The sequence below is a fragment of the Pocillopora verrucosa genome, chromosome 1 (assembly GCF_036669915.1).
Source record: "Pocillopora verrucosa isolate sample1 chromosome 1, ASM3666991v2, whole genome shotgun sequence".
Taxonomy (NCBI): Eukaryota; Metazoa; Cnidaria; class Anthozoa; order Scleractinia; family Pocilloporidae; genus Pocillopora; species Pocillopora verrucosa.
In genome coordinates, this window is record NC_089312.1 from 10,592,929 (window position 1) to 10,649,480 (window position 56,552).

At 38.2% G+C, this 56,552-nt stretch overlaps 3 protein-coding genes, 1 long non-coding RNA gene and 1 pseudogene across 4 annotated transcripts; all 5 read left to right on the top strand.

The window, feature by feature from the left end:
• Positions 1-4,260: 4,260 nt before the first annotated feature.
• Positions 4,261-8,417, top strand: LOC136278873 (uncharacterized). Its single transcript, XR_010716607.1, has 3 exons — positions 4,261-4,403; positions 7,102-7,242; positions 8,252-8,417. It is a non-coding gene; the product is annotated as an uncharacterized lncRNA (long non-coding RNA).
• Positions 8,418-10,927: 2,510 nt separating this feature from the next.
• Positions 10,928-14,111, top strand: LOC131780592 (uncharacterized; annotated as a pseudogene).
• Positions 14,112-15,986: 1,875 nt separating this feature from the next.
• On the top strand, positions 15,987-19,706 carry LOC131780593 (uncharacterized). Its single transcript, XM_059097204.2, has one exon. The coding sequence runs from the start codon at positions 16,159-16,161 to the stop codon at positions 19,429-19,431; it is 3,273 nt and encodes a 1,090-aa protein (XP_058953187.2). The 5' UTR covers positions 15,987-16,158; the 3' UTR covers positions 19,432-19,706.
• Positions 19,707-25,174: 5,468 nt separating this feature from the next.
• LOC131780585 (uncharacterized) lies at positions 25,175-43,295 on the top strand. Its single transcript, XM_066169838.1, has 14 exons — positions 25,175-25,255; positions 27,575-27,736; positions 32,726-33,250; positions 33,762-33,870; positions 35,279-35,404; positions 35,985-36,045; positions 36,221-36,870; positions 37,290-37,382; positions 38,760-38,852; positions 39,096-39,269; positions 39,441-39,538; positions 40,250-40,383; positions 40,756-40,814; positions 43,242-43,295. The coding sequence occupies exons 3-13, from the start codon at positions 32,751-32,753 to the stop codon at positions 40,797-40,799; spliced, it is 2,082 nt and encodes a 693-aa protein (XP_066025935.1). The 5' UTR covers positions 25,175-25,255; positions 27,575-27,736; positions 32,726-32,750; the 3' UTR covers positions 40,800-40,814; positions 43,242-43,295.
• Positions 43,296-43,574: 279 nt separating this feature from the next.
• LOC131774762 (uncharacterized) lies at positions 43,575-54,428 on the top strand. The gene is made up of 12 exons (XM_066171360.1): positions 43,575-43,669; positions 44,660-45,184; positions 45,793-45,901; positions 46,161-46,283; positions 47,296-47,356; positions 47,550-48,520; positions 49,367-49,459; positions 50,373-50,465; positions 51,493-51,666; positions 51,799-51,896; positions 52,520-52,653; positions 54,028-54,428. Exons 1-12 carry the CDS (start codon positions 43,602-43,604, stop codon positions 54,075-54,077), a joined length of 2,499 nt encoding a protein of 832 aa, XP_066027457.1. The 5' UTR covers positions 43,575-43,601; the 3' UTR covers positions 54,078-54,428.
• The last annotated feature ends 2,124 nt before the right edge of the window (positions 54,429-56,552 follow it).

Sequence of the window (56,552 nt, forward strand, 5' to 3'; positions counted from 1 at the left end):
TTGTCGGTAAGAATCATTTTGCAGGATTACTGCTCAAGCTCAGACAGTTAGACGCATCACGATCAATGTGTTCCCGTCTTGAGTCAGACCATATAATCCTTATATATTAGCCATTAAGTAGGCGCAGAAGGAATTATAAAGCCACAAAATACTATACTATATACAAGAAAATACAGGATACACTGAAAAAAATAAGAGATTAACAATATATGGAATAATACCTATAATTATCGTTGGGACTTACTCAGGTTGGGACGAAGACTGGCTAGGCATGGAATACTTCAATAGTTCGGGCATCTCTTGCTTAAAAAATAAACGCGTTCCTCCAGTCACGCTTGTTGAAGCGTTTATGAACCATGGAATGCACAGTCATAACCGGCCATCATGGCGAAGGGTGCGTGGTGTGCTGGTCAACGGTCTAAGTGATGAGTTCATACAAGTGGCAATTCACCCGATGTTCAGCAGTCATTTGTCAACAGAGTCTTCTTTGACAGTAGAAAAGATAAAAACATCTCCTGCGAGGATACAGTTGTAAGTGCCTAGGGTGACGCAATTCGTACTTGCGTACAGGCGAGGATGGTGTCAGTTTGGATCTAGAGTACTGCTGATGGTAATAAGGCGTCACGTTCCACGGGTTAGTATTGCTAACGTTGATAGTTATAAATTTTGAGCAGCGGGAGATTTTTTCCGATGGCCAAAATGGTATAATAATTGTCAATGAACGAACTAACTGAAGGTACACTGATATCAAATATTAGAATGATCGCAGTCTCTGTCGTAAACTATACTTGCCGCTAAGTCTTCGCTTTATTTTTGAACATTGAATCTCAATTAATTGTAAAGGAGGTTCTCTTCTTTGCTACTAGTAGTGATGGAAAACATGTCATAACTCATTTCATTATATTATGATCATGGTTGTAAGTCCTATTACATCATAAGCATCATAACATAATTTTGCAATCCGTGAACGAGGCGCGATTGAATTTGATTCTGTGTGTAGCGACGAGTCATCTTTTAAGCGTCTTTTGAAGAGAACAGTAGGAAAGGAGCTTTCATTCTTTGTTGGCAATTTAAAAGCAGTTTTTTTTCAAGTAAACATATCCTCCTTATCCAGGCTTTTTTTGTTCCTTTCAATTTCGGAGCTGCACTGGTTAATCAAAAGTAGCAGCGTCCTTGCCTAACCACTTGTGCGTGGCGTCAGTCTTGTGCGGATTGTTGTGCAAGGAATGGTAGGCTACCACAATCTGCCTAAGGATTGGAATTTTGATGGTTGTCAAGTTAAAAACGTGCCAAGAGAAGCTGACTGCCGTGATTCATATCGTTTTTTTTTTTTAGCGGGGGGGGAGGTGGGGGGGGGAAAGATCCAGCATTCTTGCTTCTCTCTAACGTAAATTGCACAGTAACACCCCTAATTGTATATTTTAATTGGCTAATAGGCATTATAGGATTCAGCAACCTGGAATATGTAATTCGAAGATGACAGTCGATATTCGATATGATGGACAGATGACCTGAAAATGTTCTTTCTTGCAGCAACCCTGAAAAGTGATGCCATTTCTGCTGATGTAGCAAGATTAAAATATGAAAGTTCAATTATGAAAGAGCTCAATATGAAATTCATCAGCATGCAGCATTTAAAAGGCTTTACATTTACACTGATTCATTCTATGTAAACCTCTTTATTTTGTCGTTGCAGTTTTTCATTGTTTTGGAGCGCTCTTGGACATATAGAAAATTTCCAAATTCCGGACTTCGTCCTATTTTCCACAGCTCTTGTCCTCTGATTATGAGGCTACCTTGACACGGGGGTCGCCTATGATATTACAAAATGGAATGTGGGTGGTCGAGACATAAAAATCTCGAGCTACGTTCGTTACAGGGAACACAATCTTCTAGCTTATAAAACATCTACGTAGTTTTATACTAAAGTAGTGGCGGATATAAAAAGCGCGCACTGTTATTGGTTGAAACAGCGTGCTCTAATCAGAGTATAGAACATAGTGCATAGAGAGCTAAAGCTGTCAGGCCAAATGGGCAACGTAATTGTAACTATATGCACGACATTTCCTCAGTTACTTCCTCTAGCTTTTTTCGGTGATTGAATGACATTATCGTGAACAAGTGCAGCTCGGGTTTTGAAACATGGCAAGCGACGTAATTTCACATGTCATATAACGTGAGGCAGAGACGAAAATGCTGCAAGAGAAAACGAAATACAAATCTCTGAGTTGTGAAGGTTTTCACGCTTAGTTAGACTGCAAGCTTAGGGGGAAAAAATCAAACATCAGTCTAAGCACTTCGCGTGGGATATATAGTTTCCGTGTTAAAAAAAAAAAAAACAGAACGAATAACAGGAACGATGAAAAGTAAAGCCAAACTGGGGATGACTGTTGCAATTCTATGACTAATCTATGACGGTGTCAGTAGCGACTGCGATCATAGCTGAGTTCCATCGCGGCGCAGCTCATCATGGCGATCCTCTCGGTTCATCGCAGTGAAGGCAAATAAACACCTCAGGAATTTACATCGTCCGGCCCTTACTAGTGTACAACTAAATAGTTGCTTGCTGCTAATCCTGCCTTTTCCGCATACCGCGTTAAGTGGGACGGCCACATCAGTCACAGGCAGGCCGAGTTTTAGTCGGGCGCTGCTATCCGTCGGAGAAACGGGAATGTCATATCCTTGTGAACAGTTAATGTTTCCTTACTCGTAACTGGTTAGATCAAATGACCACCACAAACCGTATAATATTAAGCCAAGCTTTAATAATTATTCGATCTAAAGAAATACATTTATAATTCGCAATTAGAACAAACGCAAATTAAATATAAAAAAACTTCATATAAACGTCCTTATGTGGCGGGTCGTTACAACAGTCTCACTTTACGGTTAGCAGATTCTCCAGGTAAGCGGGTTTAGAGACAGAAAAACGATGATAAAATAACTTCTTTTTCTCACTTCGATTCTGGCTGAAAAACTGACTTAAAACATAATAATCTAACGCTTTTAAATCAATCTATTGAATTAATGTCAATCACGATTCTTGTCATCGAATAAATCTGTCAACACGAGGCAACGCCTATTTATTAAACGAAACAGCTCAGTCAAGGCTTCTCTATTTGTTAAATAAAAAATACCGTGTGTTTTGATGAGCTGGAATTCGGCCGGATTTCATTGAACATTTCACTTTCATATTCTGCATTGGTGACTAAAAACTTCAGGCAAAAGTGTTAAATTCGACCTTCCGAACTATTTCAGCTTGTAAACTATATTGCAGATTGTGATAGTTTGATAGTTTGACATTCTGACAGCTTTAGTCCTTTCAACAACTCACATTATTTGAACAATTCTAAAAAGGATTCTGATTGGCTTATTGAGGCGTGCTTTATGAGATTATCGAGCATGCTGACGACACTGTTGTTTGCTTTGAAAATAAAGTTTGTTTTAAAAATTGAAAACAATGCGCAGGGAATTTTACGGGTTCTTTATTATCAAAAACAAGCAAATAAGCCTTGACTGTGCTCTGTTCTGTTGTAAGGCACTTAGAAAGCGGCTAGAGCACTCAAGAAATGGGAAAAACGCTCAACTGCATCTCGTGTTTGTCCCTAGACTTCTTTCGTGCTCTATGGCCGCTTCCTGCGTGCTTTACAACAGAACAGAACGCAGTCAAGGCTTCTCTATTTGTTCAGCTGCTGGTAATCAGAAATATGAAAAGAAACTCAATTGCCTAGTATTTCAGTGCTTTAATAAAGATGTAAAATAAGGTCGGTGACGAATACAGACCGCAAATCAGGACTCAATGGTGCCTGTTCAGGCGATTCTTTGAACATCAAAGTTTCGTAAATCAGAAATTGCCAGTTTTCTCGTTATTAACGCTTGGAATTTGGGTTATACAATACGAAAATAACCGCAAAATGTACGAACAAAGCGAATGTTCTCCTAAAACTAACCGAGTTCTGAAAAAGCGCATTGTTTTGACGTCGTGATGTTATCAAACTTGACTGCTTAAAGGAAACTACATCTGCAAACTTTGCACTACGATCAGTTGAACTTTGTTTCAAACTGTATCGGATGTCAATCGATTTCTTCGTAGCAGCTGTTTTCAAGGGAAAAATGAACGAAGTAATAGTTAAAGATTTTGGTAAAAAAAATCATGGTTTGCCAGTTTCCCACTCAATTAATACCAATTCTAACATATTCTGTTTACCTAAGAAGGCACGCCAGAGGTATGTAAAAGCTCTCTTTCTTCTCTAGGTTGATTTAGGCAAAGAAAAACTATTGCAGCTATTTCAACTCAAGGAAATCCTAACATGGAGGAGGACTCTCGTTTAAGAGAGTATTACCTACAGTACAGCAACGATAGCTCCAACTGGATGGACTACACATTTGAAGGCCAACGGAAAGTGAGTTACTGTATTGCTAGAACAAAAAGGCGAAATAACAATCAATTAAAGTACAGACCGAGCAAAGTAGTAATATATATTTTAACTGAGCCCGTATCGAGGATTTATAGGTCATATCAATCGGTAATATGCGCCGTTTACATAGTAGTATCCCTCAAAGAGTATGCTAGTGTCAATAAATGACACCGGCATACCTAAAGAACAAACAACTTGAAGTGCTCCTTCCAGGATTCGAACCTACGACCTTCAGATTAGCATTCCGGATGTTCTATCACGGAGCTATAGGAAACTAGTTGCCATCTAGGCCGCAAAACGTGGTCCATCGTGACAAACTTCCAGGATGCGGCGAGGATAGGACTTTCGATAAGTAATACTTTTGTGAATGGAGATGGTATATCTTTAAACCTGGTGATTTTAGTTAAAGAAGATGTTATTCAGTGAATTATACAATCGGAATTAAAACAAAAAAAGGAAAAAAAAGGAAAAACCTCCGAGAGCCTCCATTAGGATTTGAACCTACAACCGTCCAATCAGTACTTCAAACGTTCTATCACCGTCCCATCAGTACTTCAGACGCTTTATCACCGTCCAATCAGAAGTTCAGAAGCTCTATCACCGTCCAATCGGTAATTCAAACAATCTTTCAAATTTCAATTAGTACTTCAGACGCTCTATCACTGTCCAATGAGCACTTCAGACGCAGTATCATCGTTCAACCAGTACCTCAGACGCTCTATCACCGTTCAATCAGTACTTTAGACGATCTATCACCGTTCAATCAGTACTTCAGACGCTGTATCATCGTTCAGCCAGTACCTCAGACGTTCTATCACCGTTCAACCAGTACCTCAGACGCTCTATCACCGTTCAATCAGTACTTCAGACGCTGAGTATCATCGTTTAATCAGTACTTCGGACGCTCTATCACCGTCTAATCAGTACTTCAGACGATCTATCACCATTCAATCAGTACTTCAGACCCTTTATCACCGTGGTGCTTATATGCAATGATGATGCGAATGAAATTGGTAAAATAAGTCTGGTGATTTAAGCGAAGGAAGATATTATTTAGTGAACGACACAGTCATACTCGGAGATAAAAATAAAATAAAATAAAATAAAAATCCAAAATTCCTTTAGGGATTCGGACCTTCGACCTTTCGACCTTTCGATTAGTGCTTCTAACGCTCTATCACTAAGCTGTAGGAGGCCGTGGTAACCTTTACCGTTTTTAAATGGTACGGCTTACCACAGCCTCCCATAGGTTATTAAAATAACGTACATAGTGAAAAACTCCCAGCATACTGCGAGGTGAGATGTGTTATGCTTATGCACAATTATGATAACAGAGATGGTAAATTTTTAAGCCAGGTGAACTATAAGAGATTAGTGCAAGAGTTAGTCGTTTTACTAAGTTCGTGGTGGCAAAGTTCCGGCGTACTGCGAAGATGAGAATATCGAAATTTGATGCGCTTTTGCCTAATGATGATGGAAATGAAGATGGTCACAGTAGTTAATATCAGCCTGATTATTGAAGTGGAAGAAGATGTTATTCTGTGAATGACACAGGCACATTCGGAGGAAAAAAAATCCGATTGCCCTTATTGGGAATCGAACCGATAACCTTTCTAAAAACACTTTGAAAGTTCTACCACTGAGCTACAGGAGACTTGAGGCAAGCTATGCCGTTTGGCTAAGTCCATTGTGACAAACTTCCTGCTCACTAGAAGGCTAGGAGAGTTGATGCGTGATACTTATGCATTTTACCTGTTACTCTTTTGGCCGGTTTTTAGGTAAATTTCAAACTCTTAGTACAAGTAATGCACACATATTCTGCAGTTTGTCATTTTTTGAGAACATTTAAAAGATGCCGTTGCTGTGAGAGTCACCTCTGAGAAGCTGTTATTTTTGTCGCTCTATCATGTGTTTTAAGTTTGTTTCAGTCTATTCCCCAGCTACTCTTTCTTCAGATTAGCTCCGTAGTTTGAGGTCGTTTCCCTGTACATTTCCTTTATTAAGTGGTAATAACGGGGAATGTGGAGGTGACCGCTGCTACAGGTTCCATAGAATGGGGGTATTATGAAGAAACGATAAGAAACGTCATTTTATGCCATTGTTGACCATTTAACGTGCAAAACCTCCCTCAAAAATACTACCAACGTTGATTTCGGGAGTTAAAAATAAGTTAAACTTTACATGAAAGACTGTTCTTAGTTTTTTGTTTTGTTTTGTTTTGTTTTTTAATTGGTCCCGCTTTAAGTGACCGTTCAGTTCAGGTGGAGGACAATAACAAATAAGCCGTCGGAGACCCAGTCAAGGGTAACCTCGACCGCTTAATAGAGGAGACCGCTTGAAAAAGGTGGAGTAGTGTTTAGTGGGTAAAAATTTTGAGAATTTGAAAACCGACCGCTTAATACGGTGCCGTTTGAGTAGGTTCTTCTGCAGTTTTCCACCGGTACAGGTGAGCGCTTGAAAAGGGTGAACAGTGATTATGGGTAGACATTTCGGGGGTCAAGAAAACTGACTGCTTGATACGGTGCCGTTTATGTAGGTTCGTCTGCAGTTTTCCACCCGATCGCCCTCTCAAAGAGGTGACTGAAGTGATATTAAATGTAAAAAGATGGTATCCTGCAACTAGAGAACGCAAGTATTACATGATATGCAAAGTGCAGTCTTTTAATTCCATTTCATCTTTCAGGTGTTTGATGGTTACAAACTCAGGGGGCAGAAATAAGCAGGAAGTTTTTGCCTCAGGCCATCGAGGCTAGGTACATCAGACTACGAGCCATTCAATGGTACCATTATATTGGCGCCAAATTAGAAATTTACGGCTGTGAAGGTAGGAACAATAAGCTTTAAAATGATGCAGCAAAACAACATAGCCATTTTAACTGAGCAGTGCTAACCTAACTCAGTTTAAAGGACATCAGCGCTTTGTTTTTTTTGGTAAAGCTGTACTTTACGCCTTAGCCCCACTCGACGTTTTGATTAATATACTTAGATAAAAGGCAGAATTACTTAATGCTGATTGGCTGAGGCAGAAGCATTTTTCATAATTTTGTAATTGCCCATGGTCAATTACCATAATTTAGAAAACATTAAAAACAACTTAACTTTGCCTAAAAAATATATACTTTCATTTGCTTTGATGTTGTTGCACAAAAATAGAATTTTTTCAGCTGATCCGGGCGTTTTACAGTTCATTGATGCTTACTGAACGCTGGAATGACTTCCTACGAACGCGCGCAACAGCGTGCATAGTTGATCTTCTTTATAAATTAAATAACATTTTGCTCTTTTTATCATGAAAAAGTAATCGCATGCTTCCTTGTAAAATTAGAGATTGGTATCACTTGTGTTTTCAGAAGTTGCATAAATTGCCCTTGTTCATGCGTGACTCGTGCAATTTCTTCAACTTCTGAAAACACCGGTGAAATTAATTCTTAATTTTACTCGGTCCCATGCGATTACTTCCTCTAAGGTCGTTTAGCAATGATCAATGCATTAGGGTAAAACGTTGTTTTCAAGTCAGTCAAAGCCGACCAAAAATACCTCATTATGTTGGTTTGTACTTGTCAATTCGCTTACGAGAAAAAAGAGCTCAGGAACTCTAATTTTTCTTGTTTTGAGTTTGTAGTGGAAAATATTTGAGTAAAAGTCGGTGCAACTAAACATTGGCGCCGCAGAGATAAATCGCTTGTTTGAGTACTGAAAAATGACGGCCAACAAAGTGAATTCAAAGTCAAGTCAGTTCTCAAGCTGAAAACTTAGTTAATCCGGACCTTCATGAAAAGATGGGTCTCAGTCTATTTTTATGATGTTAGAACTGTTTTGTTTTTTTCTCCTAGTTTAACCATGTGAAGTTAGAGGGAAAACAAAATCGTCATGGATCGCAATCAGACTAAAACATTGCTGTATTTGTCACCATGCAAAAACTGTGCATTCCTGTTTTCATTTACACCGAGTACTCGATGAAGTTAATGCCTTTTGTTAGTGCACATAAATTACACTAATCACGTGAATCCTTTCTTTCTAAGTAGAGATTCCACTGCATGCGTGTCTCAGTGACATTTTATATATATATATCCAGTGTGATTAGGTTCAATAGGTGTAATTGCAGATCCTGAACATATTTTTCTCGTGTTCAAGATCAACTTTAAGTGTAAAATTTGATAAAATAACGACACAATTCAATTAAGAAGGAAGTACACTCAGAATGTGGTTGATTGATGTAGATCAGGTTGTAATTACTACACCCAAGCAAGTTGCTTTCCACTGCCTATCAGTATGAGAAGACCTGGTACCCAGTGCTATGCGAGATGAAAAGATAAACTCATCCAGCATGACATTAAAAATAAATTCCCAATAATATCCTCCCTTTCTCCATTCAGTTTTCTTTATTTAATAATTTGGATACTAACTTTGTCTAGAAAAATTTATAGTTTCTTTAAACAAAAGAGTGCGCTTTCTGTCGGTTTACCGGCGTAACAACCGACACGGGATTCTCCGGCAGGTAATTTACAACTTTCCTTGTCGTCGCCTAAAATCTCAAGTGGGTTATTATGCCGGTAAACCTACACAAAGCACAGTCTACTGTATTTCTTTTATAAAATGAACTTTAGATGTCTGCATTTTCTTCAGGTGTTACGGTGCAATCAACGATAGGCTCTCGACCAATCAGGGCACTTTTAGTATCTCACTCATTTTATTTAGAAGAAAACTCTTTACGGTGGCCAATTAACGTTATCAACTCAGTTGATAATACTAAATTACACTGTGTCCAATCTAGCTCGTGTCCACGTATTCTCCTATGGCATCCAAAGGCTGAGGCGAGTCAACCCACGGGAACTCGGTTCGCCGGCGGGATGCAAAGCTCTCGCATCAAATCGAGACCAATCAGCTAGTCCAATATGGCGCCAAAACCCTGAAATCGCACAGCATCCAGATAGAAGCGATACAAATAGTATGCATTCTCCTGATGTCGAGTAAATTTAGATTCGCTTGAGCAGAGACATACTAATATCAAATACAATCTCAGTACCGAAAAAAGCAATTTTCGTTGTCATCATACCGCTATTATCACGAGAATGATGAATTGTCTAAGATCAAAGAAAGAAGACCCAACAAAGTTAAGCAATTTAATTAACATACTTCATCAAATAAAGACTTTGCGGTACAGATAGTGTTGGTTCGCGTGAATAACTTCGGACAATCTTTGTTATCCTGTTTAATGCAAGTATCAGCTGTCACTGATTGCAAAAAATAAAGAGCTTTCATTTCAATCGCACCTTTACCAGGCTCCTGGTTGGTGGACTCGAGTAAAATAGCGGGTGTAAATAAAATCAGGCGGGTGCGTCAAACGACGGGAGTCAGACGGCCTTTTCCCCGAAACTGGTATTGCCGTCAGTCACTTGTGTGTTCTGAGCTGTCGGCTGAGTAAAGCAGTTTGTCAATATCTAAACGCCAACTAGCGTAGAAGATACTCGGCCTTCCCGCCGGTTGTGGTATAAGCGGCAGTTGTTGCCACCGCAATTCTGTGGCATACTCGGAACTTTCAGTTCAATACCATAGATTAATACTGCCTGTTGAGAACAGCTCGAATTCATTTCCCGAGTATTGATATGCAGGTGTTGCAACTTACACTCGCGGCAAGTGAAAAAAATTGCTTTCCAAATGTCACTGAGTTTTGCAAATTGTTGTAGCCCTGGGCGGACTGCAAATCCGTCAGACAGCCTCTACGATTTGCGGCCAATCGACAATCTTGAATATCATCCATTCAACTACTTAGTGATAGACAAGTCTGTAGGGCGATAAGAAAAATTCATTTTTCCCGTGCGGTTCCTCCCGGTGTGAGTTGTTTGCTTCTTAATTTCTTAGACGAAAAAAACAAATCTTACTTTCGTACCCGCTGCCAGCATGTGGTATTTTCAGCCTTATTATCCCCGTCATTATGACCTCATTGACACCTTTCTTGTCACCACGCTCTCACTACTTGAAAGTTCGTACGTGACCATCGCGCACGTGGCATTCTCGTCTCGCGTGGTTTCACTGGAAGATAATAAATGAGTTCTTTATTAGTTTCCAGCGCTTCGAGATAAACTCGAGTCGACCTGTTATTCAACCGAAAAAAACCGATTTCCGCCACAAAAATTTCGGAAACTTTCCACCGAAAAGCTGCCACAGCTGTCACGCCTATCGACAACTAAATAACGTCATCCAACACGCCCAAAGTGTTAATCACGCACACTGGTCACTCCATCCATTTTCAACTAATTGTCACGGAGCAACCACAAGAAAAAGCGATTGATAGTAACCGCATCAAAACACCTGGATGAATAAAAACTTTCACATATCTTGCGCATTCGGTTTAAGTTAAACACAAGTCAGAAGTGTGCGGGTCTGCTCCCTCAAACTAAACCGTCAGTGTTCTTATATTATTGACATTTATGTTAATTGTTAAATGACAACTCATCCCTTGGGAAATATCATTAATTTACAATATAACCTGCTGCACTCGTGATTTGTGTTGTTTGCATATTTCAAGTAGGATAACAGAATGGCGAACATAAGCTGGTAAGAAGTCCACTGAAGGCCGGTTACCGTGACATTTTGATCAGTTGAGCTGTAGTGACAAGACAGGAAGTCTATTTACGTACATTATGAAATTTAGGAACTTGATATCTATGTGTGAAATATCGAAAGACTTCGGACTGAAGGAAGGAACAGCAAATGCAGCCGGTCAGTGATTACAAAAGTTTTAAGTAAATGGAAACTGACAGATCCTCAGGATCATTTGCAGCTACATTTGAATAATGCGTTTCTGGTTTTTACATTTATTACAATTTGATGATTGTCAGCTATGAATGCTATATCGAGGGAAAGAAAACTAATATTGGAATGCCGCTCCTCAAAGGCAGAACCAGAACAATAAAAGTGGAACCTACGATTCATAACAAGTCAGGGAATACTCCGCCAGAGGGAGACGTGAACTCTAAAGACTTAGATAGCGACGACAGGACAACAATGCCACCGTATTTATCAACTCTGAAATTTCAGCTGAAGCAGTTCGACGCCGACTTGGTTCGTCAATCGGACTATCTTGAGGAAGGAATTGAATACACATCTCTTCCAGCGCATAAAACTAAAGGAACACAAACCATCACTCTACCATTGAACATGCCTGTTGTGGTGAGCGAGAAACTATGCTTTCGTCGAAAAGGCAACGGTTCACCTAATTTTAAGCACCGGTTGAATAATTCAGTTAAAGACGATTGTTCGAAGGTTTCACTTGCTAGGTCACACACGAATGGACAAGAAAACGACGTAAGAAAAATCCTAGATGGCTCAGACGATACGAGTGCAACTGCAGGAAAATGGTTCAATGACATCGATAAACTAACGAGCTTCAAAGCCAAACACAAATTGAATTCTTCTCCAGAGAAAAGAAGGAAATAGAAAGAGAATGGACGTCAACTCCTAAGAAATTTTATAAGTGTATTTTGAATTGTAGACAAAAGCAATTATCTCTGTGTAATGGTTTCCGAACCAGTAAACGCGATGTTGATCGGGGATCGAAAAAAGTTTCCTTTCCCGCTGATGTTCTTTTGTTTTCTGCTATCGAGGAAAATGCGTCGAAGGAATTAATTGAAATAATAAGGATCTACAAGACTGATGTCAATTTAAGTAGAAATGCACGCGGACTTCCCCCGCTTCATCGAGCAGTACAGCGCGGAGCTGTTGAATGTGTTCGAGTCCTACTGAGTCATTCGGCTGATGTGAATTTGAGAGACTCCTCAAATCGCCCAGCTATAAATCTGGCGATTTCAATGCGCCAGTTTGAGTGTATTGTGCTTTTAATCGAGTCAGGAGCTAGCGTAGCAGAGTACACAAACCAACGAGTACAGGATTATGAAAACGTTCAGACTTTGTCGAAGAGCTGTTATCGATCTTTCGAGGCCAATGTTTAACAAGAACGATATTCGCACTCCTGGGGTAGCTCAAAATTGCCGCTCGGTTTTTTGATTTACAATAGCGTCAAAGCCGTTTTATTGGTTGATAAAAAAAGAAACTACTAATGCATGTTTTCGGGTTTTCGACTGTATTTTATTGTTATTTTCTTCCTGAAAATAAAGATGTATTATACGAAAACAATATATTATAATGACAAATTTTGGCAAAGTAAACGATTGTTCCTTTAACGTGCCTATTGTTTACACTCCTGAGCATGAATATATTCTGCATTCTAATTTTCTTTCGAAAGAAACAATTGATCTTAAAATCAACACGTGTGCCTTTTTTTAGATATTAACATATATATATTTTTATCATTGTTTTTGACATTATCATTTTTTCTCAATATTTGATCAGTTGCCGGTGAATTAATTTTATAAAAGAAATTTTCAACAATTACCTTTAACTTTCAATTTTGATGAACGTGTACCACGACTGAATGGCAAGGGTACAGTTTCTCAATCTATACCTAACCATTTTAATAACTGTGTCAGCTCCGACGAGCCAGTGTCAATAAGACTAGGCTTGCAAAATTGATTTTAATTAATAACGGGAAACAAACTTTCTCTGCATGAAAGCGGTTTCAAAGATAGAAAATTTAAATGTGTTTTGGTATTAAAATGAATATTGGAACACTTAATATAGGTACAAGAAATACTGATTTAATTTCCAGTTGAAATGAATCTATCATCATATAGCAATTGGCAACTAAGTAGCAAGCGTTTGTCGTCTCTTTAATTTGAGACTGAAAATATAACAGACGAAAGACCATGCAGCAAAGTCGAGTAATTTCATTTTTTTTTTGGCGGATAAGCTCTTGGTTTATCGTCAAAAATAGGATATTTATTCATACAAGACGAAAACAAAGGAGTATATTGGATTATTCGAATGATATTCGCGATATTTTGAGAATTTTTAGCAATGTGCTAATGATTGTCTCAGTGGACGGTTTAAGATTAAAGTATGTACATTGCTTATGATTATCCGGTGTCATCTTGCATATTTTGAATTTCCATTCCCTATTGGATTAGATACACGGCTAAGTTACCTACAATGGCCTTCGACCTAATCATGGTCTTTCGTTTGGCTGATAATTAGGTGATGTCTGTAAGGAAATAGTACAAACTCCTTAATTAACGCACAACTAGCCGTGCATAACCTTGCATGAAGTGTAATTAATTCATTATTGACCGTCAGTCCAGCTCTTATTTATAAGTATCTAAGCGGCGAAAACAAAGTGACTGAATTCGCAAGCTATCAAAAGTCGAAGTGAAATTTGATAAACCAGTTCTGAATATTTGAATATTTGGCGCATACATTAGAATCATCTGATATGACAACAACGATATGAGTTAATCAATAAGTTGTCATAATGGTAAACATTCTCCTCTGGTAGGTCGAGAAACCGGCGGTGAAATGTCGTCACCCCAGTTTTTCTTTCCTTCCAAATAGAACAAATGTTGAGGATTGTAGTCAAGGTGCTAACTGTGAAATACACGAGATTATATTGAGATGGTTTCCGGGCAGTCCTTGTTCTGAAGTGTCGTACATTTTACCTACTGAGATAAGCTCCAACGAACCGTAAAGTAGAGAGCTTTCGATTCTTTGACGAGTTTGATTACCAGAACTTGAGATTTGAGCTCATTTTGTTGGTGGAATGCGCACTGAGAAACTTGTTTCCTTGTGAGGCTTCATAGTGCTCATTCTCTTTGCGGTTATGCATCATTAGACCGTAGACTCCAACTTGAAAGAAAGAATAACATATACCATAATTATATAATTATGGTATAATTAAGATGAAAGGTAAAAATTTAAAATAGACATTAGGTAGCAGGACCTTGTTTCTGCCGCTGCTCCATTTTTGCAAACTCATTCTTTCTGTTAGGCTGAGAGCAAATTGCCACGATTGTCGCCTGGACAGAGCAGGCTCGCGCAGGCTAATTCTTCGGTGAGCTTGTTGGCTAGTCTGTTATACTCTTGATCGGGCTCGTTTTAGATCTTAAGGGTCTCTAGCTATAAGCAAGTGGATGGATAGATTAAAAAAAAACGACTTTGACCCAATTAAAAGCTCGTTCTAAATGCAAACTGCAAATGAAAGGCCTAAATTTCAGTACGGGGAGTATCATTTAGAAAGTGTGTCATTAGCAAAGAGTCACCATAGGAGACAGTGGCCTTTGCATTAAACGTGAACGGTCAAGCAAACGAGGGGTTGTACCAGGCCAAAAAGATATCTTAGGACTTAAAATGTTCTTACGGCTTCTAAATGAGATATTTGCATCACACACGTTTTTTCGTGACCTCATTATCATTCCCTAATGTTAATCTTACCAGATGCTCTTTTCGTGTTTTTAGCAGTTAATCTGCGGTTTACAGTGTGGTGTAAGATAACGACATTCCGGAATTTTCAAGCAAAGTCAGAACTGTCTTCAATGAATTTTGTCTTCCTTTTCCTTATGTCAGCTAACTAAAAATAATGCGTGGCAAAAAGTAGATTTGATCACAGATGTTATAGTTATTACGAGATTCGTGATTTTAAACACTTGGTATTATTCGGCTCAAAGGACTGTTCGTACGTTGTTTCGATGAGTGATAACTAGCAGAGCTACATTAATGCAGACGTCACCGAATACAGTCAAAGATTCCACAAGCAGTGCCGTTAGTCAACCATTCAGATAACCTTGTGTAACGGTCTACTGAGTCACACCTTACTATTACATACCTCGCAAATCTGAGCTCATAGTATCTTGTGCGAACCGTCGATTCAGGAGTTATCTTTTTGGACTATCCCAGGTTACGATATCGACGCCTGATTACAGTCAAATTTTATCTTTTCAATTTTGGAAAATTTTGCTTTAACTCGATTTACGGACATCTAACGTTCGACCACACACGGTGCGCGACCGCGGTATTTAGCAGCTTTTAACCTTTTTAAAAGAAGCGCAATGAGAGGAGTAGGAGATATCTTTGAGCTACTAATAACAATAAATTCTATCTAGACTATCGATTTTTTCCGGGCGGGAGTGAAGGTTGTTTCATGCGAGTTTTAAATCGATTTCCTGTCACTCGGTCTCTCGCTACGGATAAATGGTGAATAACTGAACAACTTCTTGAAACTTCATTTCCCTAATAATCCATTAACTACTGTTTTGTCTATTTTACAGAACAGTGTTTTGAAGCAGTCACGTTGGTTTCGTAGCCGGTTTATACTTCACAAGTAGGTGACGATGGACGAGGATTATTTTAAACCTTTGAATGTCGACAATCGATAGCAACATAAAGCCACTCTAAAGGAAAATACAGCTTTCCGATAATACGTCTCATATTAAAACATGCTAGAATTGACAAAAGGAACTCTAGACGAGAGGGAAAGACCAGCTTAACACCACAATCGGGTATGTGTAAATGCCTTTTGTAGTTCAATTTACGCGTTCCTTTCTTTCAGCGCTAATCTATTTCACATCACCGCGCATGACTGTGGTCGTCACAATGAGAGGGCTGTATGTGTCCCATGAGGATCAAAGCCAGCGTCCACTATGATCTTTCTGACTTCAGCAATCGCAGTCATAGATGTGGACTGGAAATAATGCCACACTACCTTGAGAAATGCGCATCTGGTACAGCGAAAAAGATCGTTTACCTTTAGAGTTTAGGTTATCGAAAGACGATCACTTTATGTGAAGATGAATATTTATAGGCTGGTTTGAGTATTTGTGGATTGCAGAGTTATCTCATTCCCACGCGAAAGATGGCCAGTGACGAAAAGATTCTCGACGAGTTGCACTTCCTTTCCTGGAAAATCGACACGTTAGAGAGGAAGCTTGAATCAAGTATGTCTATACAAAGAGACTTAGCTGCAAGCTTACTACCGGAAGACAGCTCATTCGCCGGTTCAGTGTCAGCGTCTAAGAAATTTGAGCGGAGAAATTTGTCCGGTTCAAGTTGTTCCGAAGCGGTGTCCAGCGACGATGAACATAACAGTTCTCACCTAGATGGTACATACTGTGCGGTTTCAGAAAATGAACCCGAACGCAGCACTTCGTATCTTATTATACCCGTCGGCAGCTACAAAGACAATGACTCTTGTTCAATTTCAACGGAAAAACAAACTTTCAGATGGTCAGAAATGGATGACAATGCTAGTAAATATACCACCTCTGACGATGCGCTGAACGGTGACAAAGACGGCGCCTCAAAGGAAAAGCTAGATGTAAATGCGAAGGATTTGAATGTTTGCGATACCCCAAAATCGTTTGCAAATCAGGTAACAACGCCGCCAAGTCAAAGCAGATTTGATAAAAACGAAAAACAAATGTGTACTCAGTGGAATGTACGTGTTTCAGAGATAATTCCTTCAGGAAATTGTTTACTTAGCTCAAGAGGATCACATTGCATTGCCGACGATCAATTTGAAGACAAAAGTAATGTAGGGGGTGCTTTTGACACTTACCAGGATGAGGAGGAAAACTTAACCTTATCAAATGGCAACTTCAGTACACGGAATTCAAGCTGTAAATATGGCCTTACGATTGGCATAGCAACGGCCCAAGGGTTACCTCAAGTTGTTAGCTCTAATCATAGGGACTCAAAACAAAATGTTGACGAACAGAATACTCTACAATTTCACAATTCAGCGAAATTTAAGAGCAATTTTTCAGCTGACGAAATCGAGGAGAAGAGGGCTGAAGTGGAGCTATTGAGGCCTTTGTTCAAAGAATCAACAACTCAATCAAGTTATTCTTTCAATGAGATAACATTTGATCAGATTTACAATCACCCTTCAGAGTCAACTGACTGTTGCAAAGCGAATTACAAACAAAGCTCAATTGATTTTACAACTGAAATCGATGCTCGCAACTCGGAAAAGGAAAATAAACCTTCTTATAACGTGATTTACATTGATCCAGAGTCATCTGAGGTTGACCATAAAAATTTCGATTTTGTTGACGTTGTAGGACGAGCTTCTTTGTTTTCTCAAAACAATCTTGACACATCAAATGCAAATTACGTCGAAGGATTTGGACAGTCATCATCGGAGAACGTTGATCCGGACAGGAAGCAAGCAATGGCAGTTTATTCTCTGCCTGTGAAGAACAAAAAGTTCGAAATGGATGTTTATTTACCTCGACAAGTGGAGCCATTTCCGTTCGGAAACCGCCGACTTCAACAGAACGAATTTAATTGCGACGCTACTGCGAGTAATAAGTTGATTGAAATGCAAATAGGTGGCCCTCAAGATGAACAAAGACACGAGCATTCTTATTGTGCTCGAAAACAATTTGACGCTGAGACTCATTCAACAAACAATGGAGCCGATAAACAAAACGAAAGCACAAGAAGTAATACACACATCCAAGACATTCCGAGAAGTGTCAACAACTACGGCGACACTTCAAGGGAGGCGCTGAATCGAGTAAACAGAACAAAGCCCTTACAGCAAGAGGTTGATGGCCATATTTCACAGTTTGATGATCAAGCTTATTGCATTGTCGGATATAGCAATGATTACAATTCAATTAACACTGATAACATTAATAGGACCGCTGAGCACGAAGCAAAGACTAACATGTACCCATTACCCCCTAGTTATGAACAAGTTGTTAAAGAACGTATTCGTAATCTAGCGCCAGGACCACGCGCGCATTTAGGACACATGTTTCCCCAGAACCACTTTGAGACAGACGGAAAGTCATATGTTGATGGAACACAATCAAAAGATCGTTTTGATACAGAAAGCAGATTTTCTGAGCCGCTAATGTCAGTTTTAAGTGACGACGTGTTTTTTGACTCAGCACTAGATCCAATTTCGGTTAACCAAACGTCATCCAAAAACCACACCGCAATCAACGATGTGTCAGAATCAGACAGCTGTTTCTCTTCTATTACAAGTGTCAGTTCCACCAACGAAGGAGTCTACCCCTGGAAAATCCGCAATAACTCGGCCTCTCGTGAACGTGAATATGATAAAATGAAAATAATTGCTCGAAAGCCTCAACATTCCTTGAGCACCATAAAACAGTTATCTTCCACCAGATCATACCAAAGAGATAGTGACTCTTCATCAGACAGTGAGCCCTGTGTGCGCGGTTTCAGGCTCTCTCCGTTACCACGCTCTGTTCGTGCTCCATCTCTCCATGAACAACTCGTACAGGATATTTCTCCATCAAAAGAATTCACACTTGGCCAAGTTAGAGTTTCATCACCAACCTCAAGTTTGGACACAAGCGAGCTCTCTATGAATGACAGTGTCTGTGGATGTTTGTATCAGTGCGAGTGTCAAACAGGAATACCTTCGGCTGAAGACTTCAGGGAGGAATTGAAAGCTATTTCTATTTGTGTCTTGAAGGCGCGCAGAGAGTCTGCAGCTCTGTACAAAAAGCCTCAGGTGAAATACTTTCTAGATGAAGAGCAAGGAGAGATGGACATTTTCCATGGTCGTCTTCAAAAGAAAGAAAACAGAAACGTGCCAATGTTGGTGAGAGTTATCTTAAGGCTTCGAAAACACTTTTTTGGCACATTGGAATCAAAATCTTCCCACGATAACAAAACTCGAAGCGATGCTAATAACAATCGATTCCACCCAGTAGGAAAAATCGGAGATCAAACCTCTGAAAGTAAGCAGCGAGACCGAAAAATCAGCTTTTCCCCTTCAGCCATGCTCCTTAGTGCGATTGGTGAGAATTCAGCCGCTGAAGTGAAAGAAGTCATCGAAAGGGAGAGAATAGATGTCAATCAGCTGAGTCCAAGTGGTCGCTCGTTATTGCACAAGGCAGCAGTCGCCGGAGATCTTGAAAGCATTCATACACTCATCCAATATGGCGCCATGGTGAATATCTTAGACCAAGATGGCTTTCCACCCATTCATTCGGCACTCAAAAAAGCTCATTTCAAATGTGCCATTCTACTTATTGAATGCGGCACCGACGTAACACGGTACACAACAGAACGCATTCGGGAATTCCTTGAAATTAAAGAAATGTCAAAAGGACACATGCCAGTACTCCTCAAAACAACTTTGTGACTTCTTCAATCAAGGCCATAAATTTACAAATTCAAAATTTAGTGGTCTGATCGTTACATGCAGATTAATTGTACAGGTTAACAAAGTCTCAAGAATTTGTGACTAATTTTCAAGGGTCGACTAATTAACGAAAGTTTTGGTGTAACCATTGTTTGCTAGTTTTCAATCCATATTATGACAGTTGGCTTTGCTTAAGCGATTGACTGTTTGTGCTTTTTCGAAAGAAGTCGTTTTATTGAATAGATGATAATCTTCGCCAACATCATTATCTGGAAGAACAAAATTAAAAATTATCCTCTGCTATAAGGTCTGTGTTCTGCAAATCAAAAAAATCAAATCGATAGTCGATTTTTTTTCGTTGTCGTTTAAGTAATGTTGCTGAAGCAACGTAATGCATATACATCTTTCAAAAGGGAAGGGAAGAGCCAAACTTGATTCCCCCATATGATTTCCCCCATATAATTTCACACCTGGCGATAAGTTTTGAATATGATCACCATGTAATGAAAACATCCAGACCTCTTTAATCTTCCACCAAACCAGAAAACTTAATAAGGGTTTTTCAGCTTACTCATAAGTGTGTGCATAGCTATTAGCAATCATAGACTAATTGCGTTCGACTATGGCGCTCTGATGTTCAAGATGTTCAAGAAATTTCAAAAAAATTTTGTATGGACCTCGGACCGTTTCATTTATGCAAATTAAGCACTCACTACTGTACGTGAAAAATACTCAAGTACTTTTTCGTTTCAGTTACCACTCGGCCGACCAGTGACTTTTTTAAAAAATGTCAATATCTGAAAACAGCGCACGTAAGGATTTTTCCTGTGGTTTTTAAATTATCATCATATGTATGAAACCCATATCGTCTTGGGAAATTTGTTCCATCCATGTTGATACCCTTAATGATTGCAGGCCAAATTGGACCCCACTCGTTTCCATAACCATTAAGAACATCGAACCATTCGGCAATTGCTGCACTTGTGGTAATAGTTATTAGAAACTTGATTGAGGTAATTCTTTCTTTTTCAAATTTATATTGCTTTGGTAACTGTTTTATCGAACTTTGTGTATCATAAACCTTGGGTCAGTATCTGAGGTATTGTTCACCTACCCCTCCCCTAACCAAGCATTAACTCTAAACAAATCTCTTCAAAAGCGCGAGCCATCTAGAATTAATGTTAAAAAAGCAAACGGTATCAGTTCAGTTGGCTTGGCTCTAGCCCCTATTTGAATCGAAAAGCTGCTAAAGCTAGTCGTGGCTTATTAATAGACATAATTGTGCTCAATCCGGCCCCGAGAAGACGGAGAAGAAGTGGTTTCCACGGCGATTTAGATTTGTAATAAATGTATTAAATCCTTCGTATTCCATGGGATATCTGGGCTTTGTGATAAATTCTCTGAAAATGAATCTATCATTGACAGTCTCACAAAGATCTGCATCAGAAAAGACAACCTGGGTGACAAACCAAGCCAAAATCACTGGAAAACTGACTTCATCAGTTCAGGGAATTCTCCCAACACCCCTGGGCTCCTGACACTAAAAAATGTTAAAGGTGAAAGAAAGACTAGTAAGGATGAGGTTGAAGGATCGTTGATGCCAATTTGAGAAACAAAACTCCATTGCTATGGGGCTAGAGGAGCTTCTGACTTCCCTTGACTTTCACCTTTACATTTACCTTCTTCAATATGTCATGTGTCAACACGCCCCTTAGTGATAATTTTACCCAAACTTATTCAATAAGAACACAGGATAAAATTATACCCATTTTTAAGCCTTAAAAGGGCTTTTAGGAATCAATGAGAGGTTTCACTAACTTGTAGTGCAGGTTTCTTATCTGAGCCGTGTTCGTTTATTCGACATCGCCCAGAATGCTGCGACACATCGGAACCTTTTGCGTCGGCAATAGCACTAAATTTGAATTCTCGTAATTGAAAACACGCGAAACAATAAAGAAAATGGCCGAAAACGGCCCAATGCCTAATATGAACTGATTAGTATTCAGGTTGATTTTTTTCTCCACAAAAGTACTTTGTGACTTAGGTACCCTTTGGTAAGTAAGTTTGATATATCAACTAAGATTTGGCGGAATTTCGCGTTAATACGATGCCCACAAGTGTCATGAAAAGGACCATCTCCGAAAGCTACACCGAAATGTCCTAAAAGCCCTTGAAAGTTGTTCTCTTTAGACTCCCAAGAGAGTTTTTTTCCCGCCTCTGTAGACAATATGACGCACTTTCGCCTAATGAAGCATTATCAAGAAGCTGTGTGACATGAGTGCGCCAAATTTAAATTGAAAAGAGTTATAAACATCTCTGTTGACACACCGTATCATTAGAACACAATTGTGCTTCATACCGTCCAGATATCGAAATGTTTTCCGTGCAAGAAATGCAGCGCGTTCATCGGGAGCTCTCTTTAGAGCTCACAGAATCCCCGATCAACCCTGCCTTCATTCACATGTCTACACCTTTAGTAAATGGCTACGATCCACTATTCTATCTACATATTAACGGCGAGGCTCTTTGGAAACGGCGGGAATTTAAAATGGACTTGACTCGAATCTTCCATACCCTTCAAGATGGTTTAGCCTCCATCGGTTATAAACTGAACTCGTTGAGCGAAGTGCGTGTTGGGACTGCGGTGGAAGGAAGAGTTTACCACGTAATGAAGAGAGCCACCTCGGAAACAAATGGCGCTTAGCGCAAAAACTTCCGAAGCCAGTATTGGGCTAAGATTGCCCTTCACCCGGACGAGATTTTCCAAAGTCCCCAGGGCATCATCGAGGAGCTAAAGAAAGGAAAAGAGGAGCTGGCAGAAGAATGTAGGAAGCTGAGAATTGAAGTTGAAGGTGATGAAATTTTAATTATTCCAAAAGGGTTCAACAAAGTTAATATCTCCTTTTTTCGATTCTCCATGATGAATGGTTAATCCGTAGTGGCCACTTTACCTAAAATTTATCAACTTCAAATCAGTCCACTTCCCCACCGACACAGCACCACAGTTTCTTCAGAATTAACCCCTTTTCTCCTTTTTAAGTATTTAATTTTGTGGTTTCGACTTCAAAGAGCTGAATTATACATTTACTTCACTCTTCCCTAGGCTACAAAAAAAAAAAACATTACATTGTTTTTAAAACTCGGAAAACTCTGGATCTGAACTGCGTTTACCTGTCGCAGTGTATAAGAGCGAAATTGTGAAGTGCGAGTGAGTGACCCGCGCAACAGGCTTGCTCTTGCAATGTTTTTAAAGTGCCTCAGCTGAATAAAAATATTTCGGACTATTCGAAATCCATCGAGTCAACTAAAACATCAGCAAAGTATGTGAAAAACGAGCGATTAACGTCCGCATCGCGCTCGTTATCCGAGCAACACATTTAGAACTCCGTATTCTATATAGAAAACTATTTCAGCTCACGCAGATAACGTTTTGATGACGGTCTATAGTGTAAAATTAAAATATATCGCTGCACACGAATTTCAGTGACCATTTAAGTGATTTGTAAAGAGCGCGGCCCGCCTTTAATTAGACGCTATTGTTAACATTATCGCATCTTGGGATTTCAGTTGACACATCCAACAGTTTGATTGACAGGAGTTAAAATCTCCAAAGAGACTCGAGTATTCCCAAAGTAAAATCTGTTGACCAATCATAGCTGACTAGTTCTGGATATGCAAATTATTATGCCGCGTATTAAAAAACTGGACACTGTAAGTACATGTGGCGAAAGACAATAGCATTCTGGGCGATGCCGGCTATGTTTGAGTTAAAGTTAGAGTGTACAGTAGGGGGAATGGGCAAGGAAAGCGGGAAGACTTTTTCTTTTCAATTATCCCACCTCCACCCGTCTCCTTCCTTTTGAATTTCGCTCAACCTCATGGCAAAAATTTCTCCCTAAGCTTCCGCTGCTGTAAAAATGAAAAATGGCAGCTGTTGCATAACATTCCAATGATCAGCTGCGGGAGAGACTACAGAGGATACCTGATAGAATATGCTCTTTATCAAAATATTGTCGCGTCTTTAGCTTAGCAATTGGTTTCTTAAGATGAGTGATTGATTTGTCACTTCAAATGACCCAATCAATATCCACAGAGATGCCGCGCTCAATCCCTCTGAGAGAAGTGTAAAGAGGTTTAAACACAGTTCAGTGATGAACGACGAATTGATTCAAATTAATGCAGATCAGTATAAGGTCAGTAAGGCAATCAAAAGGAAAATAGACAAACTAACCTTCACGAACATTCTCTCAAAGCAAAGGAGACCTTACAATAGACTCAATTATGGGTTGCGTACGCATTCCAACTAGGATAATGTTTATTTGAAACCACATTTAGTATATGGCCATGCCCTCTATGCGAGTGGATTAAATACACATTTTACGGCCACGTTTGATATTAAAACGCAATTTGCCAAGAGTTGAACTGGAAGTTAGGGTTTTCATTATACTGCTAAAATATCAAAACATGAGAAAAAGCAATGAACCTTGTAGAGCCCCATTCGAAAACGTGATCTAATTTACATGATATCTAGACGACGGCGTGACATGTAGGATTGTAGGATATAGGACTGCCTTTTATTTAAAATGAAGGGACCATTTTCTACCGTTGGAAGTAGCTCCACAATTTTGCCAAGAGAGATCAATGTCTGCACCTAATGAACAATATATCCATTATATAAGAAAATTTTACGAATTTCCTTTTATTCTAGTCAAAATAAGTACTTTCAAAGTATTTTACGAATCGTTGAGTCAGATTTAGAAGCTTGTCCCTGACGTGTTAAGTCAAAGCGACCTGTGAACTTTGACATTATAATTACTTGTTATATTTCCCGACGTTTGTTTTGTGAAAGTAAATAAGAGGGTTAGACTCTTGTAAATATGTCGAGAGATAGCGAGAAATCTTTAAAAAAACACCCTCAATCCGCTATTTTGGCAGGTGATATGTCACGCTTTCTTGATTTTTACAAAGCAAAAATAGCTGGAAATTTTATTGAGTATTTATTTCCTGGTCTGGATCCTTAACGATGACTTCGTGCAAAAATTTCAGTTGAATCGGTGTGAAGTGGCCGAGAATTTGAAAAAGCTCAAAATTTTACAGACTATTTTACTTAAATGAGACATAACAAGGTTAAAAAAATTACAATTGGAAGGAGACAAATTGGTCTAGTGGCTGACCTGGCGGATGGCAATTAGTTGAACTCATGCACCACTCCTGGCTAATTCGATTCATTTGGCCCCAGGACAAAAGCCAACGTCGCAAGCCAAACGAGCACAGCAGCTAGTTTTTCCGACTCAAGTATTTGGGCCTTTTCCCAACTCTTATCTCTTACTCTCTACCTAACTCTGAATGGTCTCTCTGAGACTCCACTGCAATAGAATTGTTCCAGCCAATGTTTTTTTTCATTGTGGTGAAAACAACTAATTTGTTTTCATACATGTAAATGGAGTCATTTAAGTGCTCACGTGATCTTACCTTATGCAGACAGTGACGATAGCATTTCTGAAAGCAAAGAAACAAAACAGCAGGAAACCTGTTGAACAGCAAATTAACAAATCATTATACAAACAAAAAGTCTTAAAGCAGCACATTATGTTGGATTCATTTCGTGCGCTTGTGGCGAGAGACGCACTATTTCATTGTCTGTTTTTTGTCATGTAAAGTATAGTAGACCAATGATATGAAGTAAAGGTCAACATTTCATACCATAGTCAAACTAATCTTCCCTATTGTCATAAATTCAGATAAAAATATTGGTAATTTTTGTTTCTCAGGCAGGGCGGACTGTCGGGCAAGAAAAGTTTGGATTATTAAATCCTTAACCAAGGTAAGCGACCTACACTGTGAGTAATGTACATCAGTATGGCAGTTCAAAAACAACGTGTAAAAACAAAAAAAACAGGGCAATTTGATGCAGAAGCTACCATCATTTTCGAGAATCATCTTAATTTTTAGTTGGAATTGTAAAAGTCATGATCAGAAATATACATTGGTTTAATTGCTGCAATCTTTGATTCCACTTTCGTGCGTGTAATGGGCTCATTTACTTGAACGAAAACTTTCACGCAGGCTGAGTACACAACATCTAATGGGAAAAGAATTCAACGTGGCAATGCCTTGAGGTTTCTGATAATTGATGATGATTTGTTTAATCAGAGGGAGACCATACTATGGGTGTATCGTCAAATGATGCATACGATAGAAATGTACAAAAAAAAAAAAAGTAAGCGGCGATTTCGAATAAAGCTCTAACTGGATAAGATTTTCAACGCATCGTGGTCTAGAAACCTTCATTACGCAAAACCAAATGTCAATTAATGAAGGTTTTCTGCCTCTCCGACAAGTTTAAATGGCGTTTTTTTCTAATGACTTCCGACTTTTGGCTCAATGCGTAATAGAGTGTGAATAGGCTCCATCAGTGCTACAGAGCACGTGAGATTCGAGGCGGTAAGCAAGCGAGCGTGCGAGGGGCCTATGAGGGGTCAAGAAGCTTTATTTTAAGTTGGAGCTCTAAATTCTTAGTCCATGCACAATTATATATATCCGGAGAAAACAAGACAATTCGATATCAAAGCTCCTATCATTATCGAGAGTCATTATCGTTTTATCACCATGAATTTCTGTTATTTGAAGGAATTTTCTCTTCTGCAATCTAAAATTTTTGACGAAAATTTCCAGTAGAATTTTTACTCCTCCTTTCAACTTCATAAAAATTCTTGAATAGTGGATAGGGTAAGTTTTTTTTTTCCTAACTGTGTTTTGTGGTCAGTCCATAGAGTTAAAACCACTCAAGTAGACCTGAGGATAATCTTTCGAGTAAAATTTAATCCATTCATGTTCCCAAAATCAATGGTAGTGGTTTTTTTGAGGGATGTTTTTCGTACTTTCATTGGCCAATAATGGATAAAAATGGTGATTTTTATGCTTATTTAAAATACCCCTCTTAAAAGATTAACCTGCATGTTTTAGGTGGCTACGACACCATTTCTCTTTGATGACCGCTTACTGCAGGTTCGACTAAATGCAGCCCCTATTCTATTCTTAAAGCTGCTAAAACCAGTCGTGGCTTGTTAGGATATATGATTGTGCTCAATCCGACCTCAAAAAGACAGGGACACAACCCTGTGGTTTCCACAGTGTTGGGATGTGCGATAAATTTGGTTAAATATCAGTTTTACATTTGTCACATTGCACGGAATATCTCAGCTTTTTAATAGATTCTCTGGAAATTAATTTATCTTTGCCAGGCCTGCAGAAACCTACTTCAGGAAAAGATTCCCTCCATGAGAAACCTAGCCAAAATTCATTGTAGAACTGACTTCACAAATTCAGAAAATTCTCCAAACACCCTTGCACCACTGATACTAAAAAGTGTTACAAGTGAAAGATCGATTAGCAGGGATGAGGTTTAAACACCATTGATGTTTATTTGAGAAACACAATTCGACCATCACGGTCTATAGGAAGTACTAGCACAAATAGTGAGCTTATTTCTTGAATTCTAAAACTCTCACCGTTACATTTACTTTTGTACAGTATGTCAGGTTTCAAGACGCCCCTTGGTGATAACTTAACCCATATAACCACTGACTTATTCGAGAGATTTTGAAAAACTCAAAATTTACAGACTACTTCTCTAAAATGAGACATAATAAGGTTAAAAAATTACGATCGGAAGGAGACAAATTGGTCTAATGGCTGACCTGGCGGATGGCAATTAATTGAATTCATGCACCATTCCTCGCTAATTCGATTCATTTGGCCCTAGGAAAAAAATCAAGGTCGCAAGGTCGCCAAACAAGTACAGCAGCTAGTTTCGACTCAAGTATTTAGGCTTTTTCCCACTCTTACATCTTCCTTATACTTAACAGCAGTTAAACAGGCTGTTTAAAAATCATGATTACAAACAAAAAAACTTAAAGTAGTATTGAGTAAGATTTATTTCATGTGCTTTGGGGCGAGAGACAGTACCATTTGTATTGTTTGTTATTTGTTAAGTACTCTAGAGTCGACAAATAATATGAAGCAAAGGTCAAGATTACTTATCATAACCAGAACAATCTACCCTATCTTTCATAAGATCTGATTATAATAGTTGGCATTACTTAACAAAAATCATTGTCCTGCTTTGTTTCGTTTTTTTCAGGTATCACAAAAAGTCACGCTAATTCGCCCCAATTGGAGTGAATTCATATAAAAATATTGGTTGATTTATAAAGTCTCAAACACTTGCAGTTAATCGTCTGTGCCGCTCAGTCAGGTCAGATGCCTGATTAAAAGAGTTTGGATCATCGAATCTTTAACCAAGGTAAGCGACCTACATTATGAAACGTGAACTTCGTTTAATAACGTATTTCACTGGTCCTTTTCGCAGTTAAAAGAGTATAGTGTAAAACCAAAAAATGAGGGTAAGAAATATTGATTGACTTGATTGCTAAATCTTTGATTCCGCCTTGGTGCTTACAAAGGGTTCATTTACTTGAATTAAAGCGTTCACGCAGGCTGAGTACATATCTCGTGGGAAAAGTAGTCAAAATGAGCATACCTGGAGATTTAATTTCTGAACCAGATGGTTTGTGTAATTACAGGCAGACCACCCTATAAGGGGGGCCTAATGTGATGCAGCTATAGAAATGTAAAAAACAAAGTGAGTGGCGATGGGGAATATAGCGCTGAATTATAAGATTTTCAACGTATCGAAGTTGGGAAACTTTTATTAGGCGAAACAAAAGGTTATCGAATAGAGGTTTTCTGCCTCTCTGAGAAGTTTAAATGATGTTTTTTTCTGATCACCCCCGACGTTTGACTTGATGCGTAATGGGCTACGAGTAGGCTCATTAGCGCTGCGGCAAGAGATACAGTGCACGTGAGATTCGAGGCGGTTAGCGAAGCGAGCGTGCGAAAGGCCTATGAGGGGTCAAGAAGCTTCATTTTAAGTTGGAGTTCTAAATTCATAGTTAAAAAAAATTTATGAAACCAAAAACTCAGGGCGATTCCATATAAAAACTACTACCTTTATCGAGAATCATTACCACCTTAAGTTGGAGTTGTAAGGAATCTTTGATTCCACCTTCGCACGCGTACTTGAGTAAAAGCTTTCGCACAGTACAGCAGCTAGTCATTTCGAGTTGAGTATAAAAGCCTTTTTCCACTTTTTTACCCCCTACCCTCTTTCTAACTCTACCTCTGAGATTCCACTTCCATAGCATTTTTCCTGGCGAACATCGATGAGACAAAAAAGAGGTCTCACCGGCAGACTTAACGCGAACAAAATAAAATTCGAATTTATCAATAAGGATGTGTTTGTTTATCGTAGTGGAAATGACTAATTTGTTTTCATGCGTAAAAATCGTGTCTTTCGAGTGTCACGTAATATTACGTCATGCATGCAACATGTGATAGCATTGCTGGAAGCATGAATCCCTTGGTTCAATAAACAAAACAGCAAGAATCCTGTTCTACCGCAAATTAACATATCGTGCTACAAACAAAAACTCTGTTTTTAAGTATTATGTTTAATTAATTTCATGTGCACTTGTGGTGAGAGAAGGCGCCATTTTCATTGTCTGTCTTTTGTTGCGTACACTAGATTTAACTATTGAAGTTTAAGGTCAAGATTGCCTTTCATAAGCAACTTAATTTGCGCTACCTACCATAGATAGATAATCTATATTTTACCCACGGACAATTCATCAGCCATAAAAACATTCAAATATATAAACGTGCATTGAATGGATAAGATACTATAAAAAATATACTTTAAGTACTAACCTAACTAAAGCTGCTTTCCACGAATGCCGTTCCTGAACGTACTTCTTCAATTAAACGCTTAAATACCCCAACGGATTCTGCTTGTCTTATGTCACGAGGAGGTCTGTTCCAAAGAATGGCGCCACTATAGATATTTTTGTAACAGTTTGTGCGCGGCAAAGGAATATTAAGCTTATTCTCAGAGTCTCTTCGGTTATACGCAGTTTCTCGCCTTTCAAATTTAGAACATAAATAATCTAGAGCTAAACCGTGCAGAGACTCGTAGACCATTATGGCTCTTTGTATCTGCTGCTTGGAAGCTAGGTTTTTCCATCTCAGGACCTCAAACAAGTGACCAGGATCGGCGTTATAATTTGAATAAGTCAAAACACGGGTGCTCTGTTTTGTGGTTTCTGTACCCTGTTCGGCAAAGTTATCCCTCAGTTTCCCCAAACAACATGATTACAATAGTCAAAATGTGGCTGAATCAGAGCTTGATATATTAGAAGCAAAGTCGCTTGAGGGGCAAGGTGCCTTATTCGTTTTATAGCCCAAATGCCAGAAGCGACTTTCTTTGTTAGTTTATCGATGTGACTGCTCCAGTCGAGTTTGTTATCGATGGCCACTCCGAGTGATTTTGCCATGGTTTTGCGGTGGTTTTGCAGATAAAATATAACAGTGAGCAGAAGGGGACAATGAAGTATAAAAGTTATTATCATTATCGAGAATCAGTACCATTTTAAGCTGGAAATGTAATCAATCTTTGATTCCACCTTCGTGCGCGCAGAGGGCTTATTTACTTCGATAAAAGCTCTCGCGTCTGCTGAGTAACTTTACACAAACGTTTTTTCGTGCGAAAAAATCATCACACTCTCAGTACCGAGTAGTTGCTGGATACTGATGTTTCGTCTGATTCGAAATGTGTCCCATGCAATTGTTAATTGATGACAAGGGTCACCGTGTTCGGTATGTGTTGGGATTGAAGTCAGTGTCAATCAATAGATTTATTTCAGAGGGCCTTACGATCGTAATGAAGTGCCCTTTCCTGAAAGATACACTATAGAGAGTTTGTTCTCTGTATGGCCGTCAATACGAGAGAGTCTTATAGATTTGCCTGCAAGTTGCAGCTCACAGATTTGCTGTTATCAAAGTAAACTTCCATTTTTTTTATCGTTTTATAAAAAATAGTAGGAAGCATTTTGAAGTTTCTAACAAAAAAAAAAGCGTCAATAAGAAATCGAGCAAAAAGCTGATAACCATGTAACTCGGTTGACGAAATGTGACGAGGAGCCATGTAGCATCTGAATTTGAAGAATAATCTCAGACGAGCTGTTAATACTTAAGCTTACATAACCTGGAAGTATTATAAAGATCGATGTGTATATATCTAATCATCTTATAATTTGTTGACAGTGTTTTATCTCTTTTTCAAGCACTAAGCCTACTCAGGGGAAGGTCAAATCTCTCTAATAGTTAATATGGTTCCTTACAGCTTATGTGTTTTTCGCAGCTTGCTCAGTAAGAACAGATAGTATAAGAGCTACAATACTGTGTCCGCAGTACTGATGGGGAACATACCAATCAGTGCAGTATAGCAAATGTGTCAAGTGCAAGCGGATGCATTGTCAGATTGAAACTCGCGCAGAGTTTTCGGTCACATTTCGGTTCGTTCAAACTTAAACTAACATCTGGTGAATTCCAGTGAGGCCTTTCTGTTCGCAGATTAAGTAATTGACGTTTTATTTTTTTATTTTGTTCGGTAGGGAGGCAAAAAAAAGCTATCTTTATCTTCATGTTCGCTTCTAAACTATTGGACAAAGTAGATAAAATATCGTAAAATCTAAAAGGTGGAAAGATATCTTTTTCATTATGAACTGTGCAGTCAAACTATTATTTTCGAAGAAATTGGATGATAAGTAATAATATCTCGATCGATTCAATTAGGTATGCGTGGAGCTTAGAATAAAAAAAGAAAAAAGGTAAGGTTATTCATTTGTTTTAAAACGTCTTATTTCGAAAAAACAACAAAAACAAAAAAAATTAAAACAGGAAAGAAGGAAAAGGAGAAAACAGTTCAAAGGTGTCAATAATTTGCAGTTTGCTTATTGCACCTGCAATCAATAATCTCCCCAACGGCATCAACATTCATTTCTATTGATCCATAAGGACATTTTTAAAAGAGCTAGATAGTACTCTACTCATTAGTAGCGCTTACGTCAGCAGTAACCCGTCGGTAACTTTTTTACGGCCTCGATATTTTGTCACTATACATCACTGATTGGGGAAAATGAAGTATGAAAGCATCCGTAGTATGCATGATCAAAATTTCAATCCGAACTTAAAATCCTGATATGCTGCTAAGACCTCTCCTGACTGAGAACAACGTCGAAATTTTACAGAAGCCTTTTAAAGTTTTCAAGAGGTAAAGAGTGCTGACCACAGCCTTCGGAAGGGTAATGCAGCTCCCTCTCCTGTTTAGCTCCAATGACTTTCATTTCTGTTGGTTGTGATCAGGGCAATGCAACGGATTGAGACTAGCGAGTGGCAATTAGTTGACAAGACCAGTTTCGAAGGGAGAATTAGGTAGTCACGTTCGGCGCGCTAACCTAACATTTCGATGAAATTCCTCAGAGCACAGACTCAGTTCAGGGGAGCGTTGTTGTTTGGAAAGCCACGCCAAAGTGCTCTTTATCTCAACAACAATCGTAAGTTGATAGAAACTTTTACCTTTTTTACTGCATTGTTTGAATCCTTCTCTTGAACAATTTTTTTTTTCGCGATACATTTGATGGTGCGTTTCCAACATTTGTCTTATTTCTGTGTACGATCAATAATTCGTCTCGAGTTCCGTTTTACCGATAAAAGTTCAAAGAAGAGGTTAAGGTTTTCTTCATTTAACGAAATGTGAAAAGTCGCACAATAAATAACAGGTTTTGAGTTAGGCAGAACTTGAATACATGACGCTTACATAGGAACAGACGAAACGATCTAGGCCACAAGTGCACCTCCCACGAATGATCTAAAAAAAAACGACTACAACTCAGGCTTCGATACAATCCATCGATCTTGTCGAAGATCAACTTTCATTTAATCCTAGGTACCTTTCGAGGGTTATAATTTTGAATGCTACCAAAACTGGGCTAGGACTACGCTGTTTGAAAAAAATTGGCTTAAATCTTGCAAGTTTTATATTTGCTACAAGAATCAATCCACTAAACCTTGACCCAATCTTTGGGAACATTCTCTAAAAAACTATCAGCATAAAACTCAGATATTTCCTAAACTTCTCTGCTATGCGATTGTAAGTTTTTGAAGAAAATTTCCGGCAAAATAGCTGCCTCTCTTTTCAACCTTATAAAAATTCTTGAATAGTAGGTAGGGTGGGTTCTATTGCTTGATTTTGTTTTGCTCTCAAACCCTCCAGGTGTTATTGCTAAAATAGTATTAGTTACTTGGTTTGAAAAAGTGAATCAATATAATTATAACTATTACAACTTCCTTTTTTGTTGCAGTTCCGTATATCATGATTTTCTTTATTTCTTGTTAGGCTGTTAGGGTTTGCGGATGTGAACATGGAGTTCGAGAAAAATCGTCAAAGAGGCTTATCACACCTGCAGCAATTTTCCTTTGGAGTGGGGCACGTGATTAATGACAACACTCGCCGCATGTTGCATTCATTCCGAATGATTTTTCTCATGAGAGTTGTTGGCATTTCTGCAACCAATGCCGGCTTAATTTCCTCTTACAATTATTTTGCCGGTGGAATCCTTTTTGCTCCAGTAGCAGGGTTTTTATGTGATAAGATTAAAATTCCGGTTCTGTCACGCAGGCATGGAAAGAGAAAATCGTGGCATTTGATTGGAACTATAGCAGCAGCTATTGGTATTCCACTCTTTTTCAGCAAATGTTTTGTTTGTGGCAAAGGAACCAGCGAGTGGCCGGTGTTGTTGTATTACTTTTTGATTGCCACAATGATCTCATTTTCCATCAACTTCGTTGACATATCGCACTTGTCGATCATTCCGGTTTTGGCAAAGGATCAGAGAGAGGCCGCTAAGCTTTCTTCTTTAAGGTTTGGAAAATTTTTTTGATAACTAAAATTATTTGCATGTTAAGACAAGCTGAAAAGTTTTTTTTAGCCTAAGAGTCAGGTTAGGTCAAAACGGTGGTGTTCATAGCGCGGCCTTCACGGGAGCGCGAAGTGTGACGAGTAGATACACTCTCCCTGCCTCACAAATTGTGACCGGAGAAATCAGTCAAAAGCCGAATTATCGGGCTGGACATTAGTGTTTTTTGTGGCCTAGCTTGAGATATGATGTCAATGAATTTGCGTCATTGTAATTTTTTTAACTGCCCCATTGCGCACTCTGATTTTCCCGGGTTTTTCACTGTCCGTATATCAGCATGACGGTTTAATCTTCATTTTGCTTCAGAGAACTCTTCATTATCTAGTTCCATCTTCCCTGAAGTTTCGGAGAAGTTGGTTTCGTTTCAGAAACAGTTGCACCTAATCACTTATCAGTAGATATTTAGGGTGCTCTCACCTCTTCAAAGCTAACATGCAATTGACCTTTTACTTACAGAACTGCTTTCATGTATTTAACTGGCGTCGTTTGTTACCTTGTGGCATGGCTGATTCTTGGACAAGATGGCCGTGATCAGTTATCAAAAGAAAGCTCAATGGATTTTATGGTAATTAGTAACTCCTTACTTCTATTGTTGCTATTTCCCCATCTGCTTCCTTCCTGCGTTTCTCCCACATCTTTTCATTTCTTTCTCTCTAACTTCCTTTTTTCATGACTATTCTCCCTGAAAGTTCCTTCAGCTGAGACGCTGAGCATCGCGGATGATCAAGCCGATATGCTTCTGGTAGATGGGTTCATGTCCAAAATTTTTCTTGAAACAAATAGATATTTCAAACAAAATCCCAAATTCCTTATAGATGAGACTAGCAATAAGTAATTGTTTAACTTTGCAACTTTACGAACTCGTTTTTCGTTCAAGGGATCCTTCTATGATCAATGTCATGGCATCACATGGGATCACCATTTGCACCTATATGTGCAAACTTATTTATGGGGTATTATGAGAACCAATGGCTAAATGATTTTAAAGATTTAAGGTTCTGCTTTGTCCTAGATATGTGAATGACACTTTTAGAACGAACAGGAATTACGTTTTATGTTACCTAAACGCCAGACACCTCAATATTAGGTTTTCTTTCGAAACACAGTCTAATAGGAAATGTCCAATCTCAGACGTTTTGGCGGGAAATTAGGAAGATTCTTGTGTTCTTTCCATTTATCATAAGAACACCCACACTTGGCTTTTAACAAATTTCCTCAGTTTTACTCATTTCAAATATAAGATAGGTCTCATTTACACGTTGGTAAATAGAATTTTGAGGATAATTAGTACAACTTCTAGCATGAAAAAATATTTTTAAAACCTTTCTAAAACTCTTTAACGCAACTCTTTTCCTTCTTACCTAACTGAAAAAATCATATCAACCTATAAAAGCAAATTTGCTTCGCAACAACCTCGAGCTTGATGTGACCCTTCTATGCAGAGCCGTGTGGTTAATAACACTAAGTTGCAGACTTCCTATAGGTGACTTTTCTAGCATCGCACGTAACAAATTAACATGGCTATCAAAAACATTTGGAAAGACCTTAACATAAGGATTGTCTTCACTTCATTAAAACTTGAGAGTTGTTTTAGCTTTAAAGATCTAATTTCGGATCCCTGGCTATTTATCAATTTACTTCAGCGGAATGTAACTAATTGTAAGCACAAGTGTTCAACATAGTGTTGTGAGACTTTAGACTCAGCTAGGACAGTTTATTGGCTAAAACGTTAGGGAGGCGTAGCACATTGGCCATTTGCAAACCGAGCTGAATGCTCAGATGTAACATATTGACTGTCATTTTTCTTTTTCGCTTAGATTCCAAGTGTTACATTGGCGCGCGCTATTGTTTTATTCACCATTGTAATGTTTCTAATTTCAAATGTTGTATTCTCTTTAAAATTACAAATAGAAATCACTAATGTCCATCACTGAACAGACTTGATTGCAGTTGTGATGTCTGTTCATCTTCAGGTGATAGCTCTCATCCTAACAGGAGTAGGACTGGTGTGCTCTGGTATTTTCCATGTTGGAACTAAAGAACCTCCAGACGATTCACCAGCAGAGAGGAAGCTGTCTCATTCGATTGCAGATTATGTGGTAAATTTTGGTTACACAAGAGCAACAGCTAAAAGAAACCTTGTTTTCCCCATCAGTTCAACTTACAGTTCTTTGCAATTAATCACATGATCAATTATCAATTCAATCATTAATCATTAATGTTAATGGAGGCAGGCAGCCAATTCAATGCTCTTACTAATACCATTGGTCGATACGTTCACTATGATTTATGGAAACTGGGTTGACGTGAACACTTAAGCTGACGCTCGATTTTAGATTTGAATTTCGCAAAAAGTTTCCTTGGTTTTCATTTCAACTTTTGGACTTTTTTGTTGCAAAGTGTTGTATCAATGCAATTTAATAAGTTTATTATATCCCTTTTGAAAGAGTTGGATTTAGACCGGTTATTACGACTATTCGTCGTCTTCAAGCCTCACTCCCTGAGCGTCTCGTTGCCTAGTTCGGGTGAGATACCAACAATCATATCGGGTGAGATACCGACAAACACCAAGTGGGCATGAATAAATATTCAAATATTGAGTGAAATGTGCGCATCATTGCTAGTGATCTCATTCAAAATGATATTGTGTATTGATGTACTGCTTCGTATCTCTCGTAGAGAAAAACCTCCTTCATGCCATCAGTTGGTCTCTTACAGTCAGTCCTGTATTTTGAAGGATGTGAGTTGTCATTCATCGTTTACTAACTTGACTTGTTTTGCTTTCAGCAAAGTTTCCTTTGATTTTCTTCCTCGATATCTTCATCTCAATTTTACAGCTTTTCAGTGGCTAATCGATAGTTTCGAAGTCTTCCTGTTTATGAAGAGCCTCGTTTTCATTTTTTATTTTCTCACAGATCAGCAGCGAAAGGAAAATATCCTAGATAAATTCATTCACAGTCTGCGATCATTGGAAAACAATAATCCAACCAACCAGCAATTATGTGAAGAACAAACCAGCCCTGTCAGAAAAAGCAGTTTCTTTGACCAATTTTTTGAAGCCATATTAGCAGGACATGACAGTAACGAAGCTGCGGAAAGTAAGACCATAGAAAAAGAGGCTCATGATCCGACACCGAACTTGACTGTTACCCCAGTGGCAGTCACAAGTGAGGATGACTTCACGTTCGTAAAGACGTTGCCAAAAGAGCGAAAAATAAGCCTTATGATGAGCATCTTTAATAGGCTGACGACAAAACAAGAAGATTCTGCAGGAGAGAGCGATTTAAAGAAAGACGATTACAGAACTTTGGATGATATAGGCGAAGGGGATGGCCGAGGAATGATGGAAAAGACACAACAAAACTCAGAAATAGATAACCAAGGGCACAAACTGACCCCTGCTGTTGACCTTGAAGAATTTGAAACAGAATCCAGCCAACATTCTCCGGATGTTAGCAAAGATGATAGAAAATCTCTGCCATCTGTTGCTTCTGATATTGAATCCACTCCTCTACAAAAAGCAAAGACAGCGAGAGCCTGGTTCAAGGATCCTCATTTGTATAAGGTAACTTAAATTAAAGAAAGGGAATGTTTCGACAAAAAATGAGAACTTTTCCACTGCCATTGCCACTGGCATTGATATTGGCATTGGCATTAGTATTAGCATTGCCATTGCCATTGCCATTACCAATGCCATTGCTGGGAGTACAATTGCGATATCTAAAGTTTTTTTTAAAACCGCTTGTTGTGATACTGCCGATAAATGATTCGGGTTTTTTTCGCGTATTGGGAAACTGTGCCTTCTGCTTCAAGAACCACCCGAGGCAGGCTGAGAGCAGTATCCACGACCTTTAGTACATTTTTGCCCATAAGGACGCTATTGGACAGTGAATAAAATATGTTCACCGATGCAAGAAATTTTTAAAATTTCCTGAATGGATTGGTGTGAGCTTCTAAAAATGTGGTTTATTATTTTCTTTTCAGGTTGCCATTATTTACTCGTGCACGAAGAGTTTACAGAGTGTGCTCTTTTCTTATTTGCCCCTGCTCCTCACCGACGAACTGAAGTTTGGAAAAGTATGAAAACATTTTTGAGCAAATTTAATTGATCATTTTCTAGGTTTAAAAAATACTGAAAGTCATACTTGATCTTCTATAAAGGTTAACCAAATATCTTGTGACTCATCTACCCTAGTTTCCTTGCTTTCTCCTTTCTCAGTCAGCGCATCAGCTTCATAACAAGTCTGTTGAAGAGATAAACAGACAGACAGACAGAACAACCATTTTGAAAAACATAGTACCCAGTTGAAACTGTTTAGGCTTGCCCGTAAATTAAACTTCCCGAATCGTTTTCCAAACAAAGCTCCTGGAAAAATTTACTTTATCAATGCTCCACACCTGGTAAGAGTGGAAAAAGTTAAATGCGAAGAAAGCTCCTTGATGTTTTCAAATATTATCAGGTTCTACTTTTAAAAAACTTGTATCTCGCCTATCCGAGAAAATCACGACTCGCGGATCCCATTGCACATAAATTGCCAGTTGGTATTCCCGGAAGAGGTATGGACTCAATAAATTGCTTCTCATGACAGAAAGAAAATCTAGTTAAGGAGTCTCCATGGGGTTTTTGACCGCACAGATCTGGGTGCCAACATAGCACGAGCTTTAAAAGTCTCAACATGCAAAACAAGCATGGCGGCTCGATACGATCGCACGATTTTTATTGGAAAACGTGTGTTTAAAAAAGTTTATCACGATTCAATTTTTATGTGATGGAATATAGGGTTTCCAGCTACTGCACTCGTAATATTCAAAGGCCTTCTTCGCCTGGAAAAAAATTCAACCGAAAAGAAAACGCCGTGGGAAAGATTGCCAAAAGGCGACAGATTCGAAAGTCTACGCATGCTCAGATACGGATCTTGGCGAGGTCTCATTCTATTACGTAATGTTTTGCGACAAAGAAAATAAGGAAATTTCGAGTAAGATTTATTGCGTTTCCTTCGTTTGAATTTCCTAAGATTTCATTGTGATCGATCGTTAAAAATATTTGTGCCCTTCGTAGTGCCTGTTAATAGAAAAAAATTATTGTCGGCTTTTAAATGATCGGCAGGGAAATTTTCACAAATTGTGAAAAATTTGGAGATATTCCACCAAAGCAAATTGAAGGAAATCAAAGGCAAAGTCAAATTATTGATGGTAAGCGCCTTCCTTCATGGAGCCTTAGCTTAGTAACAAAAATCAATCTGATAATATTTACTACAGCAAACATATGCGATAGTCCGAACCTTGCTCATTGCCTTACCGTTAGCTTTCAGTGACCTTGAAAAGCGAAAACATAAAAATTTCCTAAAAAAACATGACGCGTGCCAACATTGAGCAAAAACCTTATGGAAACTCCATAAAACATGTATAAGATTGACATTTTCCATAACCCCAGAGTTCTGTGCTTTTTCATAGGAAGCGATTGCCAATATACCATTAATAGCGTTAGTAAGTGCCACGTTGTCAACTGAAATTTCAAGGAGACTCTCGAGAAAAGTGGGAAACAAGGTAATTGATACCAAGATGATTAATGACAATATTATGTCGGATATTGTACAATAACAATAATCTTTTCCTTTAAATTCTATTTCTGTGCATAATGAGGGCTACATCCGGTAAAGAAAATCGTTGATCCTAAGCGATATTGAAAGTATATCACCATATAAGAATGTCATGCACCTTTTTGAGTATGTTTCTCCACGAATATTGTTTCATGTCAGTGCTCTTCTAAAGCTCTTCATCTTGTTTCAGTGGACATTCACTGCGGCTGCTGCAACTGTGATTGGATCGTGTGCATGGTTTTTAAATATTACCCAGTCGACAAGAGTTTCTACTTACCCAGCTGTTATTCTACTGGGGTTTGGTTCCTCCGCCATGTTTGTGAATGCTCTTGGCTTTGCAACAGAACTTATTGGAGACAATAAAGTAGGTTGAGGTGCTAATTATTTTGTTTATGACATTCAGTGAAAGTTTCATTACCCTTTTCATCACTATTCGTTCGAAGAACACACTACGCATTGTCATAGTTAGTTTATTACAGATTTTTTTCCCATTTAAAATGACTATGAAGCAAGAACATCCTTTATTTCCCTGCAGGGTAGTTCTGGTTTGGTATTTTCTGTCATAGGAACCCTCGCCAACCTGACATTAGGCACTCTGTATATCGTCATACAAGCTTTGTTTCCTAAAGAAAGGTAACCCTAGATTTTTTATAATAATAAGCAATATCACATCGCTCTTTGTTTGTTAATTTTTCTGTTGTCGTAGTCGTTCTTCTCTTCAGCTATTTTTTTCAGTTTCATCTTGCTGTTCATTGGTGTTGTTGTTGGTTTTTTATCATTCATTCTCTTCTAATCCTAGGCCCGTGAATTTCCCGGGTCCTAACTCCGTCGCGTTCAAACTATTAATTCCACCAGCATCCAGATAACACCGTCATAACTAAATCATTGAAATTAGCTTGATCAGGTACCCTTTTTATCAGGAAGTCCCCGTATCTCTTTGTAATCGGCTACAAATATGGTAACTTTGAACTCCTGCTTGATCCACTTTTCAAGTCTCGTTTTAATGGTGCATAATTTCGAAATTGTAGGAGAAAGTGTTCCAAAAATTTGTTAATCAAAGTAATGATCTCATGAAACAACAAGAAAGTAACAGAGGCTCGAGAATAATACAGTATTAATGAAGACTGATGGAGGATTCTCGATGCCTGACATGGTCAGCAATTCGTTTAAGCAAATGAAATGACCATTAAACGTAAATGTTACTTCTCAGTGATAGATTTCTTTTTAGATAACTCAGTCATCGACATCAAGGTATTCGTGCTTATACTCATTTTGAAAAGGGTGATTCTCATCATATTGATTTTTCGCAGCGTAAAAATTGAATTGAAATATTTTATGTTTTAGTGCGTCTACCGATTGCCAAGAGTGTGGAAATTACGTGCGACGTGTGTTCGCATTCGTTCCCAGCTCACTCGCTGCTTTTAGTTTGCTGCTAGTGATTATTTTTCAAGTTCCTCAAATAGTCTGCGGGAAAAAAGGTGAGATGCAGTTTGTTAGCTGACATAAATATAGAGCAGCTACATTCATCACTGAAATACCGCTGTCTTGTAATATAAAACACTAAAACTTGGTTGGGTATCAGCACTGTTAATATTTCCGTTCAAAAAACTTTGTTTGATGCATTGAAGTCAATTTGCCAATATATGTAATGGAGGCTCATCATAACGAGTCTAGATTTTTGCTCGCATAACGCTGAAGCTTTTCAAATAAATCATCTTTCATTTTTAACTTCATATTCTGGCTTTTGACATATGGTGTCAGTAATGTCTTTGAGACGGGAAATACACGCTCTTGAAGCTTATTATAATCATGAAATATTCAGTGTTCTTGTTATTTCCTTCACAAAACAGAAACCGAGAAGGAGACTGAGCCAGACTCAGGTCATACAACCTAGCTGTGATGAACTGTTGTAAGGAAATAAGATATCTGTGCATACTGGGCTGTAAAACTTGATGGCAATTATTGTTACATCTTCAATGTTGTTTTTTCACTGAAAGCAAATTCAATATTGTGTCATTATTATATATCTTTCATTGCTTTTGATAATAACGATTTTAATACAGGGTATAACCCAAAATATTGATAGTACTTGATTCTTGTACGTAGCTAATGTAGCGTGCCAGTTTCAAAGAGGACTTGACTGACAGTATCAGTTTCAGATTAGTGGTAATTGTATGACCCCTAAAATATAACAACACGCAATAACATATGTATTGAGGCGTTTCTTGTAACGTCCGTTTACAGCATGCTTCAATTGACGTTCACTACATGGGAAGTTAAACTTGGGCACACGAACGTGTACATATGTTAGTCACCGTTAAAAAAAGAAGTGTGGGATTTTATCGAATACCAAAGTATTCATTTCGTTTTAGTTACTTATTCTCTTTCCTTTCGACTCTACATTTCTGTTAACTTTACATCTATCATTTCGTAATCGATTTAATCAGTAGTAGATACAACAAGCTCTTTGATTCTTGTGTAGGAGTTCTTTCTCTGGCAATTTTCCTTCCGATTCTCTTTGATTATTCCGAATGGCGACTAAAAAATATTATGTAGGCCGCAATGAGCTGTTTATCTTAGTTAATAAAGCTTGATTTAAGTACGAATTAGCAATAAAATGTAATTCCTTTGGCAGACACGAAGACACCGGCTGTATTATTGTTTGTTAACTTGGTTTTGTCAACTGAGTTGATAATGTAAATTGACCGCCGTAAAGAGTTTCTAATGCTGATGTTTGGAACGTTAGGCCCTCTATCAGAGCGATAACGAAGGGATAACGAAGGGATAACGAAGAGATAACGCCAGTCAGATTTAGAAACTTTTTACAGAGACCAATTTGCTTTATCATTTAGTGAATATCGAAGCGACCTTCGCAGTAATAAACACTTATTTATTCATCACTTCACGGGTTTATTTGCAACCATAGTAATGACCAGCTCTCAGTTGGCTTGTTAGCTCAGATGGTAGAGCTTTCAAATCCCGTACAAGCCTGAATTTTTTTAGGCCTTATTTTCACTGCTGCGTAACTAGTGTTCATTACTGCGAAGATTGCTTCGGTTTTCATTTTTCTATCCGCAATTCACATGTATGTTTCTTCATATATTCACAATTAATTATTATCAACTAGGTTGATAAAACCAACTTATCTCGTTATACACCCTATCAACGCAGCACTTATATATTTGTTTTAGAAACTTACTTCTTTTATATCAATGTTTACCAACATAATATGGGTAATAATATGGCTACACATAATTTTCTTGACTCTTTGTTTTGAACAGTCCAGTACATTCCAACATATGCGTCTGATGTACTCGTGACCTATTTGGGCACGAGTGATTCAAACATTCTTAACTACAAATTGCACTTGCCCGACGGAACTCGTGCAATTTTGTTGCTATTGAAAAATTTACTCCTGCTCATTAACACCTAATTGCACTCGAAATTATGTCAACACCGATACTTATGAGAGCTTATATTTCAGAAACTCTTCAACTGTCAAATGTAAGCCTTAATGTCTTTGAACGGGCTTTGTAATTTTTTTTTCTTTAAATGAACTATCTTAAAAGCACGTTCGAATTCAGTATTTCAGGCGTCTTGACAGCGTTGAAAGCATGGGTCTAAATAAAAGCGATATCGAGTCGGCGACGGTCTTTTGGAGTCAGTTGAATGTGACAAACCTCTGTTATCCAGAACTCGATTATCTGGATCTTCGATTGTCCCGGCGAACTTAATTCTCTGGTTGCACAATCTAAGAACGCGTCATGTTACAGTCAAAATTCTATTATTCTCCATTATCCGGACTTGCGATTACCCGGACTCTCAACTAGTCCGTATAATGGACTATAATGTTTATTTCGGTGATTATAAGATTAAACGAAATTTGCTGTTGACTCACGAAATTCACCTCTAGTTTGCAAAGATTAACTTTCGAGCGCCTAGCCTTGTATCAAATCCAATACTATTCAATGTCATGGTAATCTATGTAATCACTTTATATTTAAAATACTTAATTTCTTTACACTTAAAAGATTAAATTATTTTAGCTACTCAGTGAACGGCGGTCCACGGAATTATTAATTAATCGCAGGAATTATTATAACATGAGGTGTGCTGAGATCGTTTATAAATTATGTTTTTCAAAATAAAAAGTCTGCGCTATGTTTTAATAACGTTAGATTTCTGATATCAGTGAATACTTAAGGGGAACGTTGTTCAGTAGGCCTGTAGCTGTCCGAGTGTACGTGCAAGGTAATTGCATACGTATAAAAGGAAATACGTAACTTGCTGTTAAAGGTCGACTGATTAACTAAGATTTTTTTTTTAATCACTCTAGGTCAATTATGAATCTAATCCATCGCAACCGGTTTTAGTTCACTCGAGCATGGAAGACAATGAAGAGTATTTAGCTCTTTTTCAAAAGAAGACGTCTTACTTAACATCGTCATTTTCATCATCAGAAGAAACAATTTTGAGAAATTATACTATTCTGTAAGGTCTGTTTTCTGCAACATTTTTCGTCGCAGTTGTACCTACATGGGCCATGAAATGTTCAGCCTTTGTTGTAGCAACGCGATGCACAGATTACTTCAAATGAAAAATGATCCTCCTTCCTGACCTATTTGACGCAATTCAGTTTTGAACAATTCATAATCACCATCAAGAAAGTATAAATATCTTCTCTTGTCACCATGTAATGATAAAATTTAAACATTTTCCCTTTCACTCCACATTGGAACTTTCTCAAGGATCATTAGCCTTCTCGTAAGTATGGTGATTGTTACTTGAAATTAAATATTAGTTAAAAGCGTTCGATTATTGTTTTCTAGCGTGCATTTCGAGACAGGAATCGTCTTGTGTTCTGTAATTGCAAATTAAGCATGCTATATCACGTTATATCACGCTTTTGATATCGGCAAGTATTTCCCTTTGACCACACATTCTATTGAATGTGGATAAAGATTTTAGAACTTTTTATTCTCGCTTTCTTCTCAGCCGAGCAGCGACTTACAAAAAGATGATATGCTTTGAAAACCAAAAATTCTGTGGCTAAACTATCATGATAAAACTGTGAGGTCGAAAATTGGTTTCATCCCAGCTGATTGCCGAAATGATCATAGGCAAAGTTGAACATCACCCGGTCCCTCAACATCATAAATAGAGGACCTAACCATTTTGTAATTATTATACCTACAATCATAGATATCAGAATAATGTATTACGTTACATTTGAATGCTCCGAGGTAGCGAAAATGAGAAAATAAAGGAAAGGTTAATTATCTGCTGAAAATAATATGGGTTTGGAGCGCGAGGCTCATTACAAAAAGTAGGTAAATTAGAGCAAATTAATTAATCAATCAAATAATTGAGTAAGACGAAATAGGGTTAAATGATTGGAACTGGATGGAATCAATTTGGTTTTGTGGCGGAGCCAGTCCGACTCGCGTATTAAGGCCTATTCATATTTCTCATCTGTTACCTTTAACAACCCTATAAAAATTCTGGAAATGTAGGCAAGGTTTAAGGGAATATCAAGTTTAGATCTTGTTTTCTTTCAGTCCTCTTGGGCCCTTAGTTGTGCTTTGTAATTTCTGGATTTAATGAAATAATCTGGAGAAATGATCTCAAGGTGTCATAGCTGAAATAGTACAGGTTACCCGGTTTGAAAAGTTGACCCAAAATTTAGTGTTACTACTCCTGCTACCAGTACATCCTTCTTTGCTTTTATTTTTCTCACCCTTGATTCCTTTTTAGGCTGTTGGTGTTTGCGGATATGAACGTGGAGATCGAGAAAAATCCTGTGAGAGGCATATCTCATCTGCAGCAATTTTCCTGTGGAGTGGGGCATGTGATTAATGATGTCACTCGCCGCTTGTTGCAGTCATTCCGAATGATTTTTCTCATGAAAGTTGTTGGCATTTCTGCAACCAATGCCGGCTTGATTACTCTCTACAGTCTTTTTGTCGGTGCATTAATATTTGCTCCAATGGCAGGTTTTTTATGTGATAAGGTTAAGATTCCGGTTCTGTCACGCAGGCTTGGAAAGAAAAAATCGTGGCATTTGTTTGGAACTATCGCAGCTACAATCGGTGTTCCGCTATTTTTCAGCCAATGTTTAGTTTGTGGCAGTGGAACCAGCGAGTGGGTGGTGTTGTTGTATTACTTTTCCATCGCCACCGTAATCTCATTTTCCATCAACTTCGTTGACATATCGCACCTGTCGATTATTCCGGTTTTGGCAAAGGATCAAAGTGAGGCCGCCAAACTTACTGCTTTGAGGTTGGTGAAACTCTTTCGATCGCTACACTTATATACTCATATCCATGTTAATACAAGTTGACTATACTCTAGCTGAAAGTCTTAATTAGCCTCAGTGTCAGATTGGGTCAAAACCAATTTTGGTCTTTTTGGTCTGGCTGTCAGTCAAATAAATTCGGGCGAAGTGCGCAGCCCTCGTCACGATTGTACATGGTTTGGGTAAAACAATTATGGTAATGATAATAATGATAATAGTAATAATAATAATAATAATAATAATTATAACGAAATGATAGTAGTCATAATAACAAATAATAATAATAATTATAATTTGCACCTTAGAAGTCAATAAATTATTATTATTATAAAATTATATAAACATAACGATGATGGTTATATAAATCATGCATGACTTCCCGGTTTAGTTAGTATGTCTGCATTTCGGTCTAAAGTTTTCCCAAGATCTTACTTCGGACAAATCGTAAGTAGTTTTCTATATTTGTCGAAGTTGATTTCCTTTCCGAAACAGCTACACGTAATAACTTACAAGTAAATCCTGAGGCTGTTCTTGTCTTTACAGAGTGTTAACATTTTTCAAAGCTCACTTGTAGTTGACCTCTTCTCAACAGAACGGGTTTTATGTACCTAACTGGCATCGTTTCCTACCTTGTGGCATGGCTAATTCTTGGACAAGATAGCCGTGATCAGTTAACAAAAGAAAGCTCAATGGATTTTATGGTAATTAGTAACCCCACAAGATTCTAGTGATGCCACTGACTATTACTATTCCGCTGTTATTTCTTTGTCTACTTACTTTCTTCCTGTATAGCTTCCTGTTCCTTCAGCTGAGACACAGAGTACCAAGGGGTATCCGAGCTTTCAGCTTGTGGTTGATGGGCTTATGTCCATTTAGGGTTATCGCTTGAGACAACTTTATCTTTCTTGAGTCTATCACTGAACTTACTTAACTGCAGTTCTGATTTCTGTTCATCTATAGGTGATAACCCTGATCTTGACAGGATTAGGACTGATTTGCTCTGCCATTTTCCATTTTGGAACCAAAGAACCTTCAGACGATTCAGGGAAAAAGAGGCGGTCTACATTAATTGCAGATTATATGGTAAATTTTGGAAGACTAGCCGTCGAAACGTTGCGATTAATGCAATTGATTAGCCTGACCTACATTATGAGAAAAACGATTAAATTTTCATTTGTCTACTTTAAAAAAGGAAACAGAGAAGGAAATACCTTTCTTGAATAAACACAGATAAAATGGACATGTGTTCATCGCTTCCCTTTGAATGATATGCAACCAAATTGAAATTAAATTGATTGACTGGTAAGTCGCGATAGCACATGAAAACAAAATGGCAGACAGGTCGAGAGAAAGTTGAACGTTTTAATTTAGGATTTGAAGGAGAGTTCTAAGAATGAAACACCCAACATAGCACAAACAATTGGCTAAACGTATGGAAGTCTTGGGCACCAAAAACGGTCGTAACGAAAGTATTGAAGGCCATAAGGAAAATTCGCGTGGAGTTTACGCCACAGTTCGTAAAAAGAAAGACGGGGAATATTACGAGCGTGATAGCCTTTATGTACTGATTACTGCCATTAAAGCTGATTTCTGATTACTGCTATTAAAGCGATACCTAACTGAGAAGTCAAACAAATGCTCGATAAAAGTAAGTTTAAAAGCTCGAAGCAGGTTCTTTCTAGAAAACCCCGACTTTTCTGGCAACAACGTAAAGGCAAGCGGCCGAACCATTCAGCCATGACACAAAATAAACACGACTAAAAAGGAAACAGAGTTAACTTTTTGCCTTTGAAAAACGAGTGCTGGTTTATCCAAATTTCACTCAAAATCATGGGATACCTATACTTTTTGATCCGTACTGACGGAGTTTGGAATCTTGACTGCATCGGAGAAGGGATTTTTTCACCTCAAAAATGACCCCCACTGTCACTGTTAACCACCTTACTGGAGTAGGGACTGCACGTTATCATGAATACGTCTACTGAATTTTTGGGGAAAATATGCGCTATATTTAACTAACTATTAAACGTTTTTAATCTCTGTTTTCATCTCTGGTGATCTTTTTCAATTGATGTACCGCTTACATTTGTTGCAGAGAAAAACCCCCTTCATACCACTACCTGTTGTCTTACAGTCATTGGTGTATTTTGACAGGCGTAAGTTCTTATTCATCATTTTTAATACCGTGTAACAACTCACTTTCTGTGTTTACAGCAAAGTTTCCTTTCATTCTACTCCCTAAAACATTTTCTTAATTCAACAGCTTTTCAGCTGCTATGAGATTTCTTTTTTTGTAATCATCTTTGAAAATTGATATATGACGCCGTCTCTGTTTTTTATTGCCCATAGATCAGCAGCGAGAGGAAAATATTCGAGATAGAGTCATTCACAGTCGACGATTATTTGAAGAACAAACCGTTCCTGTTGGAGAAAAGAGTTTTTCCCAAAATTTTTTGGAAGCCATATTTGCAGGAAATGAAACCAGGGAAGCTACTGAAAATAAGACCTTAGAAAAACAAATTTACGATCCTGCACCGAATATGGCTGTTGTGCCGATGGCAGTCACAAGTGAGAACGACTTGACGTTCGTTAAGACATTGCCTAAAGAGCGAAAAGTAAGCTTCAGGATGAGCATCTTTGATAGACTCATGACAAAACAAGAAGATTCTACAAAAGAAAACGATGCGAAGCCAAGCAATGGCAGACCCGTAAATGACATAAGCGAAGAGGATGGTCAGGGAGTAACGGAAAATGGACAACAAAAGTCAGAAGAATACAACCAAGGTCACAAACTGAACTTTGGTCTTGACAATCAAGGATTCGATACAAAAGAAACACAGTTTAACCAACATTCTCAAGATGTTAGCCAGGATGAGGGAAAAGCTGTGCCATCTGTTGCTTCTGATATTGAATCCGCTCGACCACCAACGTTCATTAAGACATTGTCTAAAGAGCAAAAAGTAAGCTTTAGGATGAGCATCTTTGATAGACTCATGACAAAACAAGAAGATTCTACAAAAGAAAACGATGCGAAGCCAAGCAATGGCAGACCCGTAAATGACATAAGCGAAGAGGATGGCCAGGGAGTAATGGCAAATGGACAACAAAAGTCAGAAGTGTACAACCAAGTTCACAAACTGAACTCTGGTCTTGACAATCAAGGATTCGATACAAAAGAAACACAGCTTAACCAACATTCTCAGGATGTTTGCCAAGATGAGGGGAAAGCTGTACCATCTGTTACTTCTGATATTGAATCCGCTCAACCACCAAAACCAAAGGCAGCGAGAACCTGGCTCAAAGATCCTCATTTGTACAAGGTAACTTAATTTCGGGTATAATTAAAAGGTCTCTAAAACTCTCTCGTTCTTTCCTGGCTAATTTTGATTTTTGCTTGTATGTAATTCGAATCCTCATGTGTACCTGCAATGTAATCTTCAGCTTTCACACTAAAAAATGAAGGAATATAATATGTAGTTTGTTGTAAGAAATTCAAGCGAGCCTATTGCAAATGATCCTGGGAGAAACACACACCAGGAACCACATGATTTTTCTCTCCACCATTAAAATGTGTCGGACAGATTATGAAACCGACCATGAGATTTCAAAAGGTAACCTAACTTCTCGAAAATTGTCTATAAAGGTGCTGAAAATCTGACTCCCATCCCGCTACGTTTGGCCTCTTACCTGTGACGTGAATAAGTCTCAGAATTCATGTTTCCTCTCCATGACGATTTCTATGCATAGTTAAGAGTTCTGAACAAAATTAAATTTTTAAATAACAAAAACTTTGGTGTTTTTGCAATAACCAATGTAGCCACTATTTGTGAGCCGCGCGTTACATTTTCGCGTTAGCGGCCGGGCTACCGAGCTGCTTTCAAAACGGCGGCATCCATAGTCTCCCACCTCTGAAGGCAAAGTTTGAACAGTAAGGATACTCTTAAGAATCTAAAACCGCGGTGAGTAAAACATTTCTATATACACCGGATTTTCATAATTACGTTGTTAAAGACAAAGTGGTTTCCGGAACACACTTCTCCGTCATTCTATTATAAGAAACTTAAGTGCAGGTAATACATTGTAAATTAGTTTACTGTAATGAGTAGATTTCTGGAACGGTTGGATGTGATTTTTTACGAATGCCGATTACTTCTCTTATTTTACAGGTCGCAATTATTTACGCGTGCACAAAGGGTTCACAGGATGTGTTTTACGCTTACCTGCCCTTACTCCTGACTGACAAACTGAAATTTGAAAAAGTATGTACCAGAAAACTTTTGAGGAATTTCTTTCGTGGATTTATTTTTGTGGGCTTGAAAGATACTAAAAGTTATACTCGATCTTCTGTAATGGTCAACCAATTACCTGGTTACTCGTCCATTCTCGTTTCCTACCTTCCTCCTTCACCGTCAAGTAGCCAACTTTACGGTAAGACAGAAGAAGAGATAGACAGGCACACAGAAAGACCACCACACAGTCAGATAGACAGACGGACAGACAGGCAGACACACACGACAGACAGACAGGTAGACAGGGCGACTGGTAGACAGACAGACAGGTAGGCACACACAGCAGACAGGTAGACAGATTGTAAGACAGACAGACAGATAGATAAACAGACGGGCAGACAGACAGATAGACAGACAGACATCGGCAGATAGACATATAGACGGAAAGAAAGACGGGCAGGTATGCAGACAGACTGAAAGACCACCACTTAGTTAATTAAACATGTGAAAGAATTGAAAAATGGAGTAGTTGTAGCAAATCAATATTTAGGGTGGACTACGAGTTAAAAATCGCGAATCGCTTTCCTGTTAGCGTTTATACTCTATACTTTATAGCCAAGAAACTTACCCTGCCAATGCCTTACTTATACTAAGAACGGAAAATTACAAAGTAAGGACGAGTTGATGCTGGTTTAGACATTACCAAAAGAGTGAAAAATAATCCTCATGATGACTACAAACCTCCTTCAGGTTTCAGGTTGAAGTTCTACCAAAGGAAGACTGGTTCCTCTTGTGGGGGAATTAAGTTGCACGTATCCGATTGGTATATATAGGAGAATCAGTGACTCGACAGATTGCTTTTCATGACAGCAAAACAATCAATCCGACCCCCTGAGAAAGCTTTTAATTTCTAAAACCTCAGACGTTTGTGCTTTTTTTGAAGGAAGCGATTGCCAATCTGCCATTGATATTGTTAGTGAGCGCCACATTGTCCACTCAAATATCAAGGAAGCTCTCTGGAAAAGTAGGAAAAAAGGTAATGAAAAGAAAGAAAACTATTTTTAAGTAATTTTCTTATGTAAGCTATGATCGTGGACAAGATTAGAAGTTGATAGCCGAATAGCAATTTAATTACCCTTTTTGCATCTGGTCTCAAGCGCCAACAAGCCGGAGGTGAATGAAATCAAAATGCTAAGAAGTTCGCGCAGCTGGATCTGACTACCTACTCAAAATAAATTAATTTAAAATCAGAAAAACGTTCTCGCCGAGGCACGTATGATAATTCATCCGAGACAAGCATTAGACAGTGTTTGTCGGTTCCAGCTAGTCAAAAAGCGTTAAAGTTGTGCACAGTTAGTCCAATTGTTGTTTTTCACGGAACCGAAAATGAGGCGAGCGAGGAAACTCTCGTTTAGATTTACTGAACCCGATATTTCTTGCTCCGAATGTACAAACTATAGTTACAAACGCGTTGAGACGATCGTTTGGTTCAAGGTTTAATTTCTAAAACTTAATTCAAGCTTATCAAGAAGCTTTTTGCATACTCTCAAATGTTTTGCTGTGTGGTAGCGGACGAGAGAAACTAATATCATGGCTACTCATAAGCAACTGAGCTTTTGTAACTAAAGGTTTAGACAGAGGGGGAAAATTTGTGAGTCATCCTGACTTGAAATTTTCAAGGTAACAAGCTGTTTTTTCCTGCCGTGGCTATACTTTTTCTATACCATAAATCCATGAATTCAGCTGCAATTTTTTCAAAAACGTTAACGTTACGTACTAATAGTGTCATGTCGTAGTTTTATTTGAGCTTTTTTTATCGTTACCGAGATCACATTGACTAGTATTTCTTTTTACTTAATTTCTATTGCTCCGGAGAATCGTTCTCTTGCAGCCAAAAGCAACTAAATCCAGCTCAGCAAAGCTTAGGTGATTATTTTCCATATAAGGTTATTCGGTATATAAGCTGATGTCCAGAACTGAGTTAAGCAATCAAAAAACTGGAAATGTAATGATTTAATGATACATATATTAGCCATATTCTGAAACTCCTCGTCCTGTTTTAGTGGTCCTTCATTGTGGCTGCTCTGACGGTGACTGGATCGTGTATGTGGTTTCTGCGTATTACCCAGTCAACAAAAGTGTTCACTTACCCGGCCGTCGTTCTACTAGGGTTTGGGTCCTCTGCCATGTTTGTTAATGCGCTTGGCTTTGCAACAGAACTTATTGGAGACAACAAAGTAAGTTGGAGAACTCTTTATTTCGTTTAACATCTAAATTTTCATAAAAACTTATGACAACTGTACAAATCCAGTTTTGCTTAAATATGACGTTTAAAACAAATCCTTTTTGTTAAATCAATTTTCCTGCAGGGCAGCTCTGGTTTGGTGATTTCTGTCGTAGGTACCATCTCCAATCTGACCTCAGGAACTCTTTATATCGTCATACAGGTTTTATTTCCTAAAGGAAGGTAAATTTGGACTTTTTGTTTTGAGATAAGAATTATTTTCATCATTGTAAAATATGAAGTGATTTCTTTGACAAAATATGACTTCCCAGCCTGTTTATTTTTCTTTTCTTCGTTGTTCTTTGGTCTTCCTTAGTTTCTTTCTTCTTCCATTTTCTTTCGAATTTTAATTTTTTTCCGGTTTTATATATGTTCTTCTTCTTGACTCTTTGTACTTCTTGTTATTCAACGCCTTTTTATTCTGTTCATCCTTCATCGCTACCAGGCTCCTTCTTTCATCCTGTTCAACAATAAATTCTACCAGCATTTTACGGGGCTTAAAATGCGTTCCAGGAGCGTTGAAATCAATGGGATATTTTCGCGAAATGGAAGAAGGCGACAAAACTTCAAGATAAATTTTGAATGGAATTTTCATTAGAAAGGTGGAATTTTCTTCAGAAAAAGCAATTACGCCCATGAGCTATTTAGAAGAATTACGAAAGCGAAAAAAATGTTCAAAATGATAAAATAGCTTTTTTATAACTCAGGTATCGACGTCAATACAGGTATTAAAAGAGAGTTATTCTCTCTAGAAAGACTTTCCAAAGGGTAAACATTTGGAATGGTTCGTTTTTTTTTTCTCCTAGTACATCTGCCGATTGCCAAGAGTGTGGGAGTTACGTACAAAATGTGTTCTCATTGGTGCCTAGCTCACTCGCTACTTTTAGCTTGCTGCTTGTAATAGTTTTTCAAGTTAACCAAACCGTCCGCGGGAAAAAAGGTGAGATACACACTTTACACACTTTATTTTTCTTTTTTTTACAAAATAATTTAGATTATGTTGACCCGCAGATAGCAAATTTGCTATTCGAGGCGGGTCAATCGTCAACAAACATTTACAATATATAAAGAAAATTAAAAACTAAATAGTTAGATATTGTTAAATTATAAAGAGAAGCATAACTGGTAAATACATCAATAGTTGTTCAATAAAGTATAGAAGCAGATAAATTAGTACTGAAAGCAATCGGATCAATTTTTTTTAATTATGCAGTTTTTTAGGTGACTTAAAGGTGTATTCGTGCGTGTAGTTGTAGATGGGCGAACTCCAATGAAGAAATGTAAAATGGTTTCCATGTTTACATCAGGCTATGTAAACACGTAAACCATTTTAAATTTCTTTTATAAAATAACTAATGAAAGAGGAACGAAAACTGTGTTTACATACGCTCATGTAAAATGGTTTTATGGCCAATCAGAGCGCGCATACTATTTGAATTATTTTATAAAGAATCATGTAATAAAGGCTCACCTCCTGAGGAGAAGGAAGTAGAATTAAACAAAAAATTGCAATTTGGTAAAAAAATATTACATACTCCCTCAACGAAATATTGCAGTCTTGTGATTCACCGTTCACATAGTTAGAGTGTCAGCAACTGAGAAGCAGAACAAGTCCAGACTTTCCCCTTTTTCCCTTGATTATGGGAATCCGCTTTATACCCAAGTTCCTTTTCTTTTCTCAAAAATGAAGATCTTATTTCACATTTCAATTGCAATACTCCCTCTCTCTCCCTCTTCAAAATTAGCGTCACGGTCTAAGCTCGAAAAGGCGGTTTCTTAAATCCCAAAGACCTCCTCTTCCACAAAACATTCCCGTCTAACTATGCAACTAACACATTTGCGTTACACTCTAGCATGGTTTATTACTTGGGCACTCCGCTTTATTACTCCCAGAGACCTCCTCTTCCACAAAACATTCCCGTCTAACTATGCAACTAACACATTTGCGTACACTCTAGCATGGTTTATTACTCGGGCTACGCAGGTAGGCCGAGTCTAGGTTTCAGTTTCCTATCTCTCTATCTATCTATCTATCTATCGACGATGTCGAAAGTGTGTAAGCCTGCATTGCTTGACGGTCTGTTGTATTCCTCCACAATCATGAAAGCGAGGCAACTGTGAAGATATTCTTTCTGTGTCACACATAAGTAGCCCGGGTAAACGACTGTAGGCGTCTAGTCTTCAAGATAATATGACGATGGAACCTTTAAAGAGTGTATTACACAAATGTTTGAGGCAGAGCCAGAATTGTTAATTATCAATATCATTAATGATTAAAGAATTCAATTTTCTATTTTTACCTGACACTAAACAGGAACCAGAAAGGAGACTGGAACAGAGTCCGGCTTTACAACCCAACTATAATGTATCATTAGAAGAAAATAATACGTCGAGATGCTGGCTGGCTGAACTTGGTGGCATTTAATTACGTTTACTTCATTTGTATTCTCTATAATACTGACTTAAATTTCAAGCTTGTATCCTTGTTCTCTTTTATTTCCTCACTTATGAATTTGGCGCTTATGAACGGAGTGTCAGTATCGCAGACCGATTATCTTCTGATAAATTGTTTTCCTCAAAATGGACAAATTTGAGCCTTTTTTCTTAAAAGTTTTGTCTCGTGAAAAAAAAAAAGCAGTTATGTTATTTTTTTGCTCTGATACTCTCTGTTCTATTAGATATTTTTCTAATGTTGAAATACAACAAAATGCATTGTGTTACTCACATTTTATATAATAAAGATTTTTAATAACATGTTTGGCTGTCAAATGATTCTGTTTATAACATATCACAATTTTACTTTTGTGGAGGAAAGGTTCCTAACTAGATTGCACTTGATGTACACAGACCAGCAGACATGAGGTATTTCAAATTGCTGATAGATCAACCACGTAACTGCGTTCTCTAACAACCGAGATCTTAAAGTTTATAATATTGGATATTTTCCAAAAACAAGAGTAACTGTTATGGATCTATCCTTCTGACAGAAATATGAGGCTTACCGGTCAATACTTCTCGTAATATCACGAGTAGCAAAATCTTTACAAAAAGGAGGGAATTGTTCCTAAACAAGGAGAAATTTTCAAGTCAACGGAGAATACAAATCATGTCTTCACCAGCTTCAAGAGCGGTTTAAGATGAAGTTTGCCACAGGTACGCGAAATCCACTTTTCAATTGCAAAGTTTTGTTTTTGTGGCCTACATTGAATCCGATATCAATAACGTCTCGATTATCTATTATATATCTTTTGTATTAATAGTCTCAATGCCTTACATGGAAAGGGACTCGAAAATTCTGGCCAATTGACATGTGAATGAAAGTGTCGTGGGAACTCTTTATAAACCGAATGATTAGGAACTAGTCTCTGTAAGAATCAACAACTTGGGAAATGAAAATTTTCAACCCCCCTTCAAATTTTGCATGCAGGTAGACACTCAGGGGGATGCATAAAAATGCCCTTTTAAAGGTTGCAGCACTCTTGTTGCCATGGCAACAACGGCTGCTTGTTCGAGGCCTGAGTCCTCATTTTAAGAAAAAAACGTCGCAAAAAAAGTGAGAAATGTTTATTTCTCTATCTCAAGTTAAATACAACATTAAATTTTGGCACTCCTACCATACATAGTGACATCATTTGTCTTCACTTTGATACATTTAATTTTCCCTGGAAGTGAATGTGAACACACCAATAGATTATTTATCTCGGTACAGTTTCGGTCATTTTTGTTGTCGGGTAAAACAGGGAAAACGTTTATCTAAATTTCTCCAAAATTATACTGATTCGGGAACTGAAACTACCCACCTAGCTGGTTATAATATTCTAGTTTTTAAATATGCAAAAATCTCTGCGGGCCTGCCTCTACTTTCCATAGGGGCAATTCGCGAACGAAGCTCAAAATCAGATATTGTCTAATTTGGCGATGTTTACATCTAATGTTCTAAACAACTAACGTTTCAGACAAATGAAACGTGCGAGTCTTTGAAAGAATGTTATCTTATGAGCAATATCCCGAAGAGAAATCTCGCCTCTGGTTGTCATCTTTAGAAAAAATTGATCAACCTTCATGGAGGACTACTCCACGTAACTACAAACATATACCTCAAATCGTATGCATATCATCCAGATGCCGAGTGCTGCACCTTCTTCGAACCAAAATCCTCTGAAGAGACACTGTTGTACTTGTATGTCATTTGAAACATGTTGAAGTAGGCTGATCTACATAAAACTATCCTCACACCAGTCATTTGTCATAAACATGTACTGTGTCACGATGGCGTGACGCTGTATCTCTCCATGAGGTTTCCATAGGTCGCCCCAAAAAAGACGGGAAATGGACAGTTTTCGATATATCAGCAGATTTCCGCGCATTCTAAGTAAAAACAACCAAAACACTTTTCTGTTCCCAATACGTCCATGGATAGCGTGGTATATGTCTCTTTAAACCTTACAACCCTGGGGTGCTGGGGTGAGGTTCCTTGAGGTTGTTGCGCTTGCAATTAAGGAGTTTGCAGAGGCGTCCCAAGTTCACATCTAGAAAAAGACGAAAGATTAATTCTCGGACATATATGTATTTATTCATGAAAGCGTCACGCGTTGTGTTACGCGATGTTTGGCTCCGCAAGGAACCGTTGACTTAATACGTCATACGGAATAGGTCGAGGCCAGCCCTTTGCTGGATAACCTCGTATTCTTTCACGTTTGCACGCGACAAAAAACAATTTTTAGATGTGTAGTTACATCATCTCGACATTCATACAGAAACACTGTCTCCGTGCGACCACGTGAGGATCTGCAGTCCAGGATATCCTCTTTTGACGAAGTACAGGCATCCGCCATGATT

What these genes read in the sequence shown, in the direction of transcription:
- LOC131780593 (XM_059097204.2), top strand. Translation starts at nt 16,159, where the DNA reads ATGGCCAGTGACGAAAAGATTCTCGACGAGTTGCACTTCCTTTCCTGG.
- LOC131774762 (XM_066171360.1), top strand. Translation starts at nt 43,602, where the DNA reads ATGATAAAATTTAAACATTTTCCCTTTCACTCCACATTGGAACTTTCT. An exon ending in ACAAACTGAAATTTGAAAAA is followed by an intron (nt 49,460 to 50,372) that starts GTATGTACCAGA and finishes CTTTTTTTGAAG; the next exon opens with GAAGCGATTGCCAATCTGCC. An exon ending in AACTTATTGGAGACAACAAA is followed by an intron (nt 51,667 to 51,798) that starts GTAAGTTGGAGA and finishes ATTTTCCTGCAG; the next exon opens with GGCAGCTCTGGTTTGGTGAT.
- LOC131780585 (XM_066169838.1), top strand. Translation starts at nt 32,751, where the DNA reads ATGGAGTTCGAGAAAAATCGTCAAAGAGGCTTATCACACCTGCAGCAA. An exon ending in AAAGCTCAATGGATTTTATG is followed by an intron (nt 33,871 to 35,278) that starts GTAATTAGTAAC and finishes GTTCATCTTCAG; the next exon opens with GTGATAGCTCTCATCCTAAC. An exon ending in GCTTTGTTTCCTAAAGAAAG is followed by an intron (nt 39,539 to 40,249) that starts GTAACCCTAGAT and finishes TTTATGTTTTAG; the next exon opens with TGCGTCTACCGATTGCCAAG.